General features: G+C 45.6%; 1 protein-coding gene across 2 annotated transcripts; it reads right to left on the bottom strand.

Moving 5' to 3' along the window:
• Positions 1-17,915: 17,915 nt before the first annotated feature.
• On the bottom strand, positions 17,916-45,384 carry dedd1 (death effector domain-containing 1). Of its 2 annotated transcripts, XM_052045394.1 has the most exons (5): positions 44,637-45,384; positions 31,521-31,631; positions 26,832-26,972; positions 24,514-24,645; positions 17,916-18,377 (listed from the first exon to the last, which is right to left on the bottom strand). In XM_052045394.1, the coding sequence occupies exons 1-5, from the start codon at positions 45,049-45,051 to the stop codon at positions 17,983-17,985; spliced, it is 1,194 nt and encodes a 397-aa protein (XP_051901354.1). In that variant the 5' UTR covers positions 45,052-45,384; the 3' UTR covers positions 17,916-17,982. The 2 variants fall into 2 exon arrangements, with proteins under 2 accessions (XP_051901354.1, XP_051901355.1); XM_052045395.1 differs by lacking the exon at positions 24,514-24,645 and having other exon boundaries at positions 44,637-45,371.
• Positions 45,385-72,089: the final 26,705 nt, after the last annotated feature.

The following is a 72,089-nucleotide window of genomic DNA, read 5'->3' as shown; positions in this document are numbered from 1 at the left end:
CAGCACCAACATAGCACGCCCGCAACTTCCTAACCCATACTTCTTTTTTCTTCTATTTTCTGTATTAGTTGTAGTATTTTGACACTGGATGCCTTTTGGTATTGGTATATCATTGTCACACACACACTCACACACACACACACTCACACACACACACACTCAGACTCACACACACACACTCACACACTCACTCACACACACTCGCACACACACCCACACACACACTCAAACACTCACACACACTCACTCACACACACTCGCTCACACACTCACACACACACACTCACACACACTCGCTCACACTCACTCACACACACAATCACTCACACACACTCGCACCCACACACACACTCGCTCACTCACACACACACACACACTCTCACAAACTCACACACACACACTAACACACACACACTCACACACACGCACATACACACTCACAATCACACACTCACACTTACACACACTCACGCATACACACACTCACACACACACTCACAGACACACACACTCACAAACTCACACACACTCGCACACACACTCTCACACTCGCACTCACACGCACACACACACACTCATACTCAAACACACACACGCACACACACACTCATACTCAAACACACACACTCACACTCAAACACACACACTCACACACTCACAATCACACACTCACACACACAGACACACACACACACTCAGACACACACTCACTCACAGACACTCACACACACACTCAAACACACACACACACTCTCACACACACATACTCTCACAAACTCACACACACTCTCACACACACACACTCGCACACTCACACTCGCGCACACACACACGCTCACTCACACACACATTCACACTCACATGCACTCACACTCGCACACACTCACACACACAATCACACGCACACTTACTCACAGACACACACACTCACTCACACACACTCACGCTCACACACACACTCACAGACACACACACTCAGACACACACACAAACGCACACACTCACTCACACTCACACACACACTCACACACACACACTCTCACACACTCACTCACACACACACTCGCACACGCTCACACACGCTCGCACACGCACGCACACACTCACACTTACATACACTCACACACTCACAGACACACACACTCACACACACGCACAACACACACACTCACACAGACACACACACACACGCACAGACACACGCACACACACACACACTGACACACACACACACTCACAGACACACACTCACACATTAATCACACACGCACACACACACTCACGCACACACACACACGCACTCACACATGCACACACACTCACACACACACACACACACACACACACACACACAATGAACTAGGTACAGACAATCAAGGAAATACAATACGATACCTGCCACCCCTTGACTCAGTGCAAGCATGGCTCTATGCTACCAAGGTCACTAACTAAAATGCTCCCAACCCTTTAACAGTGCACACCTCACCAATGATTTCTCCAGCGCCGTTCCACGGTCCTCGGCCTGGAGCGAAGCAGGGCGATCCCTCGGGGCAGACAAACAGAGCGAGCTGAGCACATGTGGCACAGTTCATAGTGCTGGAGGGCTGGGGGGGGGCTCCAGCCCAGGTAATTTAAAAAGGCCAATGGCCCGGTGCCAGCAGGGACTAATCGATCACAAAGGCCAATGGCCCAAGGCCAGGTACAAAGGTGCTTAAAGTGACCAGTGGTCAGGTGTGCACTGATGGGTGGGGCGGGGCCAAACCTTGATTGGCAGTGGTGTGTCTTCCGACCAGGTAATGGGCAGTGCTGTGACGTGGTGGGTCCAACCACGTCCTAGGCGTTGCTCTCACCATCAGCATCCCGGGGGCGCTCATCGACCAAAAAGTCAACAGGCACAGAAATACTGAGATTACAGGTGCAGAGGATCCTGCAGACACCTCCATCACACCCCCCTCCCAACCTCCAAGGAGAACAACCCCACCCTCCCCATCTGTCCTCGTGACCAAAGTCCCCCAGCATGGAAATCGTTTCCTTAAGGTCCTTGGAATCGTTGGCAAGGTCCAGAGGCAGCAGAGAGACTGGCAGAATCTGTGAGATCGTTGGCAGCGAGGTACGCAAGGAGATCCTGGGGGGGGGGGGAGCGGCCATCTTCAGAGCGGCCATTTTGAGAAGGGCCGTTGAGTGGTGACCCGGCCTGCTCTCTCACAGTGGAAGGGGTCTGGGCTCGAGGGACACGGGAGCTCAGGCAGTGGGGTGTGGGAGGTGAGGGACACGTCTGATGCCCCCGGTGACTAAACCTGTGGGAAGTGTGTCCATCTGCAGCTCCAGTCGGGACCAGGGATGGACTCGCGAGGAAGTGTGTACATTTAGTGAGTTGGTCACCAGGAAGTGTGGAGACGGGTGACCGCCACGAGGGCCAGTGAGCGGGGGAGAGTAGTTCTGAAGTCCTCTCTCTCACAGGTATCCTGTCTTGGACAGTGTCAGAGAACAGCAGCTAGCAGTCAAGCCTGTGGCACCGGAACGTCTGTAACCTCCCTGGTGCCAGGGGAGGGGACGTCTCAGATCGGGTACGGGACATTCTGAGGGGGGAGGGAGAACATCCAGTGGTCGTGGTACGCACTGGTCCCAGCAACATGTTCGATAGAAGTCATCTAAATCTTGCCGGTTTTTTTCATATGCATTAACTAACGAAACCTTTTGCACCGAGTTGTGGTGATTTAGTTCCGTTATTAGGTGGTGAAATAGTTAAACTAACTTTCAAAAGATTATGGCCCCACACCATCCCAACCTGCAAACACGCTGCCGTTCCTTCATCATTGCTGGGTCTAGATCCCAGGACCACCCCCCCCCCCCCCACCCCGACAGCACTTTCCCCACACGGACTGCAGCGGTTCCAGAAGGCAGCTCTCTGCACACCCCGACACACAGGAGGTGGCTCAGCCCTCGTCGGGGCACCCGGTGACCAAGCCATTCCTTTCACAGATGCCTCCCAAACTGCCGAGCACTTCCAACATTGTCCACTCTTAACCTGAAGTTCCAGCAGCTGAAGATCCAAGAGGCCTCGGGGTACAGGAGCACAGTTCCTCAAAAGTGACGACGCAGGTAGACAGGGTGGTGAGGAGGGCATTTGGCACGCTGGCTTGTAACACTGAGTACTTGGTATTGGTTTATTATTGTCACTTGTATCGAGGTACAGCGAAAAACTTGTCTTGCATACCGATCGTACAGGTCTATTCATTACACAGTGCAGTTACATTGGGTTAGTACAGAGTGCATTGAGGTAGTACAGGTAAAAACAACAGTGCAGAGTAAAGCATCACAGCTACAGAGAAAGTGCAGTGCAATAAGGTGCAAGGTCACAACAAGGTAGATCATGAGGTCAGAGTCCATCTCATCGTATAAGGGAACCGTTCAATAGTCTTATCACAGTAGGGTAGAAGCTGTCGAGCCTGGTGGAACGTGCCCTCAGGCTCCTGTATCTTCTACCTGATGGAAGAGGGGAGAAGAGAGAATGTCCCGGGTGGGTGGGGTCTTTGATTATGCTGGCTGCTTCACCAAGGCAGCGAGAGGTAAAGACCATGGAGGGGAGGCTGGTGTCCGTGATGCGCTGGGCTGTGTCCACTTTCACAACTCTCTGCTCTATTAATTCCCTCCCACTGATGTAAGGCCACAGCGCACAATATGCTGGATCACCTCAGAGCGTCAAGCAGCATCTTGGGGGGGGGGAGAGGAATTGTTGATGTTTCAGGTCCCAAACCCCTGCATCAGGACTCAGCAGAGTGGCGGAAGGCGGTGTTCCCAGAGCTAAAAAGTAGGATCTAGAGTTTGCACAGCACAGAAACAGGCCCTTCGGCGACACTGATCAGAACATTGAGTCCTGATCCAGGGTTTCCAACTGAGACGTCGATGGTTCCTCTCCCCCAACAAACGCTGCTCGATCCGCTGGGTTCCTCCAGCAGATAGTTTGTTGCTCCAGATTCCAGTATTTGCCGTCTTCTGTGTCTCCAGGGATATGAGGCTGACCTCACTTATCCCTTCTGTCCTTCTCAAGTAAAGGAGCGATATTAGTCATCCTCCAACATAAACAATATTCAAGAACAACCTGTCACTGACACCAAGTTGGGGTCCCACTGGGACCACTCCGCTCCTGACCTCCTCACAGACGTGGACACAAGAGCCGAACTCCAGGGGTGTGACAGCCCACGACGTCAAGATTATGAGGCAGAGTAGATGGTCCGAATCTGGTAGGGGTATCGAAATATCAAGGTTTGAGGTAAGAAAGAGGAGGTAAAATGGGAAGCTGGGGGGGGGGGGGGGGTGGTAGTAGGTTTTTCACACAGATGAGCTGCCAGAGGAGGTGGACGAGACAGGAGCAGTAACAACGTTGAAGAGGCATCTGGACAGGTACTTGCATGAGCAGGGCATGGAAGGTGTGGAAGCAGTGCAGGTGGGATTGGTCTAGACAGGCATGGTGGTCAGCATGATGGGCCGAAGGGCCTGTTTCTATGCTGTCCTGCTCCGTACAGAGGCAGGTCACAGGAAGGTGAACGCAACAGGGCCGTGGGAGTGGGGTATTTTTCAACTTTCGCAATATTGACTGGGATTGCCTTAATGCAGGGAACTTAGATTGGGAGGAGTTCAAAAAATGCATCTCAAGAGGGTTTTTACGGAGCAGTACTCAGAGAGCCTGTGGAGGAACCTTTGGGAACTGTGGCCAGAGTTCGGAAAACTTCAAGGTAGTCACGAAAAAAGACAACATCTCAGAGGATCGACCCTGGGCCCAACACGTCAATGCAATCATGAAGAAGGCACGCCAGCAGCTCTCCTTCACCAGGAGTTTGAGGAGACCAGAGACTCTTGCAAATTCCTACAGGCGCTTACCGTGCCGTCCTGCGCCCGCACTTTGGCAAGTCCGATCACCTGGCTGTACTTCTACTCCCGACATACAGGCAGAGACTGAGGACGGCAGCACTGGTGGTGAGGACCACCAAGGTCTGGTCAAGGGAGGCGGAGGAGCGTTTACAGGACTGCTTTGAATCGGTGGACTGGACCATATTCAGGGATTCATCCTCGGATCTGACTGAATACGCCATGGCCGTCACCGACTTCATCAAGACCTGCATGGATGAGTGCATGCAGTCGAGAACATTCCAAACCAGCATCCCCTGAATGAACCAGGAGGTTCACAGTCTGCTGAGGGCAAGATCTGTGGCGTTCAAGACCGGCGATCCAGACCCCCACAAGAAGTCCGGGTCCCACCTACTGAAGGCCACCGTGAGAGGGTAAAGGCAATTCCGTGTGATGTCAGAGACACAATCGGATGCACGGCAGCTGTGGCGGGGTTTGCATGCCATTACTTCCTCTCAGGTAAAACCTAACAGCAGAAATGGCAGTGATGCTTCACTCCCCAGTGAGCTCAATGCCTTTTATGCATGCTCTATAAGCGAGGATAACACTGCACCTGTGTGAATCCCCACAGCAGCTGGCAACCTTGTAATCCCTGAACATTACCTCGTTATTCTCTTTTGCACTATTAATTTTTCTAACTTATAGCAACTTTTATGTATTTTTGTCTTTGCTGCTAAACAACAAATTTCACAGCTGTCAGTGATAATAAACCTGATTCCGATTCTGGAGAGCATTCTGACTGGTTGCATCACTGCCTGGTACGGAGGCTCCAACGCGCAGGATCGCAAGAGGGTGCAGAGGGTTGTAGACTCAGCCAGCTCCATCACCGGCACAACCCTCCCCACCAGCGAGGACATCTTCAAGAGGCAGTGCCTCAAGAAGGCAGCATCCATCACTAAGGACCCTCACCACCCGGGACATGCCCTCTTCTCATTACTACCATCGGGGAGGAGGTACAGGAGCCTGAAGACCCACACTCAACGATTCAGGAACAGCTTCTTCCCCTCCGCCATCAGATCTCTGAACGGTCCATTAACACAATTCCTTTTTTTTGTCATTATTTATTTACTTTGGAATTTATCCTAATTTTATGTCTTGCGCTGTACTGCTGCTGCAAAACAGCACGCTTCACGGGAAGACTGATTCTGATTCTGAGATCTGGCCCTAAACAGGGGAAGGTGAATCTCAATAGTGTAAGACAGGTCCTGGGAGAAGTGATTTTGAGCAAAAACAACTTCAAGGTCAAAGTCGAGTTTACTGTCAGATGCACAAGTCTGTGTGTGCACAGGTGCAATGAAAAACTTAGCTGCTGCATCACAGGCACAGAGCATCAGATAAGCAGCATCCACAAGAAAAACTTAAACATAAATTATACACAATTTTTACAAGATTGTTGTAGCTATAAAGGTTCCCGGTCAGACCCCACTTGCAATATTGTGCTCAGTTCTGGTCACCTCACTACAGGAAGGATGTGGAAGCCATAGAGAGGGTGCAGAGGAGATTTACAAGGATGCTGCCTGGAATGCGGAGCATGCCTTATGAAAGCAGGTTGAGGGAACTCAGCCTTTTCTCCTTGGAGTGACGGAGGATGAGGGGGGACCTGATAGAGGTGTATAAGATGATGAGAGGCATTGATCGGGTAGATAGTCAGAGGCTTTTTCCCAGGGCTGAATTGGTGGCCACAAGTTTAAGGTGCTGGGGAGTAGGTACAGAGGAGATGTCAGGGGTAAGTTTTTTACTCAGAGAGTGGTGGGTGCATTGAACGGGCTGCCGGCAACGGTGGTGGGGGCGGATACGATAGGGTCTTTCAAGAGACTGTTAGATAGGTACATGGAGCTGAGTAAAATAGAGGGCTATGGGTAAGCCCAGTAATTTCTAGGGTAGGGACATGTTCGGCACAGCTTTGTGGGCCGAAGGGCCTGAATTGTGCTGTAGGTTTTCTATGTTTCTATGTTCTAAGAAAGAACACAATTAGAACAATTAAAAACTAAGTCCATTGCGGTACAAAGTGGTCCCAGTGATGCTGTACTGAGGCAGTGATTAGGGTTGTGCCGGTCGGTTGAAGAACCGAATGGTTGAAGGGAAGTCGCTGTTCCTGAACCTGGTGGTGTGGGGACTTCAGGCTTCTGTACCTCCTGCCCGATGGGAGCTGTGAGAAGATGGCACAGTCCGGATGGTGGGGATCTTTGATGATGGATGTTACCTTCTTGAGGAATTATCCAATCTGAAAAGTGGGAGGTGTTTAAAAGCAAAATAGTGAGTTCAGAATCAGCAATGTCCCTGCCAGGGTGTCAGGCAAAGGTGGTAAGTTTAGTGAACCCTCGTTAACAGAAGTTATTGAAGGTTTATCTCAGAGAAAAGAAGGAAGTGTATGTCAGGTAAAGGAAATTGGTATTGAATGAGTCACGAGATTTAGATGAGATCTCTTCATTAGTCACACGTACATTGAAACACACAGTGAAATGCATCTTTTGCGTAGAGTGTTCTGGGGGGCAGCCCGCAAGTGTCGCCACGCTTCCGGCACCAACATATCACGCCCGCAACTTCCTAACCCGTACGTCTTTGGAATGTGGGAGGAAACCGGAGCACCCAGGGGAAACCCATGCCGACACAGGGAGAACGTACAAACTCCTTACAGACAGCAGCCAGAATTGAACCTGGACTTAAAAAATTAAGAGGGCAGAAAGGGGCCATGAAATGATCCTGGCAAATAGGACGGAGGAGAATCCCAAAACCTTTATATTGAAAGCAAGAGGACGTGGATGAGGGAGGTCTGGAGGGGTATGGGCTGGGGGCAGGTAAATGGGACTAGCCGAGTAATGTTTTGGCACAGACTAGAAGGGCCGAATGGCCTGTTTTCTGTGCTGTAGTTTTTCTATGGTTTTATGGTTCTATGATAGCTAAAGAATAGGTCAGCCCTCTCTGGTTAATCCATGTGTGCAGCCAAGGGGTGTAAGTGCTGTCGTAAATGAACATTTATATTCACCAGGGAGAAGGACGCGGGGACTGGAAAGTGAAGGGACGGGTACAACGATATTCTGGGGCATGTCTGTATCAGAAAGAAGGGAGAACTAGAAATATTGCAGGACGTTAGAGCAGAATTGTCAGATGGTTGCGAGTAAGGATAAGCGTGGACCTTGCAGGAGAGTATCAAATTGGGGCAGGATAAACTACGGGACCACTAGGCAGGAGCTGGGGGCAGTTAGTTGGGAACAGCTGTTTCTGGGTAAGTCCACATCTGACCTGAGGAGGGTGTTTAAAGACCGACTGCACAGAGTACAGGACAGGGATCTTCCAGTAAGAAGGATGGCAAGGAAAGGGAACCTTGGATGTCGAGAGAGGTGGTAAATTTACTCAAGAAGAAAAAGGAAGTGTATGTAAGGTTTGGGAAGCTAAAATCAAACAAGGCCCTTGAGGATTATAAAGAACCCAGGGAAGAACTCAAAGGGAATTAGGAGAGACAGGAGGGGCCACGAAAAGTCCTTGGCAAATAGGATTAAAGAGAATCCCAAGGCATTCTATACAGACATCAAGGCATTCTACACAGACACTAACTCTTGGATAACTTGGGAGAGGGTAGGACCACTCATGGATAAAGGAGGGAGCGTGTGCTTGGAGGTGGAGGATGTGGGCGAGGTCCTAAATGAGTATTTTGCATTGGTATTTACCAAGCGGAAAGATGTGGAGGACAGGGAGATCAGTGTGGGGCGCGCTGATGTGCTCAGGCATTTTGAGATAAAGAAGGAGTGTCTCTAAAAGAACATTAAGGTGGCTAAGTCCCCAGGACCTGATGGGATATAGCCCAGGTTATTGAGAGAGGCAAGAGATGAGATTGCTGGGGCCTTGATCAAGATCTAGCCACAGGCAAGGTCCTGGAGGATTGGCGAGTTACTAATATTGTTCCATTATTCAAGAAAGGAAGTAGGGATAATCCTGGAAACTATAGACCGGTGGGTCTCACATCAGTGGTAGGGAAGTTACTGGAGAGGATTTATGAGCATTTGGAAAACTGTCTTTACCTAATTAGGGACAGTCAGCATGGCTTTGTGCAGGGCAAGTTGTGTCTCACTAACTTGATAGAACATTTCATGGAGGTAACGAAGGTGATAGATAAAGGTAGAGCTGTGGATGTTATCTACATGGCGTTTGACAAGGTCCCTCATGGTGGATCATCGAGAAGATTAAGGTGCATGGGATCCACGACGACTATCGGGGGTCTGTAGTATAATCACATCAGAGTGAAGCACCTTTCTTATTTTAGAGTTCTACCCATATAGACTCAGTGGACAAGCCCTCCATTATGTCCCCTCTGAGTGCAGCTGTGATATCATCCCTGGTTAATAGTGTAACTCCCACCCCCCACCCCTTTACCTTCCTCTCCCTCTTCTCTAAAACATTGAATCCCTGGAACATTAAGCATCCAGTCCTGTCCCTCTCAACCAAGTCCCTGTAATGGCCACAACATCAACGTTCCTTACCCCCAGTACTCCCAGCATCAATATGCACACACTTTAACCCGTCCGTCCCATTGTGCCTGTTACCTTGCTCCTGTCTGTCCTTCCTCACAGACTTATCTTCCTCTCAATCCCTCCACTTTCCGACCCAGTGCTCTGGTTCCCATCCCCCTGCCAAACCAGTTGAAACCCTCCCAAGCAGCACCAGCGAACCTCCCGGCCAGGATACTCACATCATGCGTCAGTGGTAATAAACCTGATTCTTATTCTGCTTTTTGGCCTCTTTCCTAACTCCCTGCACTCACTGTACAGGACCTCTCCCCCCTTTCTACCCATATCATTGGTGCCAATGTGCAACACGACCCCTGGTTGTTCACCCTCCCCCTTGAGAATGTTCTGCAGCCGCTCCGAGACATCCCTGAACCTGGTACCCGGGAGGCAACGCACCATCCTGGTGTCCCTTTCACAGCCACAGAACCTCCTGTCTGCCCCCCTAAACTATCGAGTCTCCTTTCACTATTGCCCTGCCTGACTTACCCTTCCCTGCTGAGCCGCAGAGCCAGGCACAGTGCCGCTGACCTGGCTGCTGCTGCTGTACCCTGATAGGTCACCCTCCCACCCCCAGCAGTATCCAAAGGGGTAGACTTGTTGCTGAGGAGAATGGCCACGGGGGGGACGCTGCTCTGTCTGCCTGCTCCCGCTACCTCTCCTGCTATCTGCTGCCTGCACCTTAGGTGTGACCACCTCGCTACAACTCTTGTCTCTGATGCTCTCAGCATCCTGGATGATGCTAAGTCTCTCCATCTCCAGCTCCTGTTCCTTAATGTGGTCAGTCAGGAGCTATAGCTGGGGGCACTTCCTGCCGGTGACGTCATGGGGACACTGGCAGTCTCCCTGATCTCCCACACCCTGGCAGGAGGAGCATCCCACTTCCCTGACTGCCATCCCAGCTACTCTAACAGGGAGAGTAACACTAAGGAAAACCTTACCTACACTTACCCATTTCTGCTGCTCAGCCTCCTCTCACCGAAGCCCCTCGGATCAAAGCCTCAGCACTTGTACTCAACTACAGAACTTACACCCCAAACACGGCCTCTCCACTTGAGCTTATTTCCCTTTACTACCTGAGAAACAACTTTTAAAATGCTGCTGGCTCCTCCCCTCTGCTCCTCAGGTTGCTGGGACTGGAAACACATCCTGCATCTTTAGTCGAAACACTGAGTTCAGAGTCAGGAAGTTATGTCGCAGCTTTATAAAACTCTGGTCAGGCTGCATTTGGAGTATTGCATTCAGTTCTGTTCGCCCCCGTTACAGGAAGGGTGTGGAGGCTTTGGAGAGGGTGCAGAGGAGGTTCACCAGGATGCTGCCTGGATTAGAGAGCATGAGCTATAAGGAGAGGTTGGACAAGCTTGGGTGGTTTTCTCTGGAGCAGCGGAGGGTGAGGGGAGACCTGATAGAAGGGTATAAGATCACGAGAGGTACAGATAGAGTTGACAGCTGGTATCTTTTACCCAGAACTGAAATGTCTAACACTAGAGGGTGTGCATTTATGGTGAGAGGGGGAAAGTTCAAAGGAGATGTGTGGGGCAAGTTTTTCACGCAGAGAGCGGTGGGTGCCTGGAATGCGCTGCCAGGGGTGGGGGTGGAGGCAGATATGACAGAGGCATTTAAGAGGCTCTTGGATAGGCACACAAATGTGCAGGGAATGGAGGGATGTGGACATTGGGAAGGCAGAAGGGATTAGTTTAGTCAGGCATTTAATTACTAGTTTAATTAGTTAGGCACAACATTGTGGGCCGAAGGGCCTGTTCGTGTGCTGGACTGTTCTATAAACCCCCAGGGCCTGACAGGATCCATCCCAGGTTCCCAAGGGAAGCAGGAGAGGAGATTGCTGGGGCTCTGACAGAGATTTGCGCACCTTTGTTGGCCCCGGGTGAGGTATCAGCAGACGGGAGGATTGCTAATGTTGTCCTCTTGTTGAATAGGGGCAGCGGGGGTAACCCTGGAAACTACGGGCCGGTGAGCCTTACGTCAGTGGTAGGGAAGTTGTTGGAGCAGTTCTGAGGCAGAGCATTTATGGTCACTTGGAAAGGGAGGAGATCATGTCTCACAAATCTTGAGTTTTTTTTTTGAAGAGGTAGCCAAGGAGGCTAATGAAGGCACTGGCATAGACATGGTTTATGTGGACTTCAGCAAAGCTTTGGACAAGGTCTTGCCTGGTTGGCTGGCCCAGGAAGTTAAGGCACAAGGGATCTGAGGTGTGTGGGCAACCTGAGTTGTCTGGGTGATAGGTTAGTGGTTGGATGAGTAGTTTCCTAACCAGAAGTTTGTAACAAGTGGCATGCCACGGGCATCAGTGCTGGGACCAAATGAATTGGACGAGAATGTAGGTGGGCTGATGAGTCAGTCTGCAGTTGGCACCAAAATTGGTGGCGCAGCAGAGTAGCAAAGAAGGTTTTCCAAGGTCGAGAGGAACTGGGAAAGTGGGCAAAGGAACGGCAGGTGGAATTTAACTCAGACAAGTGCGAAGTGATACATTTTGGGAAGTTAAACATAATGATTGATGGGGCCCTAGGTCATTTTGCAGAACAGAGAGACCTCGGGGGACAGGTGCATAGTATCCTGCAGGTGGTGACACAGGTAGACAGGGTGGTGAAGAAGGCGTATGGCACGGTGGCCTTCAGCGGTCAGGGCACTGAGTACAGGAGTTGAGCTGTCACATTACAGCTGTACAGGACGTTGGTGAGACCGCACCTGGAGTACTGTGTGCACTTCTGGTCGCCCAGCTATGGGAAGGATGTGATTAAGCTGGAAAGAAAATCTGTGCAGAAAAAAATTCACAGGGATGTTACCGGGACTGGAGTTAAAAGGAGAGGCTGGGACTGTTTTCTGGAGGCAGTGAGGGGTGACCTTATAGAGGTTTATAAAATCATGAGGGGCATCGATAAGGTGGATGGGCACAGTCTTTTCCCCAGGGTAGGGGAGTCTAAAACTCGAGGGCACAGGTTAAGGTGAGAGGGGAAAGATTTAAAGGGAACCGGAGGGGCAACTTTTTCCACACAGAGGGAGCTGGGTACGTGGAACGAGCTGCCAGAGGAAGTGGTAAAGGCAGGTACAATTACAACATTTGGGCAGGTACATGGATAGGAAAGGTTTAGAGGATGTGGGCCAAACACTGGGAAATGACAATAGCTCAGGTGGACGACATGGACATGTTGGGCCAAAGGGCCTGTCTCTGTGCTGTATAAATGTATGTGAAAATTGGTCGCGTTGCAAATAGCAAGGGTTGTCTAAGGATACAGAGGGATGCAGATCAGTTGTACAGAGCATTGGTAGATGGAATTTAATCCAGACAAGTGTGAAGTAATGCACTTTGGGAAGCCAAATTCTGGTAAGACACATAAATGGCAGGGAGCAGAGGAGAATTGGTGGACAGAGAGAGCTTGGGGTCCAAGTCCATAGGTCCCTGAAGGTGGCAGTGCAGTTGGATCAGGTAGTGAAGGAGGTATTCGGGTATGCTTGGCTTCAGCAGCTGAGGCATTGAGTACAAGAGTTAGTACATTAATGCTGCAGCTGTACTAAGCATTGGTTAGACTGTACTTGTGTACAGTTCTGGTCACCCCACTACAGGAAGGGTGTGGCAGCAATGAGAGCATGCAGGGGAGATTCACCAGGACGTTGCCTGGAATGGAGGGCTGTGGTTATAAGGGGAGATTGGGTAGGTTGGGTTTGTTCTCACTGAAATGTAGGAGGCTGAGGGTGACCTTATAGAGGTTTATAACATTATGAGGGGCATAGAAGGGGAAAATAGCCTCCTGCACTCCAGTGCAATAAGGTGCAAGGTCACAACAAGGTAGATGGTGAGGTCAGAGTCCATCTCATTGTATAAGGGAACCGTCCAATAGTCTTATCACAGTGGGATAGAAGCTGTCCTTGAACCCGGTGGTATGTACCCTCAGGTCCCTGTATCTTCTGCCTGATGGGAGAGAATGACCCGTGTGGGTGGGGTCTTTTATGGCCCAAATGATGGTTTTTTTAAACAGCTGCAACATGGTGCATCGGCTCTTGGACACTTTAAGGAGATCTGAGGAGCAGGTTTCTCTTCCCTCCCTACACCCCACAGAGAGCGTAGTGAACTTCTGAAACAAACTGCTGGAGGAGGTGGTGGAGACAGGTACAATGATAATGTTTAAATAGCAGGTGGGCAGGCACTTGGATGGGAAACGTGTAGGGGGATATGGGCCTAAAGCAGGGAATTGGGGCTGGCATCAACAGGCATCATGGTTGGCATGGGCAAGGGGGGGTTGAAAGGGCCCATCGTGCTGAGCAATTCTATGATGCCAGCTATGGTTAAATTAGCAGCAATGGGACTGTAGCTGCTCGGAGGTTAAGTCGTTGCTGTGACTCAGGATGGGAGGCTCCCTATCATCGGGAAGGGTGATCAGGGTCGAATGGGACCTGCTAACTACACCTGGATGCTGCAGGAGCAGAATGGACCACATCCAGTGCTGATACACCAGGCCTTCCATTCCCACTTACTTCACTTGTGCAACACATTGTCTTGTTCCCCATCTCTGAACTGTCACTCCTTAATTCCTGCACTCTTCCACACTCTGGCTGCATCTCCCAAAATCCCCAATGGATCTATGGGTGATTGCCTCCAAACTCCAGCCAGGAAGTGCCAGGGATACTCAGCCTGCGAGGCAGCATCTTGAGAGAGAGTGACCGTTTTAGGTCAGGGAGCTCTGGTCAGGGAGCTCTGGTCAGGGGAGACAATCGAGGTTCAAGGTGCAGAGGAAGGGTAGGAGGGAGGGCAGATGGTTGGATGGGTTAAATGGGGTTCACCTTAAAACTTTCCAATGTTTCCCAGTTATGGTGAAAGATCAACCTGAACCACTTTCTCCACACATCCGACCCGACCTACATGCTGTGCGTTGTTTTCGATTTATAATTATCGCCAGCTGTGTCTGCCATCCTCCCAACTCCGTAAATTTTAAGACCACATTCAGCCCTTGTTTTCCTCTTCAAAAGAGGCACAGTCTATTCACTCTTTCCTGACTGGGACACAAACATGATCTTCCTGACCTTCTTGGACTTTTTCCCCCCTCCACCTTCCAGAGCACCCCTGTATCCTTTCAAGAGGCAAACCAGAATGGAGCTTAGTGTTCCTGCTGCAATTCACTGCAACATTTCAGCACATTTGTTTTTGGGCATTAGAAAAAATTCTTAAAATCATTCCAAAAATGCACAAAAACAAAATTGGAGGGGGTTGGTGGGGGCTGGGAAGGAGAGGAAGCTTTACTTGGCTAGTCCGAACATTAACATGTGCAACAGGAGGTTACAAATGAAGGTGACAACACAAGGATTGATGCAGCCACATGCAATTTCACCTCCTTGATGGAAGTAGGCAGATTTTCCATTTCACTGTGTTTTTGGGGCTGGCTTTGCATCTTTTGGCTTTCTAATATGTGGCTTAATGTTTTTCTGTCTTAACAAATCCAGGCCTCATAAATCAACAGGGACACCCACTGTATCAGCCAATTACTTTCACTTTTTTTCTGGCCCCCTTTCAAACCCAATGCTGCTAAGGCACTTGCTCATTATGTACAGCCCTCTGCACCTATGAGATGCTAAAACACACATGGCAATACAGCACTACTTCATCCCCTTGAAAGTGGTCATTATTTACTCCTTGGTAATACTTCAAAAGAGCATTGGGTCATTTATCACACCTTACTTTACACCCACCAGTGAAGTTTTTCATTGGCTGTGGGGTGTTGATGAAAGGAGATCCACATCTTTTCCCTGCAAACCCACCAAGTCCCTTACTTCACTCCCCAACTTCCACTGACCCCAGTCATCACAGAAGGCACTTGGAACTTGGTCCACTGCTTCTTGCTTCTTTAGGAATGCATTAGCCCAACTTCTGGCCTCAGTAGTATGCACACATTGGACATTTGGGAAGGCGCTTGTCCTAATTTCTCACTTCCCTGTTTCGGCATTTCTCCTTCCATAAACTACAGTCCGCACTCATCTCACTGACAGCTGAACCTTTCCAACTGGTGTCAGCTGTATCCCATGGTCAATGTCTCATTCCATACCTCAAAGCCCAGCCAGTTTCCTGAACAACTCAACTTTGTGCACCTGCTTTCCTTTCATTATGGTTGAGAGCAAGTTTACTTACCTCTCCTCATGGACTTAGGAACCCTGATTTTGCCAAGAAAACACAACGATGTTTGTGACAACCTTTATTGAATGCATGCTTTACAAAAAAGATCCCTCCAACACCCCTGTATTCAAGCAGAGTCTTTGTCAAAAACTCAAACCTAGAAAAATGTTGCCCCAATTAGCAAAAGGCTCTATGTTCCACCCACATATTTTGGACAAATATACAGAACAGTAGCTACACACAAAATTAACAATACCTTAATGATCCAAAAAGGAAAAAAAAAGCTTTAGAATACATGGCTATTTACAAGCTGGTTGGATATTGGCAGGCTCTGCAATGGAAGCCTACCTACCTGGGACAACATGACAACGGCAACTTTGAACAGCAACAGTAGGCAGGACACACTGCAACTATCAGCCCCACAGAGGTCCCAGACATCCAAACTTAGTGCTCAAGAGCAGGAATTTTGTCAGCTCAGTAAGAGGGATGGAGAGTATTCAGGCATCTTGTTCAGCTTCTCATCAGCTGACTTATGACAGAGCACTTCATCATTATCACAGACCTGGCTTGTTGACATCCTCCTCAGGGGCAGCAGTCCCTTCCCCTGAATTTAGGGCAAAGTTTGGGATGAGCCAAGTATGTCAACTCTTCCAAGTTTCCTGGGAAAACGTAGTAATTGTTTTAATACAAAGCCACTACCAGCGAATGGACACGAAACGTTTCATGAAGCATTTTTCTGTTGAGATATTTCTTCAATTGCAAGGTTGAATAGAGAACTCCAGCACCGTTTGTGAAAGGCATTGAGATCTCTCCAGTCCAGTCAAACTGAGGCAGCTCATGTACCCACGCAGAATTTAGCAGCACAGCCCTAGGACTGACCCAGCAGCTGTGTGGGACTTGCAGGGGTTAAGCTGCTGCCTCTCTGCTGTGTCGGTGCCCCGTGATACACTTTGTCCAAGATCCTAACCAGTTCCCACCATGAGCATCTAGAGGAGGAGGAGGAGGGATCTACTGACATGCATCTCAGAAGCTACTGACAGAATCACACTTAATTGGGCTGAGTGTGAAAAAGCACCCCTCATCTTTTTAGTTGAACTGGGGGAACAGCCCGCTGCGTGCCGGAACAAGAGTGTGGGGAAGACACAGGCACTGCGCGAGTCTGAATGTGTGAGATGGCAACCTAAGGGAGAAGCAGTCACAAAACACAAAAACAGTGCTGCTAAGGAACATCACCACACTCCCTCAAGCCCTTCAACCAAACCCAGAAAGAACCACTCTCAGCATTAAACTTTACCAAAAATGAAACTATGAGAAGTCAATGCACCCAGCCTATTTATTCCTCTATTTACTTAAAAAAAGACTAATGAGGAACATCTACCTTAGCTGAACTGGTTTGCATTCTGATTGACAAGAGCAGGGGCAATGAATCTAGTTTCCAGACTGCCAATTACAGTGCTCAGAATTTTGGCTAAATAATCCTGTACAAGGTGCATGAAATAAAAAGCTACCACTTCCACCTCTCACACACCACAAGGTTGGATATACCTCAGCCCTCTATACTCCGCCAGAAATTAGCCTGGTTTCAACAAGTTTCTGCCTACGACCCCTCTCCAGTGATTTCTGCTGGATGCTGCCTTTCGATTCCATGAACAATGATGGTGCCAGCAGCCTGAAGCCGTGTCAATGAAGAAGTCGGCACGTGGAGGGAGAGGAACGGAGAGAAACAGTCACAAATAATGGCTTTGCCCACGAGAGACATCAAATGGGTAGAAATGAACCACGTCAAGCTTAAGCTGGCAGGCCTTCAGCTGACTGTCAAATTCAACCACAGTGGACACAAACTAATACTAAAATTCAGGCAGATTGCTTGGCATTATGCTAAACACTACTGCAGCTATTCAACATCAGCAATTCAAAACACCTCCACTCCCTTCACCTGCTCCCGTCATCGTTCTCCACCCCCCCCCCCCCCCCCCCCTCCACCCCAAACAACAGATCTTGACCCACTGTCAGAAATGTACAGCTTGGACACTCAGGCTGGAGATGACCAAAGCACTTTGCAAGGAACTCCTTTTGGAATTGCCCTAAAGGAACATAGATCTACACTGTGCTACAACATAAATGGCTGTTAATGCCATAGAATTTGCCAATACATTCTCGGCTTGTATTCCTAGAGCCTATTTCAACACAAACCCAACAAAGGCTCAGTTAGAAAAAAAAGCAACCCTCCTTCAAGCTGGGGAGCTCTTACCCCATCTGCACAAAATGTTGGTTCACACCAGAGGACTGTTACCGCTGACTGAATGCTTATAATGTACTTACGTGGGAGCACCGACATCAGCACACGTCACCTGACCCAGAACCGAATAAAACAGAGGTTGTAATAAAGGGCTAATTACTTCTCTTTATTTTAGCTTCATATAAAGTTAAGTAGCTTAAAATTTAACGTAGTCAGTGATCTTGTTTGCAGGCGCACTCCTCACACAGAGAAATATTCTGAAGCAGGATTCGCCTGCCTTCTTCATAATCATCTTCGTCCACGTTGACAAGCAGTCGAATTACCTCTTGTCCCACAGCTTGCTTCAGCGAGTCGGTTATAAACACACCTTTCAGTGCCTCCAGCAGTGAGCCATTGATGTAGTCATTCCAGAAGGCATCCAGATAGGAGAGCTCAGAAAACTTAATGTCACAGATAATAGATCCCAAGTCCCGGGATTTCAGGATGGTGTTTGCCTGCCCAAAGAGGTCAAAACAGCGATCCAGGGGGTCCTGTTTCACAGAGACTACATTCCCTCGCAGCACGGAATTCTGATCAGAAAATACAGCCCGCACCCGCAGCCTTATGTCTGCATTGGGAAAGAAAACAGCAAATGTTCCATGTTAGTGTACGCAGCGGGAACACTTCCCTCTCCACTCACTTACTGTTGGCTGAAAGGATACAGCCATCAGGAACACCAATGGCTACAACAAAATTGGTGGAACTGGCAAATCATTCAGTAATCCAAAAGGAACCACAATGACCACCGTCTGAGAGGAAAGAATTGAAGTACATTTTCTTTCAGTGCCGTATTTTAATGCATCCTTTAAATACCAAACACTCGGTTCCTGATAACTCCATCTCTTCAACTGATGTACAAACAACCCAGGAACTACACCCTCCACCCTCCAATGAAGTGAATCAGACATTCATGCAATGAGCAGCACTGGCTGTTGTCTTACGCTAACAAGTCTTTGAAAAGCCAAAACCAACCTGCCATTTAGCACCAGGTTCCAGCCAAGGTGGCAGAACTGACCCTTTGCTCGGGTAACTGGATTCTTGCAGAAACAAGTTTCTTGAATTTTAAAGAGATGACATTATCACTTCCGTTGTCGAGGGGGTTGAGGAGCCAAGAGAGGGGTTGTTGGGGTTAGACAGGTGTAGGACCAGAGAGATGGAGACGGGAGCAAAAATGGTCCCTCTTTTCTCTCCAAGCATTATCTTGAAACAGACAAGAGATGCCATCTCTTCAGCTGAATAGAAGATCAGTAACTTGGATACAAATGGGTGAAAGTTGCTCGAGTGCAGGATGTGATGAAGCAACTGATGCATTTCACATGCTGTGAATGTGCCATATAGACACCTCCAGGCTTACACAAATTACCAAGCCAACAGAGAATGCCAGTTTAGTTTCCTGCACACTGCAGTGTGTACTGAGGACATATACAAGGGGACCAGTGACTCAGCTAGACTTTATGGCTGGTTTTGGGTAAGTCACATTGCTTTTGGTTATAATGCTCCGTGAAACACTGCAGTGCCAAATACAACATTTATACCGGACCATAGTTTCAGGTTATAATGACGAACAAGATAATGAAAGTTTAAGGCATCTAACATCTCCAGCTGGATCCCTTCCTTCAGGGATTATTCGTCTCTCAATGATTAACTTACACTTACGGCACAGCTAAAGGGTGAGCACTGAGGCAGAACTTCACTGGGCTGACCTCCAATAATGGGCTGCACTGTTTGGGCATAGAAGACATTTACGCCATTGGGTTTAAGTACAGTTTATCTAGGAATAATTTTCTCCTCTACAGCATAAGGAAACATTAACACAGCACTTGGGGACAGTTCTGGAACTGGAAATACAAACGACAGTCCTTAGACCAAAACTTTCTGGAATTGGTGCAGTAAATGAAAACAGACGTGCTTCAAAACTGGATCTATTCCCTCTTGTTCAGGGAGAAGCACAAGGGGCAGAGAATACTTTCCAGTACCTTCTATCATGAATTTACCAGGAGGGCAGGGAGAAGAGGAACAGAAAGAGGCACTGTTCCACTTCACACCAGATCCACTCAGAGACAGGAGCGATCTCTGTTCAATGGTCCAGTGGAATTGTTTCTAGCTTCGGGATGGAGTAGTAGTACTTCCAAAGGCTGTGGCTGAGACAAGGTGCATCTTCATTGTGGATTGAGTTAAAATTGGAAACCCTATTTCAAATATTCCCTAATATATGCTTCTGCTACATACATATATGTGCCAGGGAATGTTTTTATATAAAAGATCAGGGTGGCACTGTTTACGGATGCTGTTGACTACACCTGAAATCTCAGCCAACATTGAAGTTACTTTGCTATCTTTAGCCAGTTACAACACTCCAGGCTCCCATTTCGCACTCCCTTTTCTTTAAACACTGAAGAACAGGACGAGCAAATCAGTTTATACCATCTAGTAAAGAAATGCAGGTGGATTGAAGGAATTTACATACGCTGAGCACCATCAATTCTCTTTACATCACTTTCCCCTCATGGACGGACACCTGTGAAAGCAGCAACTCGTATAATCACATCGCTGACCCCTCCCACCGTCGAGAAAGTGGATTCAGCAACACTGACATTTATCACAAAAAAATTACTGTTGACAAGTTTTCATTAACAAATCATCAGGATATGGTGGTCTTCATTTTACAGCAGATTTACTTTGACATTAGGACACTGTGATAACGATATCTGATAAGTTGAAGGGGCTTTCAGCAACCAGGAGCGACTGCAGCCCTTGTAAACTCTCAGGATTTGCAAGAAGGAAGTTACCGACTACCCCCACTCAGTAATGTACAGAGCCAAAATTATAAAAGAACCCTTTGAACACTCCTAAACATAAAATAAGAACCATTTTTACATGGAAAAGAGAGAACATTAACGGCCAATTTAAAAAAAGACTGCCCTTAAAGTGAAATGTAAACACATACCAAATACAGTACTCTAAGGGTTAACTGGTGGGCTTCCCGCCATTCAGACCAGCCAAGAGAATGGGACAGGAAAGATGGCACCTCCAGTTATGGGTGGGTGTCAAATCAGTTTGAGAACCTTGAAGGTTTTTATTTATGAAACGAGTGGAATCTCTAAACAATGAGCATGCTGGAGATAGTCACAGAAGAAACATTCCCATATCTCAAAGTTCATTGGTCAGAAATTCACCAGCAGGCTCTTATCTTTCTTGGAATACGTTTCACTGGAGTTGGTTACACCAGTGTACAGCAATTGAAAAATTATTGCAAGTGGACAAGTGACATTTACAGACACCTGTAAGCAAATCAAGGTTGTTCAGAGATTCCACTCAGTCTACTGTGCCATGCCTTCTGAGCTTTCTGTACATTTCAGACTCTCAAGGCTTCCTCTGTAAAGAGCAGGGTACATGCACTAAAGGCAGGAGTGTGGGTCCATAGAACATCATCCACGGCTAACAGGATCCGTGTTCTGTGATGACGGGTGCAAACTATTTTAGGGGACTTTAAATTTAATCTCAGGCTGCACAATTAAAAACTTTCAGAAATCAGCAGCCTTATGGGAGCTTACGCACTACATGAGTACATTTAACAGTTTAATATAGGAAAACACATGAAGGCTGAGCCACGTTGGGCTAGTTACAAGGCACACTCTAGGTGCCTGGGTTTACTTCACCTCCAGAATCTTGGAATCTCACACAGCAAGATACCCAGAGGAAGCATCTGTGTGCAAGTCAGCGATGCTCTGAAGCATTAACTCTTTCCAGCCCACTTCCCTCCCGAGGCAGCAACAATTGACACCAGTAATTATCAAACATGCCTGTATATCAGCAGACCCGCAAGCTCCTGAACAGGAGAGCTCCAAATGTTTGAGGACCTTACCAGCTAATGCCCAGATGTCTGGCCCTCAAAGCAGAGACACACACATCGGACTATACGAGCTGGAAACCTTTAATCATTTCCCAATGGATTGTAAGTTTAAGAGTCCATTTCCTTGCAAATTCAAGTACTGCTTTTTGACCTTAAAATGGTTGAACTGGACCAAAAATTGAATTAAATCCTCCGAATCTGAACTAGCACCCGCTGAGTTATGACTGGGAAGCAGGTGCATATCTGGACAGGAAATCTTTGCCGGAAATTTGTTTTAATCGAAACATTTTCCCCCAAAGTACTTGTATAATCTTGAGTGTACAGTAGGCAAGGCATACAGCATCATGAATTCAGTGCAACTTTATATCCTGTCACAAGGTTGTTCTCCCTACAGCATGACGTAGATGTATCCTTGACATAAACCAATCTCCAGACGGACACACCAGTTGAATTCACTGACAACACCTCTGTTGAGCATTTTCCAACCTTTGGTTATTGTGGGGATAAAGAGAACCCCCAATTCCAGCTCTGAATCTCAAGCTTCACTTTGTGAGAAGATGTGCACCTTAGTCCAAAAGACAACGTAGAAACAGGAGCAGACTGCTTTGAGTGTAATTCCTATGTAAGTTGATTTCCTTGAGGCTGAGGGGACCCCCGTTTGTTTTAATTCCTGCGTTTTGGTGGTGATAATTAGCCCACCAGCTTTTTCTTTGCGTCTACTTTATCATCTTGCTGCAGAGTGTTAACTGTGAACTGAGAGAGACAGGTTTTGACTTTTAAAACATTTCTGCCACTTCATAAACGTTTCATTAACAGAACATACACAGCTCAGAGCACACAATCAGCAACACAGGCAGGCGTCACCCAAACACGGCAGATAGGCCATTCACTATACATTCCCAAGTTACACGCGTGCATGGTGCAGACAGCGAATACAACAGCAGCGAGCTACTGTTGCTGTGTGCACTATTGGTCACTGTATACTACAAGAACTTTCCTCCCCAAGACACCTGTTCAGCCACCAACTTGCAGCTGTTGACTGAAGTGTGGGAGAACAAGTGATGAACACCACAGGCAGTGCAAGGGAGCAGTTAGCCCATCAGTACAGGTAGTAAGGGTCAGGTGACGGAGGGAAATGACATGAATGATATTGAAAGCCAAGGTGTGGACAGAGTTTCACCTTCAGGAATGCTGGCTACTGAACCAATTAGTGTTCTAGCACCAAAATATTAAAATCTGCGTCACTTTGAGATACACAAATGCAGATGTCACAAGTATTAGTAAGAAAGCCATTAAAAGGCTATTGGTGTTACCACTGTTCTTACAAGTGAGGTGGCATTTCCCCACAGATTTGTGCATTCTCAGTGGTTCAAATGCCAGGGATCAGTTACTCTCCAAATAAGAAACATTTACTTTGCTTTAAGGGAAACTGATGTTGGAAGTCAGAAGTAAAATCACAAATGGCCTCAGTCATTCAATCTCTTAAAAAATGAGCTTGGACCTAATTTTCAATATATAACATGGAAAGGAGCAGAGGAAGGGACTTTCCCCCTACAATGGCTGGAGATCACTGAACAAAGTCAGCTAACCGAAAGTAACCATGGAGCTTCAAGACAATCTGATCCACCTCAGAGAGCATCTCAAGTTTCACGACTGCCGCAAACCAACTGCATTTAATCTTTGTAAATTTTAACAATAAGTTTTGACCAATAATAGCTTGCAGATGTCTGGAACAGTCAAGTTGGGAGCTATTCCTTTAGGGTGCTTTTGTTTTGAAGTGCATGTGCTGAAACTAGTTTAATAGTAGAAAATAGATACAGTCCAGGCATCCACTCGAAATGGCCAATTCCAAATATCTAACAACTCATTCAAAGGGACATACTGGATGGAACCCCACCTCCTGCCAGATCTCACACCATCCAAATACAGATTTTGACCAACAATCCAGATATTCAATCCCATGAGAACCTGACAGTCAAAACTCTATACTCTATTTACCAGTAGCATAAGCAGATTTTCACCAACTTTTTCCCACCCAAGGACTTGCAAGCAATATATTTGGGGGAGATGAATTGTTGAAATGTTCATTTACTAATCACCAGGGACTTCTTTTTAAAGTGAAAATTAATGCAAGGACCAGGTGGGCAATGACCACTCCATATTAAGAGGTAAAATCTAAACCCCGATCTGGAATTAAGGTCAATTTCTAAAACAAACAATAAAATGGTCATCAAGTCTCAGGATCTTTTAGCTTCACCATTCATTATGCTGAGATTGTTTTTATCAGATTGAGGATAGTTAGCAATTCTAAGAATCCTTGCCTTTAGTGTGAAGCAACTCGGGGTTTTCAAGTTGACATTGAGGCCACAGTTCAGAACTTGCTTTTAACGAGAACAGAACTTGTGTTGCATGTATAGGGACTAGTCTAGCTAGTGTCTTCAGGCACTCTGGCCACTATTTTAGTCTAGCAAGTGTTTGACTCCCCTCGACAAGTTTAAAGGTTTACCTTGTTCTATTCTCGTGTCAGAACATATCCTTAAAGATGAATCTTTGTCAGAGAGACAGACTCTCTTATCACCAATCTTTGAGTGGTACACCTGTAATTAAATGTTTGATCACAAAAATCCTCAAAAAACACATCTCACGACAGAAGCTGAAGTGTGTTCAAGTATAAAATAAGTTACACTACTTTTCAAAGAAATGCACAGTTAGATTCTATGTTATATTATTGAATATACATAAAACGAGAGTCGTTGGACTGCTTTTAAAGAATTAAGATTTTTTTTTGCGATTAATATTTGAAGAAAATCACATACTGCTTTTTTGTCGTTGATGCTGTGCTCGGACCTACCAGAAACTTCTGTTGCCACATCATGAAGGAAGTTGTAGTACAAGAGAGCCAACCTATGTTTTTTTGAAAGAACGTGTGCATAGAGAGACTCTTCTTTAGAACACATATCCTGCAGATCGCTCAGAAGGATTGCTGTCACGTAGGCAACATGGACACAAACAGGATCAACACATTTCACCAGACTTTTGCAAAGTAATGTTTTGTTCCACAAAATTCCTCACACCATTTATTTATTTACCACTCAAGTGTGAAAATGCAAGAAAAACAACTCTGAGGGAGAGGTCCACCATTGTTCAAGAAGATATCAGTACACAATTTGACAAGGTGCCTTGTTGTGGGGTTACAATCCTCAGTTCACTAGCAGTGACAGAGTACGGCACAATTATAGTTGAACTCAAGACCAATATACTGCCACAATCCCTGTTCATTCAGGAACATAACACACAACTCTTTGAACTGTGCAATTATTACAATATGCTCACAGACTGGTTCACATTTGCTACTTTAAATGAGTAATGGGAAAATTCAGAGGAATAAGCCCTGGTCACTGCATGGATGTTAGTGGTTTTGCAGCTTGTTGTCAAAGCTTAAATTCGGAGGCTTGAGAGATAAATCAAATAGCTGAACACTCCACTTCCATACCGACTGGCAAGTTTGATTTCACTGGCTGCCAGTCACTTCAACAGTCCTATCCATAAAGTGATTCATTAGGATTCATTTTCAGGAAGGGGGCAGCAGTTAGTGGATTCACTTCTGAGAGCACAATGGAGAGAGATAGTGGCAAAGTTATAGACGATACAATCTCATGCACCCAGGAAAAGGCAGCATTTAGGAACATTGTAGAACTCTATGTCTTTTGGCAAACAGTCTCTTAAAATAGCACAAAATTCTCTTCAGTACTTGTGAAAAAACCCCTGAACTATGAATTAAGCAACAGAACTGTGATCTATTGCTGAGTGAGCTATATTGGAGGCGAGCTTAATCCTGCCCTCACTTTTAGCCACAGCAATATGAAGCAGGAACCGAGACTTGAATCACTTCCCCACTTCAGCAATGTGGGCTGAGTTTGAAACTGGGCCTTCTCTACTTTGCCGAGCACTTCACTGACCTACCAGGGAAGGCACTCAATACTTCAAACTCCTGGCATGCAACTGAACTTTGAGATGACATGCACCTATCCATCCATCATTAGATGAAGTCATATGAGCAAACATCAAGGTCACTTTCAGTTTGTCATTGTTGAAGAATTTCTCATATTAAACAGCATTAGATGTACAGGATTAGTACGGGATCATTTGCAAAATTCTATCAGAGACCAGTCTGTGAGCATTTGAGTACATCTGTGACTGTTGAGTAACCCAGAGGCATGCAGAGACAGCTTGCTTCTGACACTTGATTTTTGTGTGTATGCTCTACTCTTGCAGTTGTTTACAGATTGCAATCTCATACTGTGGTTCTTGAAGTGGATTGAGGAACATTATGGACTGTCAAGGATAAAAAAATACTACTGATCGTTCCAACATTGATACCATGCAAGTATTGACTTGTGGGTACAGGTACCAAATGCTACCTCCCCAGCCCAACTATTGATGAGAAATTATACAATGGGAATTTGATAGGAAAAATGGCCTTAAAGACCATACCCTTGCCTCAGAATTTATACTGTCACTCTTCATTGACCCGCGTGAATATTTGGACCCCACGTACACAACACCAATAAAAATGGAATTCAGCATATTAGAAAAAGAATTGCAAAGTTTACAATGCAGTTTTAAACAGAAGGTACTACCCCTAAAGGTAAAGCAAATTTATTTTCCAGAATACCATCCCTCAATATAAAAAATGCATCAAATTTACAGAAGTTGTGTTGTGCTGTAGTGACTACTTGAGACTCGACCGTCCACAAAGGATCACTTTCATCTGGTAAACACTTGAGAATAATTTTACATTGACCAATCTTCTTGGGGGCGGGTGGTATTTGTAATTGCTAGGTTGAGTAGTTTGTTAGGAAAGTTCACTTACAGGACATATCTTTGCTGATGCTCGAGCTGGTCCCATTCATTGTAACCCATGAACATGTAACTTCTAACCCTGATCTTTCAGTCTTACAATATCTCCATTTCATGTTGAGAGGGTATTTGCAGTTAAGAAACAAGCAAGATTTAATACCCAATACACTCAACTTGATTGATGAATATGCAATCATCTAAACAGAGTTGAGCAGACAGCCACACAAAAAAAATTTTCCTTAAACAGTGGGGGCTGAAAACTATGTATAAAATTAAAGCAAGCATACTAGGCAGGGAGCAAATACTCACCACACGTTGCTTTCTGAAACTGGGGAGACTGCCGGTTTGTTGTTTTCCGGTTATAGGGCACATTGCTCTTGCGCCCCCTTCGCTTACCGCCAGCTTGACGTCTCCTGCGACCTACACTCTGTTGCTTGTTCGAAGGTGTTCCTGTTGAGGAAACACTTTTCAATGCAATTTCCAGCCAAATAGACCTCAGGCATGCAGATAGGACCACCAAGTGTTTTATCCTGAACGGCAGAAAGGTTAAGCATTCTAAGAGTTGCGCATCTCCACGCAAGTTGTTTTCCTGGTACGCCAGGAAATGGTGGAAAGTCTTAAAGGAGATTCAAGCGTGCATTTTTTTTTAAAAAAGAGAAGGTGCCTGTAACTCATTGCTAAGGAAGGTGGTGGAAGCAGATATAACAGTAACATTTAAGAGGCATTCAGTCAATCACATGAATAGGCAGGAGATGGAGGGATGTAGACCATGTGCAGCCAGACAGGATTAGTTTAAACTGGCATGGTCAGCACAGGCATTGTGGGGTCAAGGCCTGTTCCTGTGTTGTATTGTCCTATGAATAGCAGGGCCCCGGAGATTGCAGAACAGACATGGGGTACAAGTACATAGCTTCCTGAAAGTGGTGACGCAGGTAGACAAGTGAAGGTGGTTGATGGCACCTCATAGGAAGGTGTGACTAAGCTGGAGAGGGTGCAGAAAAGATTCACAAGGATGTTGCCGGGACTGGTGGGCTAGAGTTACAAGCAGAGTCTGGATAGTCTTGGGCTGCTTGCTCTGGGGTGAAGGAGACACAGGAGTGAAATTACAGAGGTTTAAAAAATCATGAGGGGCCTAGATAAGGTGGATGGTCACAGACTTTTCCCCAGGGCAGGGGAATCTAAAACTAGAAAGCACAGGTGAGAAGGAAGAAAGAGATTTAAAAAGGGACCTGAGGGGCAGGCTTTTCCCCACAGTAGACATATGAAGTGGGAAAGGCAGGGACACTTACAACACTTCAAAGACATTTGGACAGGTACACAGATAGGAAAGATTTAGAGGGATATGGGCCCCAAGCAGGCAAATGGGACTGGCTCAGGCAGGCCCCTTGGTCAGCATGGATGAGTTTGGCTGAAGGACCCATTTCCGTGCTGTATATCTATTTGACTAATCCCACGCCTGTATTAATTCCATCTCCATGCCTTGCTCATTCAAGTACCCGCTCAGATGCCTCTTAAATGCTGTCCTGTCCTCACCTCCACCACCTCCTCTGGCAGCTCATTCTACGTAACAATTACTGAAAAATTTACCCCTCAGATCCCCTTTAAACCTACTACCTCTCACTTTAAACATTCCATCTAGTTTGGGAAACAGACTCTGGTTATCTACCCTGTCATTACCTCTCATAATTAGACATCTCTACCACGTCACCTCTCAGCCTCCTTTGCTCCAGGGAGGACATACCCAGCCTGTCCAATCTCTTTATAACTCGAGCCCTCTAGTCAGGCAACATCTCTGTGACTCTCTTCTGCACCCTCTCCAGCTGAATCACATCCTTCCTGTAATGTGGCAACCAGAACTGCACACTGTACTCTAAAGTGTGGTCACACCAACGTCTGATACAACTGTAACATGACACCAAGTCTTGTTCACCTGCACTTCTTCCAACCTGCTCTGCTGCAGTCAGTGCAGCCTCCTCTACATGCGTGGAACTAATCCTAGACTAGGCAACCGTTTTCCAGAGCACCCGTGTTCTGCCTGCAACGGCTGCCTTTAACTTCCAGCTGCATGTCATTTTAACCGTCCTTCCCATTCCCACACCAACCTGCCGGTTCTCTCCCTTCTCAACTGCTCCAGAGAGGACAAATACAAATTAGAAGAACATATCATATTCCACTGAGGTAGCTTATGACTCAGTGAGAACACTGAATGTTCCAATTTCAGGTAGCCACACTCACCCATCCATCTAATTTTCTCCTCTTTGTTCATTCCTTCCATCAGCTTCCACCTATCACCTACCAGCCTCTATCCCACTGTGCCCCACCCCCTCGTACTGCTACACACTTTTACCACAGAAATGTTGACGTACACCTTTGCCTCCATAGTTGCTGTCTGCCCGCAGAGTTCTTCCAGCACTGCTTTCTTGTTTTTCACCGAATCATACAGGATAAGGTGAAGCTATATGTATGCCAGCTCCTTGAAAGCCATCCAATCTTACTCATTTCTTATAGCTCTGAAAACAGCCCCTTTAAGTACATACCTATTACCCACTTGAATGCAATTAGCACTGTTTTCACCACCCTTTCAGAGAGTAAATGGTGGAAGTATTAAGGGGCCTTGTAGGGTCAAAGGAGGTGGATAACGTATTCTTTGAATACTTCATTTTCACAATGGAAGTGAGATGTGAAGGTTACAGGAGGCAATAGATAGACTTTGTGGAAAGGCTAGCTTTTATAAATGTCATCCTGTCCAGTTCTCTTGAAAATAAGGAAAGAGGCATTGTTCAAACTTTCAATCCTCATTGGGCACGGGTAGTGCTGGAAAACTCAGAGGTTATTACACTGAATCCAAGACAATTACATCCTTCCTAAAATGCAATGACTAGAATTGAATGCAACACCCCAGTGTGGCCTGCTGTTTTAAAAAGGTTCACCATAATCTCCCTGACTTTATACTTAATACCTCTAATTACAAAGAAAAGCATCCCAAATGCTTTACTAAATGACCACTCAGCAAACTGTGCCATTGTCAAAGATTTACGCATGTTTGCAGATTCCTGTATTCCTAAACAACCTTTAAAACTGTGGTATGCTTGTTATTTTGTACCAAAATAATAACTTTCACCTGCGACTGGTCTACCCATTCCCTGCCTATGTACACCTGCAGCCCATTCAGTAAAGCTCCAATAATCTACAACCCAACTATTGGGAAATGCTGATGGTTCAGCCTCTGGCTCTTCCTCTTCCTGGCTCTTCCTCATGAAACCCATGGGGTTTTCTAGAAAATTTGTGTCATCTAAGAATTATGAATTTAACATCCAATATTCCAGAAAATCTGCTAGTCTAACACCAAAGTGCCTGAGGTGCCAGATTATCAGAGCTTCACCATGTTTACCATATAGTGTCATCCGCAAAAAATCTTAAGTCATTAGAAACAGCTACGGACTCGACGCTGATGCCAGGGTAAGACCTCTGCTTACCAACACCCAGTCTGATACCACAGATCTACATTCCCTGGCACGATGGTCCTCAAAAAAAAAATTGTTATTTGGAAAAGAGAGCCAACATGGACTGAATAAAGGCAATACAGGTAGACAGGGTGGCAAAGGCAACATTTGGCACACTTGCCTTCATCAGTCAGGATAGAGTACAGGAGTTGGGATGTCATGTTGATAAGGCCACATCTAGAGTACTGCGCAGTTCTGGTCACCCTGCTTTAGGAAGGATGTCATTTGAGGATGATATGGAGAATGGAGGATTTGAGTTACAAGGAGAGGCTGAATAGGCTAGGACTCTTCTCCCCCCCCCCCCCATGGAGTGTAGGAGGCTGAGGGCTGACCTTATTGGAGGTTTATAAAATCATGAGGGGCATAGATTAGGTGAATGGTCACAGTCTTTTCCCTAGGGTTGGGAAGTCCAAAACTAGAGAGCAGAGGTTTAAAGATTGGCAGAGTGGAAAGATTTAAAAAGGACCCAAGGGGCAGGTTTTTCCCCACCTCCCTCTTTGTGGGTATATGGAACGAGCTGCCAGAGGAAGTGGTGGAGGCAGGTACAATTACAACATTCACATTTGGACAGGTATGTGGATAGAAAAGGTTTAGAATATGGGCCAGATGTAAGCAAATGGGATTAGCTCAGTTAGGCAACTTGGTCAACATGGACTGTGTTTCTGTGCTATATAGCTCTATCCCTGGCTAAGTTAATTCTCAAATTAACAGGCCAATCAAGGTACCACAACAGATGGACTTCAGGGAGGTCCAATGGTGCCACAGTGGAGACTTAAGATGGAAATCAGCACAATAGATACAGAACTGACTCAGTGAAAGCAAGAGGGTGCAATGGAATGGACTAGGTAGAAGTTCAAAAGGGTCAGATTTTGCTTTCCAATTTTGTTTTAAAAAGCAAATTAGGCTCAGTATAGGGAACACCACCTAACTTTTAGATATGAAATTTGATAAAGTAGCAACAGGATTATTAAGACAGAAAGGATAGCTCAACAGGCAGATATAGTGCAGTGCAGAGTTTAAATTGAGGTACTTCTGGAGGAATACTGAAAGAGTTCACATTGCTTGGAATAATTCTGAATACTGTAGATAAATAGAGAGACTCTCACATCATTAAGCCCAAATCCTTAAGGTGTCAAGGCAAGCTGATGAGCTCAGGCACTCTCCCAATTACTGGCAAGGCCTCAACCTGGAATATTGTGGACACTTCAGGAAAGTAGCAAAGGCATTAGATTAGATGTGCTTTGAGAACACGATCAGGGAAATTTTCCGTTTGTATTCAGAGCTTCCAAACAAAAAAGCATTTTTTCCCGTATATCTTGTACTCTTCAAGCACACTTTCCTTTCTTTAAAAAAAAGGTTGTTCAGCACACCAGAATGCACCTCAGACTCCCCTTCTATTCTTTAGAACTTCAAAATACCAAGCTGGTCTATGTTTCTAACACCTACCATAACAGTAGAGTTTGTTAACAGAAGGCAAAGCAAGACCGAGGATTACCTGATTCCCAATTCCTTCGTGTCGAATTAGCACGCTCAGAATTTAAACAGCTTTCCATCTGGTCTCTGATTCCTGACGCAGGTTGTCCATAAGTGCACCTCTCAGGAGACACTGGAAGAATGGAGAGAAGTTAAAAACAAATCTAAACTGGAAAAATCAACCAACATCATGAGATGAGCCTGGTACCTAGCTCTTAGGTAGATAAAAACTGCTTTCCTTTAAACAAACCAAACTGCTTCAGAACAAAGTTCCACAATCTAATAGTGCCTTATACAGGATTAACCTTGCAATCACCTAATTAATCTGGCAGAATTAGAATGTAATACGATGCAACTGTGTACCACCTTTGATGTAATCACTGCAATGCTTTTGGCATCACGACACTCAAGTGTGTTAAGTCCAACCATTAACTTGCATTGATTCCAACTGATTAAAGAGTGGCAAGGAGAACTTAGTAATAAGCATGCAGTGGAAATTAATCTATGAAAACAGAATCTTGATGGAGCCTAATGGCCAAACAACAAGATTAGAATTTATTTGGCGCGTTTCCCTGGCTTCACTCCTAGCTAGTCAAAGTTACATCAGGAAGTGCTAGAATATGGAGAAGAACTTGGAAGGAACAGCTCCACCAAGGTGAATCAGAATCAGGTTTATTTATCACTGACATACGTCATGAAATTTGTTGTTTTGTGGCAGTAGTACAATGCAAGACAGACAGAAAAACAACTGCAAATTACAAAAATAAATAAATCATGCAAAAGAGGAATAACAAGGTAATGTTCATGGACCATTCAGAAATCTGATGGCAGACTTTTAGAACCGATTTCTATCTAGCAGCTTAAAAGATGTTTACCTCCCAGTCCAAGAAAGCAAACAAATTTCTGCACAGAGAGCATCTGTGCTTCTCATTTATCTACTATTGTGCTGTATTGTCCTACGGTTCTAACCATTGTTCAATTTCTCTGATTGAACCCGTCAAGGTTCAGAATCTGATTATCACTGAACCATAGAACAATACAGCACAACACAGGCCCTTCAGCCCACCATGTTGTGCCAACCTTCAAACCATGCCCCAGACTAACTAAACACTTCCTCCCACATATCCCTCTATTTTAAATTCCTCCTTATGCTTATCTAACAATCGCTTGAACTTGACCAACATATCAGCCTCCACCACCACCCCAGGCAGCGCATTCCATGCACCAACCACTCTCTGGGTGAAAAACCTCCCTCTGACATCTCCCTTGAACTTCCCACCCATTACCTTAAAGCCAGGCCCTCTTGTATTGAGCATTGGTGCCCTGGGTAAGAGGTGCTGGCTGTCCACTCTATCTATTCCTCTTAATATTTTGTACACCTCTATCATGTCTCCTCTCATCCTCCTTCTCTCCAATGAGTAAAGCCCTAGCTCCCTTAGTCTCTCCTCATAATCCATACTCTCTAATCCAGGCAGCATCCTGGTAAGTCTCCTCTGCACCCTTTCCAACGCCTCCACATCCTTCCTATAATGAGGCGATCATAATTGGACACAGTACTCTAGTATGGTCTAACCAGAGTTTTGTAAAGCTGCATCATTACTTCGCGGCTCTTAAACTCGATCCCAAGACTTATGAAAGCTAACATCCCATAAGTTTCTTAACTATCCTATCCACTTGTAAGGCAACTTTCAGTGACCTGTGGATATGAACCACCAGATCCCTCTGGTCCTCCACACTACGCAGAATCCTGCCATTAACCTTGTACTCTGCCTTCTAAAGTGTACCACCTCACTTCTCCGGATTGAACTCCATCTGCCACTTCTCAGCCCAGCTCTTCATCCTATCAATATCCCTCTGCAAGCTTCTACAGCCCTCCACACTATCCACAACACCACCGACCTTTGTCATCTGCAAACTTGCTAACCCACCCTTCCACCCCCTCATCTGTCATTAATAAATATCACAAAAAGTAGAGGTCCCAGAACCAATCCCTGTGGAACACCACTAGTCACAGCCCTCCAATCCAAATACACTCCCTCCACCACAACCCACTGCTTTCTACAGGCAAGCCAATTCTGAATCCACATGGCCAAGCCTCCCTGAATCCCTTGGCCTCTGATCTTCTGAAGAAGCCTACCACGTGGAACCTTGTCAAACACCTTACTAAAATCCATGTAGACCACATCTGCTGCACTACCCTCATCAATCTGTCTGGTCACTTCCTCAAAGAACCCTATCAGGCTTGTGAGACGAGATCTTCCCTTCACAAATCCATGCTGGTTGTCCCCAATTCGTCCATGATTCTCTAAATGCTCATAGATCCTATCTCTTAGAATCCTTTAACAGCTTGCCCACCACAGACGTAAGGTTCACTGGTCTGTAATTCCATGGACTATCCCTACTACCTTTTTTGAATTAGGGGACAACATTCGCCACCCTCCAATCCTCTGGTACCATTCCCGTGGACAACGAGGACTCAAAGATCCTAGCCAACTGTTCAGCAAGCTCCTCCCTCGGCTCGCGAAGCAGCCTGGGGAATATTCCGTCAGGCCCTGGGGACTTATCTGTCCTAATATTTTCTAACAGCTCCAACACATCCTCTCTCTTGATATCTACATACTCTAGAACATTACCCTTACCAAGATCCCTCTCCTTGGTGAATACTGAAGAAAAAAGTATTCATTGAGAACTTCACCCACTTCCACAGCTTCCAGGCACATCTTCCCAGCTTTGTCTCTAATCAGACCGACCTTTACTCTAGCCATCCTTTTGCACATACAAGAAAAAAGCCTTGGGATTCTCCTTAACCCTACTCGCCAAAGCCTTTTCATGTCCCCTTCTTACTCTCCTCAGCCCCTTCTTAAGTTCCTTCCTTGCTACTCTTTATTCCTCACGAGCCCTATCTGATCCTTGCTGCTTACACCTTATGTATGCTGCCTTCTTCTTCCTAATTAGTTGTTCCACCTCTTGTCACCCATGGTTCCTTCACCCTGCCATTCTTTCTCTGCCTCACTGGGACAAATTTATCCCTAATATTCTGCAAGAGATCCCTGAACATCGACCACATCTCCATAGTACATTCCCTTCAAAAATGTCATCCCAATTTACAATCTCAAGTTCTCGCCTTATAGCCTCATAATTCACCTTTCCCCAATTAAATATCTTCCCATCCTCTTTGCTCCTATCCCTGTCCATGACAATGCTAAAGGTTATGGAGCAGTGGTCACTGTCCCCCAAATGCTCACCCACAGAGATGTCACCTGACCCAGTTTATTACCTAAAACTAGATCTAATATGGCATTCCCTCTGGTCGGCCTGTCAACATACTGTGACAGGAATCCGTCCTGGACACACTTAAACTCTGCCCTGTCTAAACCTTTGGCACTAAGCAGGTGCCAATCAATATTTGGGAAGTTGAAGTCTCCCATGATAACAACCCTGTTCTTTTTGCATCTTTCCAAAATCTGCCTCCCAATCTGCTCCTCAGTATCCCTGCTGCTACTGGGGGGCCTATAGAATACTCCCCATAGAGTAACTGCTCCTTTCTTGTTCCTAACTTCCACCCATCTACATTATCCACCCTTTCTGCAGCTGTAGTAGTGTCCCTGACCAGTATCACCACCCCTCCTCCTCTTCTCTCCCCCTCCCTATCCCTTTTAAAACACTGAAAACCAGGAATATTCAATAGCCATTCCTGCCCTGGTGTCTGCTCTCTAAGAGCCTGACTTATATAGCGTGAAATTTGTTGTTTGGCAGTAGCAATACAGCGCAAAGACATAAAATTACTATAAATTAGAAAAAATAAATAGTGCAAAGGAATAATGTGGTAGTGATCATGGGTTCATCGACTGTTCAGATATTTCCCCAAAGCATGTTTTTATTTTAGTGAAGGACAAAATACTTTAATCTATTTACTCCCCACTTTAAAGTTGCAATGCAATCTCTACCATCCAGTTTTTGTTCATCCATAGTTGTTCCCAAAACTCCTCCTTGCAACATAAACTTTCAGTTTAATACATTCAATTTTTTATTAGCTCTGCATGTATCACTTTACCCTAAAGAATACATGTTCTGAGAATTAAATCTCTTTAAGCTTTTTCTATTGCTCATTTGCTACCCTAAGCAATGCATCACTCATATTCGTGTAATTGGCTTTCAACCAACTCCCGTTTCCAGTTGAATTATCTTCTTGTGCTGTGTATAACATTCCACCATGAAGTAATCACTCTTCCACAGAGGATTCCTTACTGCGAGATTATTTATCATTTCTCAAGGCAAGGTCTGGTTGGATCTATGATTTACTGCTTCAGGAAGCGGTCCTAAATGTTGTCTATGTACACATCTTACAAATTACTCCTGCCAATTTAATCAGCCCAAATTATATTACTTTCCACTTTCTCCACCGCCCCTCAATTTCTTATTTAGTAATGCCTTCTCCAACTTCCTTTAATCCCTTTTGTTTTCCGCTTTCTACTTCAAGGAGTTTCTGACCAGATCCAAACACTCAACTTTCAGGATTTATACATCTTACCCTATCAGAGGTCTTCAATTCCATGAAAACCCATGACACCATCTTTATCCACACAACTATTTGAAAGAACTCAATAGATTGTTAATCACAGCCCTATTTTGGAAATATTTTATATTCCTTTTCTCTAAGCATCGCTGTCTGATAATAGCAATGATTCACATTGTTTTATCAGCAATGTCAAGATAACTAATCTGCAGGTTCCACAATGACTTGCATCTTCCTTTTTGAAGGCAGATGTTTAGTTAATAAAAGCTCCAAGTTATCTACAAACATTTGATCAACATTTCTAGCTTAGAGAAGGAACTGGGTTATCTGTAATCAGAATCAGGTTTATTTTCATGTCATACAAGGAAGTGATATTTGTTTTACGGCAGCAGTACAGTGCAAAGACATAAAATTGCTATAAATTACAAAATAAGTAGTGCAAAAAAAATGTAGTGTTCATGGACCGATGAGAAATCTGATGGCGGAGGGGAAGAAGCTGTTCCTGAAACATTGAGTGTGGGTGTTGAGGCTCCTGTACCTCCTCCCCGATGGTAGTAACGAGAAGAGGGCATGTCCCAGCTGATGAGGGTCCTTAGTGATGGATGCCGCCTTCTTGAGGCACCGCCTCTTGAAGATGCCCTCGATGGTGGGGAGGGTTGTGCCTGTGATGAAGCTGGCTGAGTCTACAACCCTCTGTAGCCTCGTGATCTTGTGCATTGGAGCCTCCTTACCAGGCTGTGATGCAACCAATCAGAATGCTCTCCACTGTACATCTATAGAAATTTGCAAGAGTCTTTAGCGAATCTCCTCAAACTCCTAATAAAGTAGAGCCACTCGTATGCCTTCTTCATGATTGCATCAATGTGTTGGGCCCAGGATCCTCTGAGGCGTTGACTGTAAAGATTGTATATTAAAAATTGTGCGGCTGGTGTGCATTTCTGGATCATGGTTGAATTGCTAAACCTGCTATAGGTTTATCACCGTAATTCAAGTCAAAACAATTTTCCCCCAATTTACTTCGGGTGGAACAGTTAAAGTTTGATGTTAGATTCATAAAGCAGAGTATTTATAGAAAATAAAACTGTAAAGACAAAGTGCTCATTTTCCCAAGACCGCCAAACACTAAGCAATTTGTTAAACTGGACCAGTCATTAATAAATGCCATTCCAGATATCTCTGCCCCACAAACCTGCTTCATTTGGCAATTAAAAACAGTAAAGGTGTTTAAAAGCGCAATGCACGAGGAAAAGTATTGACCATGCTGAAGAGAAGACAGAAAAACATGAAACACCATTCAACAGGGTCAATCCTCTATTTTGTCCATTTTTCTGCTCATTTCCCCATATACTCTGACTCTTTATTGTCCAAAAATCAGTATCCATAGCTCAACTAGAGAACTGCAAAAGCTTACAATTCACTGCTTAAATAAAAAACTTGTTCCACACCTTGGCCTTTAATTGGCTAATTATCCTGCAACAGTTCATAGTACAGCACAAGAACAAGCCCTTTGGCCCATTATGTCTGTGCCAACTATGATGCCAATCTGACTAATTCAATATGCCTGCACACGGTCTGTATTCCTCCATTCATTGTCTAAATGCCTCTTAATCGTGTGTCTCTCTGCTTCCAGCACTTCCCCTGGCAGCACACTCCAGGCACCCACCTTGTCCCTCGCAAATCCCCTTTAAACTTTTCTCCTCTCATCTTGAAGTTACGCCCTCTGGTATTTGACCTTTCCACCCTGGGAAAAAGATTTTTATCTATCTTGTCTACGCCTCTCATAATTTTATATAGTTTTATCAGGTCGCCATTCAGCCTCTGACGTTCCAGAGAAAGCAATCCAGGTTTGTTCAACCTCTCCTTATAGCTAATACTCTAATGCAAGCAACATCCTGGTGAACCTCTTCTGCAAAGCCTCCACATCCTTCCTGTAATAGGGCAACCAGTACTGCACACAATACTGCAAACAAGGCCTAACCAAAATTTTATGCAGCTGCAATACAACTCCCTGACTGTTATACTCAATGCCCCAACCACTGAAGTCAAGCATGGCATATGCATTCTTTACCATCCTAGTTGTTACTTTGCACACAAGCTCCCTCTGCACATCAATGCCCTCAAGGGTCCTGCCATCTACTGGATATTTTCCTCACAAAATGCCACATCTCACTTGTTAACTCACACATGCCCCTTAGTTCTGGGTTCTCCAGCTGAAGGAATCAGCCTCTCAGCACACACCCTGTCAATTCCTCTTAGAATCTTGTTGTTGAGTGACAACACCCCTAATTCATCTAAACTCCAATGAGTATTAGCCAGTCCTAATGAATCATCAAGACTGGAGAGCCACTTATCCCAAGAACCAATCTAATGAGTGTACGCTGTACTGACCCGAAGTTTATCCTTCTGAAGACACGTTGGCTGACTATACACAAATAAGGTCTGAAAGCCTTGTATAATTTCAGCAAGCACCATGTTTTTTCCTGTGAGGAAGTTGCAGTAAAGGCCAATATATCATCCACCTTCCAACTACAAAGTTGGTGACACTGCACCTGGAGTATTCAGCACAGTTTTGGTCTCCTCACAAGGATATACTTGTCACAGAGAGGGTGCAACAAAGATTCATCAGATTGGCTCCAGAGCTAGTGGTTTGTTCTTTGAAAAGGGATTCAGTAGACCTGACACATATGCTCCAGAATTTATAAGAGATGATTATACCGAAACTTATAAAATTATTGCAAGACTCAACAGCGTGGACTCAGAGGATGTTTCTCCTGACTGAGTAGTCCAGAATCAGCTTCAGAATAATGAATAGGCATTTACTACAGATGAGAAGAAATTTCTACAGAGACTGGCAAATCTTTTACATTCCCTGCCTGTGAGGGACAGTCATTGAGCATTCAAAGCAAATATTAATAGATTTTTGGGTATAAGGATATGGAGATAGGGCAGGAAATGTCAAAGTAGAAGATCAGCCATCATCTGGATGAATAGTGGAACAGGTTAAATGGTTTACTTGTGCTCCTAATTCTTGTACTTTTATTACTTCCATGTTTGAGTTTCAAAAGTATTTTTCTGTTCTTGGTACACAGCTTCACTTTCCCATATCATATCCCACCTGTAACCTTCTTGCCCACTTACTTAACCCATCTATATCCCCTTGCAGACTTTCTGCATAGTATTCACAGTTCACCTTCCCTAACTTTGTATCAACAAATTTCTCCAGGTTACATCCAGGTAATTCATGAACTGGATAATTGAGATCTACACCACCAGTGACAGTCAGCCAAACTGAAATGTACTATTACACTCTGCTTTGTCCTTTAATCAATCCTCCACCCATGTTAAGCCGGGAAGGTGATCACTGTACTTATCCATCATTGCATCCTATCTCTTGATACTTTCAGCTCAAAATCTCCTTTAACTGGCTTACCACTCACAGCATTTTGGGAGGCAAAGACTTCCAGATTAGCTGCCTTTTTTGTCCATTTGCAAAGTGCTTCAATATTTCACTCCCAAATAACCAGCTCTAAAGACTGACTGTTCCCTTGACTTTCATCTGTGCCACAAACATGTTCTTTAGCCAGAAGCTCCATGTATTTTCCTTACAGGAGTCTGAGGCCAAACCAGGCTGGGTTCACAATTCTGGTGTCACTTAACCCTGAATGTGACTCTCTGACCACACATCCATCACCACCAAGGCTACCTAATTCCATCTGTGGTAGTGCCCAGTCCACTCTTACATTAGCTCAGCCACTGCTGAAGCCCACACTGTGCCTGTTGTTTTCTCTAGACCACTACTGGCATAACTTGGAAAATGGAAGTACTTTGAAAAATCTGCAATTTCCTCTCTTTTCCACTTTAAGGTGTTAAAAGAAAAACCAAGTGCTGAACATTTGCCAGTCTTTATTGTTTTTACCAACATCCACAGGAATGAACTTAAATGTAGTAACTTCCTTCCTGTGACCATTTTTGGATTATCTTGAACTGATGGGATTGTTTTCTTCCTCTGTGAAGAGATACAAAGTACTCATTTTAAAAAAGTCCAATTCTATATCATAGTATCTCCTGAGACAGTGAAGTGTTTTAATTAGATCTTACCAATAACAGGCAAGTGGATAAAATGTCAGCTTCAAGACACAATTAATAGGCGAGGGATAGAAGCTCATTAGGGATAGCATGGTGGCACAACAGTTAATACTGTTGCCGTGCAGCTCCAGAAGCCTGGTTTGATCCTGACCTTGGGTATTGTTCGTACAGAGTCTACAAGTTCTCTGAAACCCTGACTTCCTTCAGGTGCTCCCACACTCCAAAGGAATGTTGGTAGGTTACTGTAAGTTAGTGTAGGTTATTGACAAAAAGAATCAAAGGGCACTCGATGGGTATGAGTGACAGAATAAGTTGCAGAGGTAAAGGAAAATAAGGAGACCGCTCCCCATGGAACTGATGGCCCAAATTGCTTCCTTCCATTGCAAGATTTAACACTCAGCATTTCTTTTGAAAGTGGCTGAACAAGTCGATAGGATGGTAAAGGTGGCATTTGGCATGCTTGCCTTTATTAGTCAAAGCATTGAGTTCAAGAGTCAGGAAGTTACATTGCAGCTGTATGAAACACTGGTTAGGCTGCATCTGGAGTGTTGCATTCAGTTCTAGTCGCCCCATTATAGGAAGGATGGGGAGGCTTTGGTGACAGTGCAGAAGAGGTTTACCAAGATGCTGCCTGGATTAGAGGGCATGTGCTACAAGGAGACGTTGGACAAACTTGGGTTGTTTTCTCTGGAGCAGCAAAGGTTGAGGGGAGACATCATAGAAGTTTATAAGAGAGGCGTAGACAGGCAGCCAGTATCTTTTTCCTGGGGTTGAAATGTCTAATACTTGAGGGCATGCATTTACAGTGAGATGGCTAAAGTTCAAAGGAAATGTGCAGGGCCAGCTTTTTTTTTAAAGAAAAAAATAGAGTGGTGGGTGCCTGGAGTGCACTGCCAGGGGTGGTAGTGGAGACAGATATGATAGAGGCTCTTACATAGGCATGTGACTACACAGAGAATAGAAGGATATTGTCAGAAGGGATTAGTTTAGTTAGACATTTATAAACATCAGGGGCTAAGCCACCTGTTCCTGTGCTGTACTGTCGTATGTTCTGTAACAAATTATCTTTATCAGGAGAGAATTGGATATGCACACAGGGCTAGAAAGAGCAGGGGAAAAAAACAAAAATGGGAATAGGCCATTCAGCCCTTTGTCTGTTCTGTTGTTCAATATCATGGTTAATCAGCCAATTACCCTGTTCTAGCTCCCCCCCCGCCCCATCTTGATCCCTCCAGCCCTTAAAAAAGGACTTCTTAAATTAATGATGAATACAATGTATTCCTCATTTTGTTTTGAATAGATTACTTTACAGAAATTGTCTCTGAATGATACTCACGGCTTACTTGATGCTTCAGCCTTGCTGGGTGACATGGGTGTGGACGGTCGGGTCAATCGTCCATCCAGATCAGGCCCCAGTAAGTGTACGCAGGCAGGTACCCAAGATCAAATCCAGCTCCTTTTCACCCAAATCCAAGCTTATTCAGTCACTTTCAAACTCTTTGCAGCTACTTGCTGAGTTAGTTTAGTATGAAGAGATGAGCACCAATTTTTTTTTCCCCAAGAGATCCATCAAAAAGTTTCTTGCTGCCATTATGTTTTGATGGAAGTTTTTCCATTGTAGGATTTCTAACTGCATATAAAATGAGAACAGTACCTGTACATTGCTCACATACTGCAACAATCCATCCATGGTACTGCACTCAGTCTGGGAATGAAATGTAGAAAAAAACTCATACTATAACCAAAATGATCTCGCTGCATCAATTTGACTTCTTAATAAATTGAATTTTAAAAAAAACTTAAAACATGCACATTAAGAAAATTCAGTTTCCAGTAGTCTTGAGTCTCATCTTGCTCAGCCTCAAGGTTACAGAGTTAGCACTGCATCAGCATGCCTGCTTAAGGGAGATATTCCGTTAAATCAGGCAGTCATAGATTAAATCAGTGCCAGGTATTAGGAGTGAAGATGGGAAACTTTTCTACTTGTAAAGCGAGTACATCTCCAAATGAAAACTTGGAATCACTTTCTACATGAAGCAATGGATACGAGATAAATTGTGTAATAAAAATATTTATGACTGATTCCTCTTCTTTCTACTTACTAAACATCTTTACAGATGATTCCATTATTCATCTCAATCACTTGTGGTGGCAAGTTCCCCATTCAAAAAGTCCCTCCTGAATTGCCAGATTTAGACTAACAATACAAGCCACAAGTCCCTGAGAACTTTCTCCAACATTCAGATCAGATGGACACACAAGAGACTACAGGTGCTGGAATCAGGAGCAACAAACAATCTGCTGGAAGAACTCAGTGGGTCCAGCAACATCTACGAGGGGACTGGTTGTGCCCAAAACATTAGCAATTTTTCGCTCCCATCCAACCCACTGAGTTCCTCCAGTTGATTTAGATCTCAGATCTAATTGGAAACGGAAAAACAAAAACCACAGATGCAGGAAATCTAAAATAAAACAGAAAATGCTGTAAACTTTCAGCAGGTTGGACCACATCTGTGGTAAGAGGAAAAACAGCTAACATTTCAGCTCAGTTCTGACCAAGCATCTTCAACCTGACAATGTTAACCCTGTTTCTCTTCCCACAGATCCCGCTGACCTGGATGTTTTGCTTGCCCCTTTCTCATCACCCCCTTGATTTCCCCAACTCAGCCTCAAACATATTAACTATTCAGTTTACTCAGATAGAGAACTAGCAAGATTCACAACTCTTAATAAACTCCTCCTCATCTCCACCTTACACGACTCACTTTCTGAAACTGTGCCCTTTATTCATTTTTGGTACGTGCACTAATTAGGAGCTGGAATAGACCACTTGCACCTTCCAACCCGCTCTGCCATCCATCCAGATCATGGATAATCCACCCAAGCACAATTGTCCTGCAATATCCCCACAGCCCTTGGGGTTGAGTATCCTGAAGATTTGCTACCCTCCAAATCAAGGAATTTCTCTACTCATTTCTGAATGGCCTGCCCCTTATTCTAAGACCCTTTATTCCAATCCCTCCCAGTATCAAGCCCATTAAGGATTTTAAATTGCAGAGATTTCTCATTCGAAGTTTTGGAGAATACAGGTCTAGCCTACCAAATCTCTCGTCAGATAGCAAATTACCTGGTGATTCCTTAATGCAAACCCTCTATGGCAAGTAAATCCTCCATTAAGTAAAGGAACAAAAACGATACACAAGGGAGTCTGATTACATTTGTGAGCCAGGTGGGTTTTGCAAAAGTCTGATAGTTTACGTTCTGGACTGTCATAAACCCCAATTGGTTCACAGGAAGCAGCAGTGTCCTGGTTCAACATGTTCTTCTGCCATCACCAACTGGTCTGGCCCAAGTGTGCCTCCTGTCCAACCAATGCCATTGGCTCCTAAACGCCCCTTTAAATGGCCGAGCAAGCACATCATTTCAGGACATTAAATGCTAACCTTGCTAACATCATATGCAGTCTTACCAAAACTCAATAAATTTCTTGTAAATATCTCAATAAAGATATTTCAGGAACTGGGTGCCATTAGCAAGGTTGACATTTATTGCCTTGAACCAAGACACTGCCTCCTTGCTGTGAGAACCAGCCGGGGTTTACGACAGTCCAAAGCACAAAGCTATCAGATTGTTGCAAAACCCACCTGGCTCACAAATGTAATCGGACTGGCACTTTTGCAGTTATTTGCCACTTATCATCTCAGGCCAAATGTTGTCTGGGTCTTATTGCAAGCAGGAAGGGCTGCTTCAGTTGCTGAGGCCTTGTGAAATTAACTGAACATTTGCTTGCTGACAATGCACATCCCCACTTTGGTCCACATGACGGAGCAGCTAAAGATGGCTGGAGACAAGTGCCTGGAGTGATTCCCCCCTACCCCCCCCCCCCCAGGCAACATCCTCTCAGCATCCACTGTCAAAGTCTTGTTTCAATAAAAAAAATCACTTTGGTTTTTGCAAACCATATAGGCACAATCAGCTCAATCTCTCCCCCCCAAACCCCCTTAATTCTAGGGAAAGCCTGGTGAACCTTCTCAGAGCCGCTTTCAGTGGAAGTGTCTGCCCCCACCCCTCCCTCCCCTGCCAACTGCACACTTTGGAACCCAGTAGTTCTCAAATCGTCTCCTTCATACCAAATGCTCTCATCACCTCTCTTGGTTGCTTTCGCTCTAGTGTTTTGTTCTGCACTTGCTTCAGGCTGAACCACGGTCTTTGCACCACTCCGCGGTTCCGCACTCGCCAGGTTATTACCACGGCTGCTGCGAGCTCCGTGCAAACACTGTACCTTGGGGTGTGTGCGGGAGAGAGTAAACTAACCGCAGCAGCCCCGCAGGACGAGAGGAACGGCGCCGGGTCCAGACGCAGGCCTGCCGAGTCCCCCCCCCCGGCATCACCGTCCTCTGCGGGCCTGCAGCCGGACTCGGCCCCCACCCCACCCAGATGCAATGCTGACTTCTGCGCCTCGGCCTCCTCTGCAGCCCTGGGGTGACCACAGGACCGGGGCATGTCGGTCGGCCGGCCGGGCCCCGGGCCCCTTACCTGCTCTCCCCCGCTTCTGCCCCACGTAAGGCAGCAGGTCGTGGCGGGTGATGACCCGCAGCAGCTGCAGCAGGTTCCCGAAGCTGCTCTCGTCGCACAGGCCCCGCCGCTCCAGCTCGAACAGCAGCCGCACGCCGCTCTTGGGCCGGTGCAGGCGGCCGGTGTCGAGCGGCCGCTCCCGGGCGCCCTCCGCCTGGGCCCGGCCCAGCGGGTAGGCCTCATCCAGCAGGAAGGACAGGGCCTCCACGTCGGCCTGGGTCAGCTGCGAGCCCACCAGCTCGAACATCTGGTGCAGGGACATCATGCTGTAGTAAGCCAGCACCTCCTCCTCCTCCCACCGCACTCGCTTGACGGCCGCCATCCCGTGTTTATCTTCCCCTCCGTCGTCTCCTTCTGGCACCTTCTGTCCGCGCATGCGCAGGGCCCGCCCGGCGCGCCCCCGCCCGCCCGGCGCGCGCGCGCCCGCTCCTTGTGACGTCACGCGTCCTCCTTTGTGACGTCGGCCGCCGTCCCGATTCAAACGCCCGCCGCCGTTATTTCCGTTAACGGTCGGCGCTCGGCGGCCGCTCCTTTTCTCCCTGCTGGACGAGACGCGAGAGGTTTTCGCCCGCTTCTTCCCGCCGGCAAATTTTCTTCACGAGAAAATCATTAGGGAGAGGGAGAGAAAAAAAAATTAACGTCCCATAAATGAGGCGCCCGACTCCCGTCCCGCAGCCCCCCCACCCTAGGCCAGCGGAAAGCTCCGTTAACGCGTCTGCGCAGCAGCCCCGGCCGCTATCGATTGATGACGTGCGGGGGAGGGCGGAGGCCATTGGCTGGCCGGCGTCATCTCATTTGCATATGATTATTTTCCGCCGGATCCCTGGAGGAGGCGGGGGCGGTGATTGACAGCGCGTTGCCTAGCGACGCGAGGCGGAGGTGGGTTCTTGCGCCTGCGACTGCTGAATGGAGTCAGCGCCCACCGATGGAAACGCCGGTAATGTGCACTCTCTCTATCTTCTTAATTTTTGCATATTAATAGCTTCTCTTTGCATAATTTAGGGCTCCTTTTATTGATTGCAAAAAAAGGGCTAATGCAGTAGCCGAGGCTCTTTCTCCTTGTGTTGCTAAGTAGAGATTGTACGAATGCCTGAGTGTTTTATGTCAAACAACAAATTGATATTTAAAAAAACATTTTCAGCAGATTAACTATTTGCAAAAGATGGTTAGGATACTTTATTGCAGAATGCAAATAGATAATGCGAACAGCCTATTGTATAAAAAGAGATTGAGTAGATTGTTTGCAGTTATTGTGCTGGCTAGAATAAAAGAATTTCATCAAAAGTAGTCTGTGGAAAAGGTTTATTTTCATTATAAACTTTTGCGATTTTATTTTGAAGGTGGATTTTAATGAAACTTTAGAAAGTAATTTGACTGAGCACATTAATTTTGCAGGTTTTAAATGATTTATTGGTTGCAAAGAGAAAGTGTATTCATTCGGTGCAAGGAACGCGTGGAGGTTTCGTTTATAAATATTTTTCTTTTTACGGAAGAAAATCAATGGAAAGGCACGGAAATTAATGTCTTGTATATTACCCCCAAAAATCAATTAAAAGGTGTGGAATTGGGGTTGTGAGATTTCAACTGCTGTGCAGATCAGAGGAGGAAAGGCAGGCAGGGAGGGAGCTGGTGTTGCAGCATCTGGCGCCGGGGAAGCCCAGGCTTGTAATTTACCGGGAACTCGACAAATACACTTTTAATTGCTGCAAAATTACGCCGTGACCGGAGACGGGCTCGATACTTCTGTTTCTTAACGGTTTTTTAAATTCCCCTTTGTATTTCAACCGATGAATCCCTGCTGGTCAACCGGTTTAGCATTTGCAGGGGATGCTTGAATAATCCTGGGTGTATTATTTTGTCAGATTTGGTGATGTTTTGGCTTTAAACCCGATTTAAATCTTGGATTTCTGAAGGTGATTTTTTTTTGTTCTGTTGCATGCGGCGTACCGTTTTGAACATCCAACCCAGTTCATTGTTCACATTGGACGTTCATTGTCACGGGGGATGCATTTGAACATTACATCCCGCTAGTGTGTGCACGGTTTCGTGGACAGATACATGTTAAAACATCTTCTTTCACAATTACGCATTGTATAATGCAGGACCCAGGGAGAGTTTGTTTGCTGTTCTGGAGGTGGGGATGGTTTGATAGAAGGGTGGTTGTGCCTTGATTGTCATTTGAAGCAAGAGCTGGAGCGGAGAACCTCTGATTTTAAGGGTGTTGTCAAGAGCTTCGGTGACAATAGCCCTTCGGTGGCAGTCTCACAGTAAATGGTGGGGTTACTGATTCAGCCCTGAATGACGTGCTTCTGTTGATTACCTCTGGTATCACCGAGGATTTATCATCGAGTCCCCTCTTATTTCTCATCTACATGGTGCCCCAGAGCAAATTCATCCGAAACCGCCTCAGTGTCCACAAGCGCGCTGACAAAACCCGGCTCCTCCTCGCCAGCACGTTGTTGCAAAGCTCGTCCAGCACCCCAGCGCTGAATGAGCAGAGATTTCTCCCACTGGACAGACCGGAGGCATTGTCACCGGTACCATTGTGTGGCCGCTCACCACAGCCCCACGCCTGGCGTAAAATGGGAACCCGCTAGAAACACTCGGCAGGAGACGGGCTGACAATGGGGAAGGCGTCGGGTGTTGGGCAAAAGGCAGGGAAATGAAGCCAGAATCGGATCCATGTGAATGGCAGACCAGACTCGAGGGGCCGTATGTTGGGATTCAGACTGCAGTCACCACTGGCTTGAACAATGCTTTGATATTTAAAATGCCGAGCCTTGCCCTCTTTTCCCCCTACCCAACGCCAATCAGTACAATCCCCATTTCAATTTTTTGATGGCTCCACCATTTACTGCATTCCCTCAGTACCTTGGGCCCTCATCCCACTAGCTTGCACCCTTTTTAAGGTGTTCCTTAAACCCACCTCATTGATAAGCCTGTGTTCATCTTATCACAGTATCTCTTCATATGGCCCAGTGTCCCATTTTGATTCACTAACATACCTGTTAAATACACCGGAACGTTTTACTATGTTTAAATCTGTGGAAGTATCAGAATCAGGTTTAGTATCACTGACTTGTATGACATAAAATGTGTTGTTTTGTGGCAGCAGTACGGTGCAAGACACAAAATTACTATAAATTACAAAATAAATAGTGCAAAAGAAGGAATAACGAAGTAATGTTCACGGACCGTTCAGAAATCTGACAGTGGAGGGGAAGAAGCTGTTCCTAAGTCATTGAGTGTGGGTCCTCAGGCTCCTGTACCTCCCTGATGGTAGTAACGAGAAGAGGGCATGCCCCGGGTGGTGAGGGTCCCCAGTGACAGGCGCTGCTGCCTTGAGGCACCGCCTCTTGAAGATGTCCTCAGTGGTGGGGAGGGTTGTGCCTGTGATGGAGCTGGCTGAGTGTACAACCCTCTGCAGCCTCCATACCAGGCAGTGATGCAACCAGTCAGAATGCTCTCCACTGTACATCTGTAGAAATGTGCAAGTGTTTGGTTACGTGCCGAATCTGCTCAAACTCCTAACGAAGTAGAGTCACTGGCATGCCTTCTTTGTGATTGCATCAATGTGTTGGACCCAGGATAGATCTTCTGAGATGTTGACACCCAAGATTACCATGTTTTTATACGGCAACACATGACGTTACTCAGCTCTTTAAGCAGGCTCAGAAAAGAAGCCTTTTTGGCCATTTCCATACATGTTCACATCACACAGAAGCGAATTTTCAGGCAAAGATGGTCAAGTCATTGTCATATTCTCTTGAGCCTCCTTGGGAACAAAGGAAGAAATGGGGATGCCATCGTCCCTCCTATTCATTCAGCTGATTTAAATTCCAATTCCATTTACCCCCCCCCCCCAACATTTCCCACTGTTCCTATGTGCCCACCTTCCCTCCCTTCACCTTCTCTTACCTCAAAGGTTCTTTCCTTGCTTGTCAGGTTCCATATTCTGCAGCCTTTTTTAGCCTCCACATCACCTCCTAGCCTCTGTGGCTATCTCCACCCTCCCCTCCCCTCCCCTATCTGACTCCATCAATTACTTCACAGAAGAAGGCACACAAAACCTGGTAGACGTATTGGAGAATTGAGGGGTCCAGTGAACTGAAGGAACTGAGTATTAGTCAAAATGGAAAAGTTGGTGAGCTTGAAAGGTGATAGATTCCAAGGACCTGGCTTTAGAGATAGTGATCTGGCTGACATCTTCCAAAGCTCTGTAGGTTCTGGAATTGTTCATGTGTATTGAAGGATAGCAGATGTAACCCAGTCAGAGCAGTGAGGTGGCCTGAAATCAGCTCCATCAAAGCTCCACCTTCCTCTCCAGAAATTGAACCAAACACTGCAGTCTTGCTGCCATATTCAACCCTGTGATGCTATCACATCATGCTATCACTTAGACTGCCAATTCCTACCTTGGTAACACTACCAGCTCCACCAATGCTTCAGCTCATCCATTGGTGAAATCATTGACTAAGCCTCTGTTCCTTCTGGCCTGACGATTCCGATGCTCTTCTGGCTGGTCTCCCTCGTTCTACCCTTAGTAAACTCGAAGGCATCCGAAGCTTTGTGGCTGTCCCAGATCATACTATGTTTCACGTACCTGTGAGCCCTGTGCTTGCTGACCTATTCTGGATTCCCTGGTAAAGCAACACCTGGATTTCAAATTTTCTCATTTGCTTGTGATCTTCCTGTAATGTCCTGCAGCCTATAACTCTCTGTGATCTCTGTGCATTTCCAATTCTGACCCTTGAATATCCCAAATTTAATTGCTCCATCTGTAAAGACTCATACCTCTGGAATTTCATTCTGAGGCAGCTCCACCTCCCTTTTTTGTTCTTTAAGCACCACTGCACCCTCTCCGCTGCAAGCTCGTCTTTCCTGTAGTGTGGCAAACAGTACACCAGTTGGTTGCCTAACTGATGTTTTATGAAGCTGCTCTTGTATTCTAAGCCATGGCTATTTGATGCCTCCTCTGATTTGATGACAAAATGTTCTGGAATTTCACTCTTCCACCCCCATCCCCATCCCACTTCCCTGAATTCCTCAACTACAGCACCCTTCTCCTTAGTGACTACAGATGAGAAGTATTCATTTAAGATCTCACTGATATTCACTGGCTCCACAGAGAGATTGCCACTTTGATCCCTAATCAGCTGTACTCTTTTTTTTCCCCGTTACTCTCTTGCCTTTAATATGAACTGCTTTGGGATTTTTCTTAATCTTGTGCACCAGTGTTATTTTGATGCAGTGTTCCTCCTATATGTTTTATCGTGTCTGCTTTCCCTACTGGAGTAACTTTTCCTCCCTTATTTGACTGCATCTTCTCTCCAACTGTGCATCTACACTGTGTCCTATTTGCCCTGGCAAATTAGTTTAAATCCTTCCCAACAACACCTTCCCCTCGGAGCCTTTCTGGTTAAGGTGCATTGCTGGCCACCCTATACAGGTCCCACCTTCCCAGGAATGGTCCCAGAGGTACAGAAATCTAAAGCCATCCTTGCTATACCATCCCCTTAACCACAAAATCATCTGCCCTATTCTCCTAGTCCTCTAATTACTGCCATGTGGCACCTGAACAAATCCAGATATTATAACCTTGGAACTCCAATTTGCTGGCTAGCTCTGTCAATTGCTGTTGCAACACATCTTCCTTCTTTTTACCTGTGTCATTAGTACAAATGTGGACCTCTGGCTGTTTACTCCACGCTTTTAGAATGGCCTGACACAAGGGAGACGACACACCATCCTGGATCCACGAATATACAGTGCCTGTATATTCCCTCCACTATTGAGTCTCCTACTGTCTTTGAGCTCTTGTTGACATTCCCATTGTGCATTGAACCATAATCCTAACTTTGGCTGTACTCATTGGAGATAAATTGACCCCACTATTTTCCAACACAAGGAACGGTTTTGGAGTGAGATGCACTCAGAGGCTGATTACCTGCCTGCTTTCCTCTGCCTGGTGGTCAACCAGTCCCCCTCTCCCCCCCCCTCCCCCCCCCTCCCCCCTCTCCCCCCCCTCCCCCCTCTCCCCCCCTCCCCCCTCTCCCCTCCCTCCCCCCTCTCCCCTCCCCCCCCCCCCCCCCCCCAACAGTGACAAAAATAATAAATAGGGAGTGGGAAATCCTGAGGGTCAGAACTTTTACATCCCAAGGGTTTATGTTATTAAGTGAGAAAATTGCAGAAGTCTTACTAATCTTCTGAAATTCTGAATTTGGGAACAATTAGTGTGGAAAATTTGCAGATAGGGAAGGCAGTTTATATTGGCTGAAAGAAAGGGAGGTTAGTTATCAGAAGGTGTGAATCCAGGGTGTCACAGACCAATAGAGTCATAGAATGTCCAGCACAGAAATGGGTCCTTCTGTCCACAAAGTCCATGCTGATCTATTTGCCCATCTGCATTCATCCCATTTGCCCACATTAGGACCATTTCCTTCCATGCTTTGCCTATTTAAGCGCCTGTCTAAATATCTCTTCAGCGTAATAATTGTATCTGACTCCACCACCTCCTATGGCAGTAGTCCAGATATCAACCACTCTCTGTATGTACAAAAAAACTCAAATCCCCCTTAAAACACCTTCCTCTGAACCTAGCTGGCAAGAGGCAAGTACACAATGACTGAAAATTGCGATAATTCTTCCCCCGATAATTCGATCCTCTAGAATGTTGAGTTGCCAGTCCTGTCCTCCTCTCTACCTTGTCTCTGTGATAGCAATGATGTCATATTTCCATGTGCTGGTCAATACTCTGTTCAACAGCCTTACTAACCAGACTCCTTGCATTAAATTAGATACGATTTAGCCTTGCATTCCTCCTGCAAAGTTGTAATGGATGGAGAAAAAAGATTGGCATTATTCAAAAGTTGTAAGTTACCTGGTTCTGACCTTCTGACCCCATGTTGCTGAAAGAAGGTAGAAAGATCAGAGGTATTAGTCACAATCTTTAATACCTCATTGATTATCGGTGGTATACAATGCCATGATGTGGAAAGATAATACAGAGAATTGTACAATTGAAAGATAATTGTACAATTCTGAATAGTGTAAATGAGCAGAGAGACCTTAACAATGATAGAACCAAAATGGTGGGGGAATTAGAATTGTGGTAGAGTTGGCCAGCATTCCACCTGGCTATTGGCCACTTCCCTACTCTTCACCCATTGGCTTGCAGATCGTTACGTGGACACTCCTTAAAATGGGTTCGGGCTTCTGCCTTCACCAGATCTCTCTTCAATTTTCCTCTAATTCTTCTACTGATTAGTTTATCTATATGGCCCCTCGTCATTGTAATTCTTGTCACACTCTCCAGGTCTATAATTCTATATGTCTCAATTAAATCTTCTCTCCATTTCCTCTATTGCAAAGCAAAGAACCTCAGCTTGGCCAGTCTCTCTTCCTTTCTATAGTTCTCCTGTACTGGCATTCTGTGCTATAAATCTCCACTGCTGTCACATCTTTCCCGTTGTGTCGTGACCAGAACGGTATTCAATATTTCACCTGTGGCTCAAGTCCTGTGTCATTCTAGCATGACTTCAATGTTTTTGCATTCTGTCCTGTATTCACTTTATTTGCCTGACCAGTTCCTGAAGAGACCTATAACATGCACCCAGATCCCACTGTCCTATACAGTTATGGTACACAGTCTACGGTAGGATATTATGTTCTTGCTTGTCCTCCTCAAATTAATTACCTGACTTCTCTCAGTTGAATGCCATTTGTCACTTTTGTGCCCATTTCACCTGTCTGTTGATATCTACCAGCAGCCTAGAACTTCGGCAGTGCGGAACAATCTCGGAATTCATTTTCTAATCTTGGCCTCTAAATTTCAGTCTAAATCCATGAAAGGCAAAGTGAGATAATTTGGAGAGCAGTGCAAGTAAGAGAGCCTAGATGTGTAGTGTCAGCTTGTTTGGAGCTTGATGTTACCAATGATCCTTAGACACTTAGTGAAATGGGGAGGTAAGGTATTGGGTAAAGTGTCACTTTATTTTGTTATAGGTATATTGTTCGTCATCCTTTGTCAGCTAGCTCCCGTCTTCCCCACCCCAGTTAGATTGCCATGTCTATTGTCCAGGTAGTTGTTCTCTGCCTTTTTAATGTGTCTTTTATTACCAACTTTATTAGTGATTAACACCAAACCAGAACCTGATGCTGTCATGCTGGGAATGCAAATGTTTGACGGGTTGTATCATGTAGGGAAGGCAATTCTTGCCTTCATCGTCAGGGTGTTGAGCATAAAAGTCAGGAAGTCATGTTACAGCCATATAAAGCTATGGTTAGGTCTTACAGTTCTGTTCACCACATTACAGGAAGCATGTGGAGGCTTTGGAGAGGGTGCAGAAGAGGTTCACCAGGATGTTGCCTGGATTAGAGAGTATTAGCTATAAGGAGAGGTTGGACAAACTTTTCTATGGTGCATTAGAGGCCAAGGGGCAACCTGATGGAAGTATATAAAATGTCAAATACTAGAGGGCATAGATTTAAGGTGAGAGGGGGTAAGTTTAAAGAAGATTAACGAGGCAGGTTTTTTTTACACAGAGAGTGATGGGTGCCTGGAATGCACTGCCAGGGAGGAGGTGGAAGCAGATACAATAGTGACATTTAGGAGGCTCTTAGATAGCCATAGGCAGGGAATAGAGGGATACAGATGGTGTGTAGGCAGATGGGATTAGTTTGGATTGGGATCAATGTTGGCACAGGCACGGTGGGTTCTCTGCTCTTCAACAAAGTAGATACTTTACACTCCATCTGCCACATTCTTCTCCTCTTGTCCATTTCCCTTGCCACCTCCATATCCTCCTCCTTTCCCTCTGAATCAGCCTTTATTGCATAGATTTGTGCACAAAAGATATCTTGTTCCAGGCCTATATGGGCCTTGGTGAGATTGCATCTAGAATACTGTACACAGGTCTAGTCACCATTTCCAAGAAGGATCTGGTTGCATTTGAGGAACAGTAGCAAAGATTCACCAGATGTAGGGCGGCACAGTAGCGTAGCAGTTAGCATGACGCTATTACAGCACCAGCAATCGGGGTTCGATTCCCGTCGCTGTCTGTAAGGAGTTTGTACGTTCTCCTGAGTCTGCATGGGTTTCCTCCCACATTGCAAAGATGTACGGGTAGGTTAATTGGGTTTAAAAAAAATGAGTGGCACGGACTGGTTGGGCCAGAAGGGCCTGTTACCACATTGTAAATTAGATTTAAATTTAGTTTAATTCTTGGGATGGCATCTTTGTCCTATAAAGAAAGATTAAGCAGACTGAACCTGTACCCCCTTCAGCACGGAAGAATGATAGGTCACCTCATCGAAACACGTTTAGGGGTCGACAGAGTAAATTCAGAGCTGGTGTTTCCTGACCAGGATGTCCAGAATTGGAGTCTCAAAAATAAGTGGTTGGCCATTCAGGACACAGATGAAAAGAAATATCTTTACTCAGATGGTGGTGAATCTTTGGAAATCACTTCCCAAGAGGGCTGTAAAGTGTCAGTTACTGAACATAAAGATAGAGATCAATAGATTTTTAAATATCAGGGGTATTTAGGGATATAGGATTGTGGCAGGAAAGTGGCACTGAGATAAGTGATCAGCCACGATCTTACTGAATCACAGAGTAGGCACAAGGGACTGTGTAGTCCCCTCCTGCTTCGATTTCTTCTGTGCTTGGGAAATGGTTGATCCACCCCTGAAATATTTTGCCCCCTAACTATTTCTCAGCCCTCCAAGCTGTCTCTTTTGAAGTTGACCACTGCCTCCTCTCCTGCATCTCTGCCTTGTCGTTTCTCAAATCTATTCCCTATCCAGCTACCATTTGACCGTCGTTCCACCCTCACCACCCCACCCCTTGCCCCACCTTCCATAACCCCCAACAATCTCTTTCAGTCTCCACGCTTAACCCACGTCCAAATCGTGTTCCCCTCACATCCAAATTCCTTTACCAGCTGGCTCCCCAAAGGTATTTTGAAAAGTCCATGTTATGTCAATGACTCCTTACTCCATTTATTGCCTTTTATTGATCCTCCATTTCCTCTCATCCCCAAGTGCCAGCCCCAACTCTACTCTCTCTCTACCATTCTCACTTTCCCTTTCCTCCCATCGCTGACTAGGATACAAAGTATGCTGTAACAGTCAGGAAACGGACACTTGGGTAGAAGATGGTAACGTGGGCAAGCTGAATCAAGTGGCATTGACTATAGCGGACAATGATTTAGCCTTAGGCCTGAGGCAATGTACGTGAAGGCACAGGACAAGATTCTGCAATAAGATAGGTGTCGTTTCTGTTCTTTTTTTTTGTTCTTATCAACGTTGGGGTCCAGATCTCTTCAGCCATCATCAGGAAAAGGTTACCTTCAAAGTAATCAGAGAATGAAATGATCCAAGCCTCATCCAGATGGCAGGGGTCATCAATGATGACCAAGTGAAGTAGTTAAGACAGCTCAGAATTTTGAAAGAAATTGAAGAATTCAAGAGAAAGGGAAACTCACCTGTAGTGAAGTTATGACTGTGAAATAGAGATATAAGATAAGATCTCTTTATTAGTCACATGTACATTGAAACACACAGTGAAAGGCATCTTTTTGCGTAGAGTGTTCTGGGGGGCAGCCCGCAAGGTTATCGTCACGCTTCCAGTGCCAACGTAGCATGCCCACAACTTCCTAACCCATATGTCGTTGGAATGTGGGAGGAAACCGGAGCACCCGGAGGAAACCCATGCAGACACGGGGAGAACGTACAAACTCCTTACAGACAGCGGCAGGAATTGAACCCGGGTCGCTGGCGCTGTAATAGCGTTACGCTAACCTCTACAGTACCGTGCCTGCCCTATCAGAGCCAAATGATGGAATGGAAGGAGGAATGATTACTGGAGAGAGTGTAAGTTCAACCAGTGAGCCAACTTGACATGACAAGACTTGGGTGTTAAGGAACTTTACAACAGCAAATTCTCTAATTCATGGGTTAGCAGCAGCAACCACTGGCAAGCACACCAGGTTATCAGAGCACTCCTCCCACGGTGTAGCCTACACCCAATTAAGAGCAGCCGAGCATATCAAATAAAAATGCAGAAAGTGTGAGATAAGCAATAGACTTTAGTGCACATTTCAGGCCAGAATCTAAGCATTAAAAAATGTGATAATGAAGAGGAACAACAACATTGTAGAATACCTAAAGAATAAGGTGGCAAACAATTTTCGTTGAACTATATCCATGACCAACTGATGAAGCCCTTACAAAGTCTTCTCCAAAGATCAATTAGGTGGCTGTGGTGGACAGAACCATAAAGGTACAAAGGCAACAACTGAATCATCAAAGAAAGCAGGGACCAAGTAATATAAATGCCCCACAAACCGAACCAAATCAAGGAACTGAAAAAAAAAGGATTACCAGATTCATTGGCCTAGTTGTCAGAGAAGGAGAGAATTGAGTGGAGAATAACCTCGTGGTTCATCAAGATTGAAACAGATCACTTGCTAATCATGGCTCTAGCTTTATAATCAGACCAACAATGGGCATGCTATAGATCTTTATGGATGTCGGGCACAGACCTTGCTCTACCATGCATCAATGCTCCCAAGAGTCCTGCCATTTACTGTATACTTCCCCTTTACATTTGACCTCCCAAAGTGCAACACCTCGCATTTGTCTGGATTAAACTCTATCTGCCACTTTTTTTCACCCAAATTTCCAACTGATCCTGCTGTATCCTTTGACAACCTTCCTCACTAGCTTCAACTCTGCCAATTTTTGTGTCGTTGGCAAACTTACTCAACCTACATTTTCATCCAAATCATATCACCAACAACAGAGGTCCCAGCACAGATCCTTGCGGAACACCGCTGGTCACAGACCTCCAGTCAGAATAGTGCCCCTCCACCACTACCCGCTGTCTTCTAAGGACAAGCCAATTAAATACTGTAGTCGAGGCATAGATGAATACAGTCCTAATGTGGGTAAATGAGATTTGTGTAGATGGGCAAAAAGGTCAGCATGGACAACGTGGGCCGAAGGGCCTGTTTATGGACTCACTATCGCACAATGTTCAACTCCATTTGCAACTCTGCAGATAGGGAACAGTACGTGCCTGCAATGCAGTAGGACCTGAACAAGTAGGCATGGGCTGATGTGGCAGATCACACAATGTCCGATTGCCAGATCGCACCATGGAAATCACACTATTTCCAACAAGAGTCGGTCTAATTATGTACCCTTAATATTCAATGTACTACAATGTAAATTACTACTGCTGAGTCCACCAACAATCTGAGGCTCAACTGGACCAACCACACACACTATGGCTACAAGAGTATGTCAGAGACTGGATATCCAGTGGAAGGTGGCTCCCTTCCTGACTCACAAGTCTTTCCACTATCTGCAAGGCAAAAGCACATTATTATCCACTTAACTGAATGAGATTAGGTGCAATATCACTTAAGAAGCTCCCACTTTCAAGTGCAAAGCAGCCTTCTTGATTGGCACATCCATGTGTTCATTCCCTACGCTGCTGGCACACTCTGGCTGCATGTGCAATGTATACAGGATATGCCAAGAGGCTCTACTGACGGCATCTTTCAAACGTGCAACCACTTGGGAACTCCACTCCCTACAGGTTTTCCTGCAAGCTGCACTACATGCTGATTTGGAAACAGTGATACGAGTCTAAATCCTGGATTTTGCTACTCAACAGCAGCACACAGAGAATAGTTGAGGAAGGCACCTTGCCCAGCCGGTAGAACTACTGCTTCACAGCACCAAAGACTCTGGTTCAATCCTGATCTCGGCTGCCTTCTGTGTGGAGTTTGCACGTTCTCCCTGTGACCGCGTGGGTTTTCTCCAGGTGCTCCGATTTCCTCTTGCGTCCCAAAGACACGCAGGATTAACCATTGTAAATTGCCCGTTGTATGTGTTGGGAGTCTAGGGAGAGGGGGCAGAGTTGATTAGATTATGGGTGGAATGAAAACACAGGATTAATGTAATACTGTAGTGCAAACGGGTGGTTGATATTTGGTGCAGACCCAGTGGGCTGAAGGGCCTCTTTTTGTGCTGTATTTCATTATACCTATTATAAGGTAGTTCACAGCTACTTTCTAAAGGGCAGTTCCCAATGGCCAATCAATGTCAGCTCATCCATCAATGCCCATGTCCCAGAAAAATAGAAAATATCAAAACAAACCTGTCCTTCAGGACGGCCGACTGTCCCATTCACAACTTGTGGTGGATACTTGCAGGCCTGTTGCTTGCTTCCCGTTGATCAGCTATCAGAAATTGTGCTTGTGGCTCCTGACAGCCACCACCTCTGTGACAATAGGAAGACTGGGTGAGGCAGCAGTGAAAGAGGACAGAATCATGAAGGAAAGTGGAGCAAAGGTTGTGAAGTCGAAGAATAGGGAGGAAGACGTGGGTAGAAGTGGCAATGCAGAGACATCAGATGAAATACTGCTGCATGCAATTGTTATCAGTCTTTAATAGTGCGGGTTCTTGTGCCGCGCTTCCTCTTGTACCTGCTCTGCTGCATATCTTTGGCTATGACCTGCTTTGCTGTATCCTTTGATACTCTAAGCAATCATCTTTTGTGTAGTGTGCAGTGTGTCACGTTTATTTCCTGTAGCACTTTTCCTGTCAATCCTGGTAACACCCTTGTGGTTCTAAAGTGGTCGGCGATCCAACTTAATGTAAGAAACAACATGGGAGAACTGCTAGTGATGCCCAAGAAGGTGAGCAGATTACTTGCTGATTTGTTCTCTCCCGATATTCTTTCTTTCTTGCAGTGGGCGTCAAGACCCAAGTATAGAAAGGCCTTTATATGTAGAAGAGCAATTTGTGAGTCTCCTCTGTTGCTTGCAGTTCATGGGCCTTTGTTTCATTATCACTCTTTCAGTACCTGATCACTCTTCTGGTACCTAATCTCTCAAATTTAAATATTTTCACACTTCTCAAATGTTGCAGACACTAAGACATGGTAATATGCAGAAAAAAATGCAAATAAATTGAGCAAGTCTGAGAGGGGGGCTGTGAAATGCAGAAGAGAAACCGAAACAAACCTACAGGTGATAAATAAATGGGTGGAATGTCTGAAATGTAGCACACAGCTGGACAGAGAGAGAGGCTGGCTTGTGTATGTGTGTGGGAACGAGTTACAAATTCGCGGGAGGGAGAGAAGGACAGCACCGTGAGGTAGGAAGAATTGTGCGTATGGTTCATGGGAGGGAGTGAGAACTGAGTAGAAATGAGTGTTGTGTGTGAGAGAAAGATGGGGAGGGATGGGAGGAGCAGGAGGAGAGTAGAGTAAATCTGAGTGACTGGAAGACCTCATTTCTTGGCACAGATCTTCATTCCACCCAATAATCCATATTTATGAGGATGAGTGTTTTCACTATCTTTCTGCCTCAGCTTTTATCTCATGTGAAGTCAAATCACCTCCAGATCCATAGAGATTAACCTCTGACTTACAGTCTCTTGTAAATGAGACAGCAAGGGCTTGCTTCCTGCTCCAGGCTACTGCAATGAAGGATTGCAGCAAGGATTCTCAGTACAGTGCACAAACATGTCATTATGCAGGATCTCGACAGAAGCTGAGTGTTGGGGAGTATGAAAGAGAGCAGCATGTAATTCGATAAAACAACATTAACAAATGACATTGCTGCTCCTCCCTGTTGGCTTCAGTGTTTCTGCTTCTCCCCATCATTGTTGTGCTCCGGGCTCCTGAGGCTGTGGGATTGTATTGTGCATTTTCTTTTCTTGTTGGAGCTTAAACATCATATGGTTAGTACTCCCAGGATGCTTGCTCACATTAAGCTCGTCAACCTGATTTATTCTGTTACTCGTACAATGCCACTGCCCCTGTAGAATGACCAGGTACACTGCCTGAGGAAGGTGTCCGAAGCATATTTGGAAATTGCATTCATTTTTCCCCATTTGCTCCTAATCTTTTCCAATTGAAAAGCAGATGATCAAAATCTTCCTGCACAATAATATTGTTATTCCTGCTCATTTTTTGAATCTGATAGTAAATTTCCTCCTGGCATAATTTACAAGTCCATGATTCACCCCTACTAATGTAACCAGCCATTTTATAATTCTTACTGCAACAAAAAATAAACTGAGGGTCAAGCAGCGTCTGTGGAGGCAAGGGGATAGGTGATGGTTTTGGTCAAGACTCTGCATCAGGACTGAGAGTTGGTGTATTAAAGAGGGAGGGGTGAGACAGAGGCTGGTAGCTGATAGGTGGAACCAGATAAGGGAGGGATGATGGGCAGATGGAACCAGGTGGGGGAAGGTGATGACCAGGTAATGGGGGCGGGGCAGAGAGGAGGGGCACGTGAATCTCTGCCTCACCTGGTAAAGCTGTTTAGGTTGCTGGATGGTGGTGGGGGAGATGAAGGGACAAGTGTTGCATCTCATGGTTGCAAGGGGAAGTGGCAGGGGATGGGGAGGGGTGGGTGGGAAGAGATGAGCAGACCTGGGAGTCACGAAGAGATTGGTCCCTGCAGAAAGGGTGGGGTGGGGCAGGGAAGAGGAAAAGATGTGATTGGTGGTGGGATCCTTTTGGAGCTGGCAGAAGTGATGAAGGATGGGACTGGTTGGGTGAAAGGTTGAGGATCCATATTGAGGAACCACCCTCTGGCTCCGACTACCAAGCCAATTTTGAACCAGTGGCTAGCTTACCCTGATCTAATCTTCCGGATTAGCCCACCATGCAGTAGATCTTCTCCCTAGGTGACCGTTTTACAGAACACCTGCTGTCCACAACAGCTATCTTGAGCTTCCAGTTGAACGTCATTTCAACTCTGCTTCCCGTTCCCACACCAACCTGTCTGTCCTCAGCCTTCTCCACTGCTATGCTGATGCCAAATGCAAACTAGAAAAACAGCATCTCCTATTCTGCTTGGATAGACTACGGCCCAATGGTATGAACATTTGAATTTTCCAATTTGAAGTAACCCACTCCCCCTATGTTTCTTTCCCACTCCCACCAGCCCACCCAGGGTCTCTCCTTTTGTTCACCCTTTCCATCCCTCTCCCCCACTTGGTTCCATCACCCACATCCCCATCTACCTGCGTTTCTTCTCCTTTGGTTCCCCTTTCCTATCACCTAACAGCCTACCCTAACCCTAACGCTAATCCTTACCGACACCCCCACACAGTAAAAAACCCTCCACAAGCACAATTTCCCACCCTATTAAGATATGGAGTCTGAAATAAGGCACAGATCGCAATAAAGGCGAGTGGGACCAGACCAAGATAATGAAGTCGTGAGCCAATCAAAGTGGCAGGGTACAGTGAGACTGAATCTCCAGTAACGAGATAAATGAACATGAGGGATAATTTTCCCACTGCCCGCTAACTCACAACTTAACCCTAACCCTAAGGCCCCCTAACCCTAACTCTAACCCCCAACACAGACCAAGCAACACTCACCCCTTCTGACCACACATACACTCCCGTTATTTCCCCCAAAACACTTAGCCCAGGTGTCAGCCGGCTCCCCTGACACAGCACATTCCGTTCTACCCCCCGCCACCCGACATGCATCCCGATATATAGATCACAGACAGCTTCCTCACACAGAGCAGCCAACGGGCACCCCTCCCGATCCCACATACACTCACGTACATTCCCCCCAAACACTTACAACCGGGTCCCAAATTCACCACCACCTCACCTAGCCCCTTCCCCTAAACCTAACATTACACAAGTCTAGCCAACACGCCGACTAACCCTTACCAACACCCCCAGATAGCAAAACCCTCCACAAGCACTATTTCCCACCCTATTAAGATATGGAGTCTGGAATAAGGCACAGATCGCAATAAAGGCGAGTGGAACCAGACCAAGATAATGAAGTTGTGAACCAATCAAAGTGGCAGGGTACAGTGAGACTGAATCTCCAGTAATGGGATCAATGAACACGAGGGATAATTTTCCCACTGCCCGCTAACTCACAACGTAACCCTAACCCTAACCCTAAGGCATGGTTAGGGTTAGGGAATGCACTGCCTGGGGTGGTGGTGGAGGCAGATACATTGGACAGGTTCAAGAGTTTGTTGGATAGGCACATGGAGGAATGTGAGATAGAGGGATATGCGGGAGGAAAGGGTTAGATAGTGTGAGGGTGGTTTGATGGATGGCACAACATGGTGGGCCGAAGGGCCTGCTTTGTGCTGTATGATTCTGTGGTACCCTTCCCCTCCCTCATCTGGTTCCAACCATCACCTATCAGCCTCTCTCACCCCTCCCTCACTTCCATGTACAGGCCCATATTCCCTCTGTACTCTCACTCCCAATGCAAGGTCTTGACCCAAAACATCACAGATGCTGATTGACCTGCTGAGTTCTTACAGCTGTTTATTTTTTTGCTCCAGATTCAAGCATCTGAGGTATCTTGTGTATCCTTACTATATTTACTGTTGAGATCTATTGTTATTTTGACATCTCTTCAGTTGAGGCTCCATCAGCTGGAGGTGGATAGGAGAGCTCGGGCGCTACTTAGAGCAGAGCAGTGAGTTTTGCTTCATCTTCTGGTCTACAGCCCCTAACCAGCATCACCAAAGCAGCATTGGTTGCTATCCTGTCGCTGATTGTGCAGGCTCACTTGGAAAGGCAGGGACTGATTAGGAGGGGTCAGCACAGTTTTGTGCAGGGGAGGAAAGGTTGAGCAAGCCAGGACTTTTCTCTGTAGAGCAATGCAGGATGAAAGGTGACTTGATGGAGGTGTATAAGATTATGAGGGGCATAGACAGAGTGGACAGCCATCAGCTTTTCCCCAGGGCGGCAATTTATAATACCAAAGGACATCCATTTGTCAGAGGAGGAAAGTTTAGGGGAGATGTCAGAGGTTTTTAACACCGAGAGCAGTGGGTGCCTGGAATGCATTGATGGTAGAGGCTGATACAATGGGGACATTTAAGACACTCTTAGATAGGCACATGGATGTAATAACAATGGAGCTTATGGGCTGTTTAGGAGGGAAGGGTTAAATTGATCATGGAGTAGGCTTATACAGGCTGGCTGTTCTATGTTCCACAAAACTTGAATTTTTTGAGGAGATAATGAAGAAAATTGATGAAGGCAGAGCGGTAGATGTTGTCTGCGTGCCTTTTGACAAGGTCCTGTATGGTAGGCTGGTCCTGAAGGTTAAAGCCTCAAGGAATCTGAGATGTGTTGGTGAACAGGATAAAATATTAGCTGGGTGTTAGAAGCCAGAGGGTAGTGGTGGTGGGGTCTTTTTCTGACTGGAAGTCTACCTCAGGGACTGGTGCTGGGACTTTTGTTGTTTGTAATACCTAATTACACAAGGGTTCTGTTCCTGAGACTTGTCCGTAAGCCTGTTTCTAGAACTACCCATATCATATCACTCTACATACACTTGCTATACATCTTTCATTGAATAATCACCTTAACACTTTCCATGTAATCTAATGGAATCTATAATATATATATAGTTATTAGTGAATGTTATAAAACATATTACTACTAAATTGAAAAATGCTTTAAAAATACCTGGCAAAACCTGGGAGCCCCTGTTTATATAAATGACCTTGGATGATTTAGCTATGACCTATGGAAGGCCATCACAAGAACGAAAGGACAATTCTGTGTGAAGTTAGAGACATAATCGGATGCACGACACCTGTGGCAGGGTTTGCATGCCATTACTTCCTATAAGGCAAAACCAAACAGCCCGAATTGCAGTGATGCTTCACTCCCCGATAAGGTCAATGCCTTTCATGCACGCTTTGAAAGGGAGAATAACACTACACCTATGTGAATCCCCACAGCATCCAGCGACCCTGTGATCTGTCTCTGAGGCTGATGTCAGAACATCCTTCAAGAGGGTGAACCCTCACAAGGCATCAGGCTCTGATGGTGTACCTGGCCGGGTACTAAAAACCTGTGCTGGACAACTGGCTGGAGCGTTCAAGGACAGCTCCAACCTCTCACTGCTGTGGTCTGAAGTTCCTACCTGCTTCAAAAGAGCAGCAGTCATACTGGTGCCCAAGAAGAGCAGGGTGAGCTGCCTCAATGACTATCACCCGGTAGCACTCATATCTACAGTGATGAAGTGCTTTGAGAGGTTGGTTATGATTAGAATAAGCTCCTGCCTGAGCAAGGACCTGGACCCACTGCAATTTGCCTACCGCCACAACAGGTCCACAGAGGACACAATCTCACTGGCTCTCCACTCTGGAGCAGCTAGGCAACAGCAAAACATACGTCAGGCTGCTGTTTATCGATTACAGCTCGGCGTTCAACACCATCATCCCCTCACTATTAGTAACCAAGCTTCAAAACCTGGGCCTCTGTACCTCCCTCTGCAAATGGATCCTTGACTTCCAGTCAGTGCGGATCGATAGTGACATCTCCTCCTCGCTGGCAATCAACACAGGCGCGCCTCAAGGATGCGTGCTTAGCCCACTGCTCTGCTCTCTCTACACTCATGACTGTGTAGCTGAGCACAGCTCAAACATCATCTATAAATTTGCCGACGACACCATGGTTGTTGGTAGAATCTCAGATGGCGACGAGGAGGCGTACAGAAGTGAGATAGGTCAGCTGGTTGAGTGACGACAAAGTGGATAAGGTACTGAAAGAGGCATTTGATATGCTTGCCTTCATAGGCTGGGGCTATGGGGCATTGCATTGCAGTTGTACAAAACAATGGTTAGACTGGATTTGGAGTATTGTGTACAAGAAGGATGTGGTAGCAATAGAGAAAATGTAGAAGAGATTCATCAGGATGTTGCCTGGAATGGAGGGTTGTTGTTATAAGAAAGAGATTGGATAGGTTTGGTTTATTCTCACTGGAATGTAGGAGTGACTTTCTCACTGGAAGGGTGACTTTATAGAGGTTTGTAAAGTAAAGAGGGGCATAGATAGGACAGATAGTCAGAATCTTTTTCCTAGGGCAGGGGAGTCTAAAATAGAGGGCATGGGTTTGTGAGGGGAGAGATTTAAAGGAAACCTGAGAAGAAAGGTTTTTCCCACAGGGGATGGTGATTATTTGGAATGAACTGCCAGAGGAGATATTGGAGGCAGATGTTATTGCAAGGTTTAAAAGGCAATTGGACATGTACTTGGATAGGAAAGTAGTAGTGGGATACGGGCCTAATACAGGCAAATAGGATTGGAGTAGGTGGACATCACAGTCAGCATGGTCGAGGTGAGTGTTTCTGTGGCACCGCAGGTCAGGTTTAAACCTAGGTCACTGGAGGTGTGAGGAGCACTAACTGCTCAGCCACTGTGCAGCCATATTTCAGCTATCATTTGGGCAGATCTGTTCTGCACCCTCGAGGTTTATCATCTTTCTGAAAGTTTGGCACCCTTAATGGGACACAAGACTCCATGTCAGCTGAACCAGTGTTTTAATAAGGTTCATCAAGAATTCTTTGATCTTGTATTCTATGCTCAGGATCCCATCTGCCTTGTTAACCACTCTCTCAACCTGGCCTGCCATTTTCAATGAACTGTGTACACACACCTACATTTCTCTCTGTTCTTATGCCCGCTTTAGAACTGTGCCTCTACTTTATATTGCCTCCTGTTCTTCTAACCAAAATGGAAGACTTCACATTTGCCAGCATTAAATTTCATATCACCTATCTGCCCATCCCACGGAGCTGTCTAGGTCTCCATGGTCTGTTATTATCCTTCCAAGAGTTCACTACACCTCTGAGTTTTGTGTCTTGTGCAAATTTGGAGTTTGTGCTCCAAATCCAAATCGTTAAAGTATTTTAAGAAATTCAATGTCCTAGTACCAACCCCTGGGAAACTAAATCCTCTGTAAAGAAGAGAAGATTTTAAACCAGATAGTGCGGGTAAGGATCAAAGTTGCAAAGATGTGGTAAATGAAAAAGTAGCGGCAAGGTTAGAGGAAAAGGTATTAATGTGGGAAATGATAAACAGACTGTGACAGGAAGGGATAGAGAGTACAAATCTAGGAATAAATCAGTAGATAAAAGCTGGAGGTTACAAAAATAATAAAAGGACAAAACTAAAGACTGTACAGATGCACAGAGCATCCAAAACAAAATGGATGGACTGAGAGTACAAACAGAAATAATTATGATCTGATAGCCAGTACAGAGATGTGGCTGAAAGATGACATAGATTGAAACCTAAATATTCAAGAATGACAAGGAACTAGGAAGAAGTGGAGGAGCTTAGTGCTATCGAGAGGATGACAAGTTCAGGACATGAAGTAGAAGCAGTTTGGGTGTGGATAAGAAAAGTGAGGTTACTTTGAGTTGTACAGTCATCCCGCACAGAAATGGGCCCTCAGGCCTGCCAAGCCGTCGAGTAGTCAGCACTTGGTCCATAGCCTTCTATGCCTTGGTGATTCAAGTACACGTCTAAATATTTCTTAAATGTTGTGATGGTTTCCACCTCTCCCAGTACCTCAGGCAGTTCGGTTTCCTCTGGGTGAGGATATTCTTCCTCAGAAGCCATCTAGATCTCTCACTCCTTTCCCTAAGCCTCTGCCCTCTATTGCAAAGATCTCTGCTACGGGGAATTTATGTCCCCAATCTACACCCCCCATAATTTTGTATACCTCAGTCAGGTCTCCCCTCAGCCTTCTCTGCTCTGAGGAAACTGAACCCAGCCTATTCAGTCTCTCCTCATAACTGAAACTCTCCATCCCAGGCAACCTGCTGGGGAATCTCCTCTGCACCCTCTCCAATGCCATCACCTCCTTCCTAGTGTGGTGACCAGAAATGGGCACAGTATTCTAGCTGTGGCCTAACCAGTGTGTTATACGGTTGTACCATAACCTCCCTGCTCTTGTATTTTGTGCTCCAGCTAATAGAAGCTAGTTTTCCCCATCCCTTACTCACCACCTTATCTCTCTGTGCAGCCACCAGGGATCCTTGGACTTGTATCCCACTGTGCCGTGTTCTTCAGTAATCCTGACGGCCCTACCAGTCATGGTGCATGTCCTACTCTTACTAGCACATCCAAAGTGCATCACGGGATTAAATTCCATCTGCCATTGGTCTGCCATTTTACCAACTGATCAATCTGTAGCCTGACTGTCCTCCTCACAATCAACACCACCACTAATTTTCAAGTCAAAGTCAAGTTGATTGTCAGATGCACATCCATATCTGCACAGGTGCAGTGGAAAACTTGCTCCTCAGTAGCCTTACCACAAGAACTTCAAATCACAGCAACTATTGTTCTAAAGCAATTCTGTCCTCGATCACCAGGACACCTGGCCATTCCCTTTCTTTACGCACTTGTATGTTCTAGCTCACTGCCTGCCCTCGTGCCGTTCACTCTAAGCACTGCAATATTCTCTTTAATCAATCCTGCTGTCCACCACATTTCCTCCATTCTGTGCCTTTACTGAACAGCTTGTACTGGAATATTTGGAACATGTTTTGTAGCCAGGTCTCTGCTTTTGCCACATCGCCTTGTTAATTGTGTCTGCAGCTCATCAACCTTGTTCCATGTGCTTCTTGCATTTCCGTACACGCTTGTGTAAACTCTCTTTGATCTTCTTGTACTTTCTTTGAGCCTGGTTCTGTCTAAACACTTTCTATTTCTCCTTCTGGTGTTATTTTATCTCACCCAATCTTTTCTGAACTTTGTTTCTCCTTTTCAGTGCTTCCTTCCTGTGTTCAAGTCCCTGCTAAACTAATTTAAACTTCCTCCCCACGCCACAGAACCAGTGAAAGCTTCCTATGAAGATGTTGGTCCCAGTTCTGTTAAGGTGCAACCAATCCAGCCCGTATGGTCCCACTCCCCTCTGCTACCCCTTCCCCCAGAGCTGGTGCTAATACTCAGGGTTGTAAACCCCTTCCTCCTCCACCCTGTCCCTAGCTGCACATTTATCTGTGTTGTCCTCACTGGGATGTGGCATAGGGTATAATCTGAAGATTGCCACCTTTGGTAAATCTCCTCATGGTTCCAGTCCTGCTAGGTGTTTCTAGTAACTTCTGTTTTAATTTCAGATTTCCAGCACCTGTCGTATTTTGTGTTTTTTTTATCATTTCTGACACGTCTTAAACATTCAAGTTAAACCACTTCTCCTTGTAAGGGATGTAGCGGGGTGCAATGGCTAAGTTGCTGGACAGGTAAATCAGAGGCCTATACTTATCCAGGGATGGGTGATTATATTCCACCATAGCAGCTGTGGAATTTGAGCTAATAATCTGGAATTTAAGGAAACAATGACTAGTAATGAAGATCATGAAACTACCTAATTCTTAAAAATCCATCTGGTTCACTAATGTCTTCACTAAACTAGGCTCACGTGAGACTAAAATAACACCGGAAGGAGAAATAGAAAGTGCTTAGATAGAACCAGGCTCAGAGAAAGTACAAGAAGGTCAAAGGGAGTTTACACAAGCATGTACGGAAATGCAAGAAACACATGAAACAAGGTTGGTGAGCTGCAGACACAATTAACAAGACGATATGGCAAAAGCAGAGACCTGGCTACAAAACATGTTCCAAATATTCCGGTACAAGCCAAAGCAATTTGGTTCTCTTAACTGAAAGCAGCAAGAATTAAATATAACACTGTTAAAATAGAAAAAAATCAAACTTAACTGACCACCCAGCCTTGATCTGCACCCTGAACTCATTCTCAGCCAAACTTGCAAAGGCTTCCAAACGGACATGTAAATTGGAAGAGCTGTCTCACAGATTAGTCAAGTGACAGAATGATAAATTATGGACAAGTACCGGATTTCTTCAACACAACCCCTGGGACAAATCTGTCCCACCACCAGGACAGACCCACCAGAAGAATGGCACAGTGATATACACCTCCCACCCCAGTCATTCTCTCTTCTCCCCTGTCCTGCCGGGCAGATAATACAAAAGCTTGAGAACACGTACCACCAGACTCAAGGGCAGCTTCTACCCCACTGTTATCAGACTCTTGAACGGACCTTTCGTATGCTTAAGAGATAAAATTCTTGATCTCCCAATCTACCTCGTCATGGCCCTTGCACTTTATTTGTTTATCTGCACTGCACTTTCTCTGTAACTGCTATACTATATTCTACATTATGTTTTCTTTTTACTACCTTGATGTACTTGTGTATGGAATGATCTGCTTGGATGGCTTGCAAACAAAAGTTTTTCACTTTATCTCGGAACACGTGACAATAATAAGCCTATTCCAATACAGATAGGAGGGAATAGCCCTGAGAATCATCAGTATTGACTCCAGATACCATGAAGTCTCATGGCATTAGGCCAAACAAATTCAAACTTTCAGCTGATTACCACCTCAAATGATGAATCAGTGCCGCTCCATGTTGAACGATATTTGGGAGCACTAAGAGTAACAAGGAATTGGGCTGTACTTTGGATGGTGATCAATGTCATGTATGATTTGGCAGTAACACCACTAACCAAACTGGCTGAGTTCTGAGGGACACAACTGCCAGACCAGGTCTATGACAGGTAGTAAGGGAGCTCACCTGAGGGGTAAACCTAATTGGCTTTAATCTCATCAATCCACCTGTAACAGGTGTGTCTGTCCATTGAAAGTATTGGCAAAAGTAACCACCACTTAGTCCTTAAGGAGCTTACACTATTCCTCCACGTTATGTGGCATTATGACCATGCTTAAGGGCAGCTGAAAGCTCTGCATTCGTGAGGTACTGTGACTCTAATCTTTTGGCTGCCATTCCCTCACTCCGCTATTACAATCAACCTGGTTTGACAAGCAGTGCACCAAGCATTCCTTAAAATGAGACACCAGGTGCCAACCTGGTGAAACTTCAGCACAGGAACCAGCATGCGAAACAGCAAAACCAGCGTGCAACAGATTTTAAGCAATCCCACAATCAACAGATCAGATCAAAGCCCTGCAGTTGCCTCTACTTCGTCAGAAGATGAAGGAAATTCGTCATTGTCCCCAATGACTGACTCTCACCAATTTTTATGGAAGCATCATAGAAAGCATCCTATCCGGATGCATCACAGCATGGTGTGGCAACTGCCGTTCCCAAGACCACAGAGTTGTGAATATAGCCCAGTACATCATGAAAGCCAACCTCCCCTCCACTGACTCTGTCTACACTTCCCACTACCTCGGGAAAGCAGACAGCAAAATCAAGGACCCCTCCCACCCTGGTCATTCTTTCTCTCCACACACACCCCCGCCCTGTCAGGCAGAAGAAGATTTTTTTAAAAAAAGCTTGAGAGCATGTACCACCAGGCTCGAGGACTGCTTCTATCTCGCTGGTATAAGACTTTTGAACAGACCTCTTATACACTAAAAGATGCATTTTTGATCTTCCAATCTACTTGTAGTGGCCTTTGCACCTGTCTACCTACACTGCACTTTCTCTGTAAATATAACACTATATTCTGCATTCTGTTTCCTTTTACTACCTTGATGTTCTTTTGTATGGAATGATCTGTCTGGATGGCACGTCAACAAAAGCTTTTCACTGTATCTCGGTACATGTGACAATAATGAACCAATTCCAGTTCCAGTCCTGCCACATCTAGTTGTGAATGTTGGTGAACAATTAAACAGCTTGCGGGAGGAAGAAGCTTTAGTGTCCCCAGCCTTGAACAAAGGTGGGCCCAGCTTGTGACTGCCGAAAACAAAGCTGGGGCATTTGCAGCCGCGTGCCAAGATTGCCGACCAGCAATCCGTCTCTGCGATACTGCACCATCTCGGAAACCAGTGTTCAGCCAATTTTTCTGCACCTTGTGCTATCAAGAAACCAGTGAGAGTGCTGGATTCTGCAGATGCCAAAATATCATCCTAGCTATAAAATACTGTTGCATGAAAGGCCAAGAGGAGGTGGAACTTGTAAAGTGTATCCAGGAGAGCTTTTAAGCCAGTATGTTGACTGTCCCACTGGAGAAGGAGCAGTACAGGGCCTAATCTTAAGGGTTTAGCCAGGCAGGTAGTTTAAGTGTCTGTGGGTGAGTATTTTGGGGGCAGTGACAACAGCTTTAAGTTTCACAGTGGTGATGGTCCAGAAATTAAGGTCCTGAATTAAGGAATGGGCCAATTTCAATATCATAAGACAGGGCAAAAAATAAACTGGGAGCAGCTACTGCTCATAAATCTACGTGCACAAGTGGGAATCTTTTAAAAGTGAAATGGTGAAAGGTCGCGGACAACATCTTCCTGTAAAGGTGGAGAGGAAGGAAGGCAGGTCCAGGGAATCCCTGATATCATGGGTTTGATTTAATAAAAAAGGAAGCTTCTGTCAGGTTTAGAGTACTGTAAGCAGGTGGGACACTTCAACGGTATAGATCATATAGATGGGGGCCTCAAAATGTCACTGGCAAATTAGTTTAAGGGAAATCCCAAGGCATTTTATGTATATTAAGAGCAGTAGGGTAATTAGCGAAAGATTAGAGCCTATTGGGGACCAAAGAGATGATCTGTGCATGGAACCAGAGGACGTGGGTGAGGTCTTGTGTGAATACTGTATACCTGTATTCACTAAGTAGAAAGATATTTTAATGGGAGATTTCAGGGAGGGGAATGGGGATGTTCTGGAGCATTTTAAGATTTATAAATGGGGACGTAGTAATGTCTTAATGGATGTAAATGTAGAAGAACTGGATGGGAGAAGCAGAGGAGAGAATTCAGGATTGCTTCGAGTCAGTGGACTGGACCACATTCAAGTATTTGTTAGTGGACCTAAATGAATATGCCACAGTCTTCCCCAACCAGAAGCCCTGGATAAGCCAGGAGATTCATAATCTGTTGAGGGCTAGATCTGTGGAGTTTAAGGCTGGTGATCCAGAGTCACATAAGAAGTCCAGGTACGACCTCTGGAAGGCCATTGCAAACGCAAAGAGGCAATTTCAGACTAAACTGGAATCACAGACGCTCGACAGCTGTGGCAGGGCTTGCACAACATAACTTCCTAAAAAGCAAGATTGGGTAGCATAAGTGGCAAAGACCCATCACTTCCATATGAGCTCAGTGCCTTTTATGCATGCTTTGGTATGGAGAGCTATGACACACCCACACGAGCCCCCACATCTCCAGATGACCTTGTAACCTCAGTCTCTGAGGCCAGCATCCGGGCATCCTTCAATAGGGTGAATCCATGCTCCAGGCAGTGTACCTGTCTGGGTACGAGAGAACTGTGTAGACCAACTGGCTGGAGTAGTTATGGACATATTCAACCTCTCGCTTCCCACCTGCTTCAGAGAAGCATCTATTGTACTGGTGCCCAAGAAGAACCTGGTGACCTGCCTCAATGATTGCCGTCCAGTAATGAAGTGTTTGGAGAGGGTGGTTTTGGCACGAATCAACTCCTGCCTTGGAGAGGACCTTTGAACACCGCCACAACAGGTCAACAGCAGATGCGATTTCTCTGGCTCTTCACTCTGCTCTGGACCAGCTGGACAACAGGAGCTTGTACATCAGGCTGCTGTTCATGAAATACAGCTCATGTTGATCTATGTTCAACACAATCA

The sequence above is a fragment of the Pristis pectinata genome, chromosome 39 (genome assembly GCF_009764475.1).
Source record: "Pristis pectinata isolate sPriPec2 chromosome 39, sPriPec2.1.pri, whole genome shotgun sequence".
Lineage (NCBI taxonomy): Eukaryota > Metazoa > Chordata > Chondrichthyes > Rhinopristiformes > Pristidae > Pristis > Pristis pectinata.
This window is presented reverse-complemented; position numbering and strand designations above follow the sequence as displayed.

What these genes read in the sequence shown, in the direction of transcription:
- dedd1 (XM_052045394.1), bottom strand. Translation starts at nt 45,051, where the DNA reads ATGCGCGGACAGAAGGTGCCAGAAGGAGACGACGGAGGGGAAGATAAA. An exon ending in GCAGAAGCGGGGGAGAGCAG is followed by an intron (nt 31,632 to 44,636) that starts GTAAGGGGCCCG and finishes CCATTCTTCCAG; the next exon opens with TGTCTCCTGAGAGGTGCACT. An exon ending in GTTTCAGAAAGCAACGTGTG is followed by an intron (nt 24,646 to 26,831) that starts GTGAGTATTTGC and finishes CCTACGTGACAG; the next exon opens with CAATCCTTCTGAGCGATCTG.